We start from the raw sequence: 71,718 nt of genomic DNA, 5'->3' as shown, positions 1-71,718 counted from the left end.
ATCTATTAGTGGAGATATCATTGATGAGTTAATGTCTTCTGATGGTAAGTAGTTAAAAAATTTAATAACTAACCTTATATATTAATAATGCTTTTCTAGAATTTATGAGTGGCATTATGCTTTAAAAGACATGAAGAACCTGTATTTTTTTTACCACTTAATGTACTATCATGGTTCATGAAATTTATAGTTAAGTTACAGGCATCATGAAGAATTTCTTTGCCTGCATTTTTATGAAAAATAATTCATAAGGGGATACTTAATCACATTTACAGAATAAACTTCTATACTGTTGGCATACTAGCCGTTTTCACACCTGAACAATCTGGCCAAGAAGAGTAGAACAATGTATCTGAGTCAACAAGAAATCTGAAAACTTAGTTTTGTAAATATGCCCATCATGGCCAACTTCAGTGATAGCTAAATCATTGTCTAACCTGAAATAATTCCTAAAAATCAACTGATTATAAAACTGTAGTTACTTTAACAGTTACTGTCTGGGCCTCCCCCTCCTGTAAGTTCTTGAATTCCTAACACACGTACAACACACACGGCAACTGTTAAATTAGCAAGTGTTCTAGTAACCACTGAAGAGACTTAGCAAACGTTTCTGTAAAAGCGGAGAATTTCAGCATATTGATTAATTTATGTCTGATTCCTGTCTCTGTTTTCAAAATGGTAGCTTAGTTAGCAGATCAGAGAAAATACTGACTAGTGTTTCTGAATCATTTTAGTGATAAATTCAACCAATAAAAATTTTAACTTCTATTTCCCAAACTAAACCTATAATCAATGCATAAAATGTCTTTAAATAAGAATCTTTGAAGATACACACAAAATACAAATGACTAATTTGATCATTACATTTCCTATTGTATTTTTTTTTAATTTCCTATGTAACACGGGAAGCATAATTTGGCTTAATGTTTTTGATAGTATTTTATCTTAGACATCATTACCTGTATGCAGAAACCATCTTTAACACTGCATTTGTGTTTTCGCTTGCAGTGTTTCCACTCTTGCGGCTTTCTCCGACCCCAGCAGATGACTACAACTTTAATTTAGATGATAATGAAGGCGTTTGTGATCTGTTTGATGTCCAGATACTAAATTATTAGATTCCATGGAAACTTGGGACTGTTATCTACCTCTAACTGTGTAACATTTTAGACTTCTTAATAACCTAAGTATTTAAAATAATGAATGTAACACCTTTTTAGTTCACTGATTCTGAAATGTTCTTCCCTAATAACTTTCTTTTTGCTTCACAAAACTTCAACTATAAAAACAAAGGATTCTGACTGTTTAAGGAGAAAAAATGATTTCACATCCACCAACCCTCCACCCTCAAGTAATTACTTTCTGAAATTTCAACTTTTCTTCCCATTCTGAACCCTTGTTTTGTTTTTCTTATATGAGAAGAAAGTTAAAGCAGACTTCAGGTCGTGAAAAACAAGAACGTTGGCCAAGGGCTCATCACTTGTTTTGTCTTCCATTTTTACTGCCGCGAGACTGTCCGTGTCTGTGTCCTCCAATCCAGACATTCACTGCCACTCATGAAGTGAAGGGTGTGAACTCGGATATGTTAACTGCTTCAGTGAACAGAGTTTGTGAAGTGCCTTCTGGTTTAGCACTTTAAGTTGATCACCTTTTGTTGAGTTCTGACATTCCACTTTCCTAGGTTATAGGAAAGATCTGTTTATGTAGTTTGTTTTTAAAATGTGCCAATGCCTGTACATTAACAAGATTTTTTAAATAAAATTGTATAAAAGATTAAATTTATTGGTCTTTTTGGGGAATTTGATGCATCATTGGTGTATTACAACTGAGCCATTAATCTTGTAGCCTCATCAACATTAACTGGTACATTTTCATGACACTGCTGAGATATCTAGAAAGAAGAAATTACATTTAAAAATTTACAGAACTGCAAACAAAAATGACACAGTCTACTGACATATAATCTATTATCCAATATAATTTCTTCCAGTCATACTTTTGGAAGTAGAACAGTAAATTCCCATATTTAGACTCAGTGTTTTAAAGTCTGAATGTGCTACACATACTACAGAGCCAAGTACTAAAAATTACAATCAACATGGGCTTTGAAAATTTGGAATTTATTAGCCAGAACAAAAGCAAGTGATTTCTACTCACCAGTTGTTTCTGCAGAGGTTCAAGGGAAAGGCCTTTTGAGAAGTTTGCCAGTTCCTTCTGTATATCTATAAAAGCTTTATTCACTCTGTTAACTTTTTCTTCATTCACAATGTTTATCTTTGAAAACAAGAAAAAAGAGCAGTAATTCATGATCTTAAAACCATTACAGATAAAATACAGGTAACCTTAATCTTATTAAACCCCCAAATCTATAAACTCTATCCATCCTACCAATTTGTGCAGATAATTCACACTAAAATTCTTATAGTCTTATTGAGACACTTTCAACAAAAGGTTCTGCTTTAAAAAAAGAATTATGTAGCTATACCTTCTACCTTGACTTTCCTGGTATAAGCAGGCCAAAACATGTGCCTACAATCTTTGCAGGCCATGATGCTACCGTCTCTTATCTGTGAAACGAGGACCCTGGGTAGAACCCTGCCAGGGTCCCAGCAGGGCCCCTCCGGACCCTCCCTGACGGAAGCGCCTGGCGGTCTCCTGAGAGCGTGGCCGGTACAGCCCTCCGTGCTTGAGTACAAGGTGGGGCGGTGTTCTGGTCTTCACTGCTCCCGAGCATTCCTCCTTCAAATTCTCAGCTCCTCTGCACCTTAGTCGCCAGGACATTCTGACCCCCTCTCCTCACTGCTGCCCCCTGCCAACACCAGGATTACTGACTCTGTGAACAATCTCAAACCTTGGCTCACTGACCCGCCTCGTGCCTGGCAGCACTGCTCAGTGGCTTCGACAAGAACCTATCCAGGGCCGCTTCATCTTCTCAGGTCCTCGTCTCCAGGGATCTATCCATGACTTACCTTGCCACCACTGCACCTTAGGCTGCACCACCCCCTGTCCCTCTAGTTCACTTAGTTTATTAGTAATTCTTAAATCCCACTGAAACCTTTTCTAAGTTGCCTACTGTTCACATTTTCCATCTCCACTTCTTGCGTTAGCCTACTCAGATCCCATGACCACTCGTCAGTCACTCCTTACACCCTCTTAACTCTCCTCCTCTCCCTTGATCAGACTTGCGTGGCAACTTGGTTAAACTCAACTATCAGCCTTTTCTGAGCCTGACACGGAAGCTGTAGGAAATCACAACTGGCTGCCTGGCTTCATGTCCGTTCAACTTACCTTTTATGTGCTGCCTGGCAATCTTACCCTAATAAGTTAAGCTACTTTCTGAGAAAATTGATACTTTGTCCAACCAGGCTACCTACCCACAGGTCTTTTCCAGTAGCATCCACAAAGTTTCTAGGACTTCCTGTCTAAACAGAGTAATCTTTCTCAAATACACCAAGCTCTTCCCCAGCTGGAGGCCTTTGTACCTGCTATTCTTCCTGCCCAGAGCATGCTGCTGCTCCAACACTGCACCGCTCTTGGCGTCACGAGCTCCTGTCACTCGGGTCTTGGCTTCAGCATCAACCCTGAAGACAATCCTATCTATACTTGTCACCCCCAAACTCCAGTCATATCATTCAGCTTTATTTCCCTTTTAGCATTTCCAAAGACATGAAACTGCTCCACCAAAAAGTTTAATTCAGCTAGTTCATGAAGATGGAAAGATAAAATGTTACATTTCTATGGACCATTATGATAATTAGTAAGTCCTGGAGAGCTGACTCCATCTAGTACTTAAGCTTGAAAACATTTCCTTGAATCATCTTCTTAAGGCGTCTACTTAATCTTGAAGAAATTTCTCATTCCCCAAATATTTTGAAAAAATAAAGCAACTCTTTTCATTTTGTATTTTAAACAAAATATTTTATCTCCTATTTTCAGGTTTTTATTTGAGTTCTAGGTATCTCCACAGAGAAATAAGAATTACTGAGGATAAAAAGAATGGGTGCTGACTGACATTCCATGTCCTGGCTCTGTTGAGAGCTTCTTGAATATATATGACTATCTCTCTCTTAGAGAGAATTTTTCCATAATGTGTTTGTTTGTTTTTTTTGTTTGTTTGTTTTTTTCTGATTTCCAGTCTCTGAGAATTAACTGTTACTTGGAGCCTCATACATTTGCAGTTAAAATGTTTTCCTTTCACACATTTGGACTCAAGAAAGGGATGTTATTTTTCTTCATCATTTTTCTTTTTTAAAACAAATACTTAAAATCATCTGGCTTTTGTAGGCAGCAAAGGCAGAGTGCTTCATTGACACTCACCTTCTTAAGATTAGTAGTAACTGGTTTTGCTTTATTTTTAACCTTCAAGCTTCTCTGGTTGGCTATGTGGAATACATTCCTGGACTTTTGCCCTCTGAGTTTGTTCTTGGCCATTGTCTAGGAAAAAAAGAAAGAGCTCAATTAAGTTGCCCACATTTATGAACTGTAAATCAATTAAAAGATTATTTTTAAAACTTCTACTTGTATCAAATTCCATGTCTTTTGGTCCTACAGATTCTCCTGTTTGAGTGCAGAGAGTATCTAATTCTTTTCTGCGTCTCCAGCACCTGGACCGTAAGAGGCTCCACATTAATTTCTGCCAGTTAGAGTCATTAACTTATATTACCAACACAACAACTGTTTTGTTTTGTTTTTTTCAACTTTCTGACAATGTTAACCGTCACCACCCATCCTTCCGCTAGTTTACATGGTGGTATTCCACTGGGGTTCCTTTCATACTCTAAGACTGACTCCTTTCTTCTTCCTTCTTTCATTCCTTTTTACTTGCCCCATTTTCACTCCTGTGTGCACCTCCTCAAAGTTAGTCGCTCAGTCATGTCTTTGCAACCCCATGGACTACAGCCCTGCAGACTCCTCTGTCCATGGGATTCTCCAGGCAAGAATACTGGAGTGGGTTGCAATTTCCTCCTGAAGGAGATCTTCCCAACCCAGAAATTGAACTCTGGTCTCCTGGATTGCAGGAAGATTATTTACCTCTGAGTTACCAGGGAAGCCCAGCTCCTCAAAATCAGTACTTAATCTTGCATATCCAAATCCCAGCCTTATTTTCATGACTTCCATATCACTTCTGTGTGAATGGCTCCTGCCTAAAAATTTTACATATTATTTTTGTTCCACAGCTAAACACACTAAGCCTATAAATTCTATTTCAGAAACATCTCTCAAACCTGTCTTTAACAATGCATGTGAGGAACAATTTCAAAAATATTAATTGTTAAAGATTTATTAAGCTTTGACTACATGTACAAGCACTATGCTAACATTTTATGTGCTTTTTAACTAACTTACTTCTTACAAAAACACTTTGGGAGGTACTATTTCATCCTCATTTTGTGGATAAAAAAACTGATGCAAAGAGAAGTTAATCTGCCCATTGTCACACTGTTAGTAGTCAGGGTATGCCACAGTTCAAAGCCAGGAAGACTAGATCCTGAGCTCTCATGTGATACGGCCTCACAAATACATAAAGAGCAACACAAAACCACAATTTAGTACTGCCTAGTTCAGGACTGGGTTATTGCTTTAGTTCCTAGGACTATTTGGTTAGACTCTGGGTTGGACAAACTTTACCCACAGACCAAATCAGGTCAGGCACCTGTCTTTGTAAATGACTGTTAGAATGCAGCTCTGTCCACTTAATTATGTATGTATTGTCTGTGGTTGCTTTTCTGCCACAACTGTGGCTCGAAAAGCCAAAAATTCTTATTATTTGGCCCTTTAAAGAAAGACTGTGAAACCCTGGCTTAAGCCGTATGCATTCAAGTCTATCCTGCAGAGTGGTACAAAATGAACCGTCCCAATGTTAAAATCCTTCAATGGCTCCTCCAACCCACAAGAAGCAATATTCTTTGTCATGACATGTTACAGGAAAGCTGATTCTAGCATAAATGTGTCAAAGGTATCTTCTGCTACATCTCTGTAGCCACCTTAGAATACTAATTAATCTCTGAAGACACTTTGCACATTCTTCCTTTCTTCCCTTTGCTCACACTGTATCTCTCCTCCTTAAATGTCCAACTTAAGGAAACAACAGAGACGGCAAAACTTCCCGGACCCGAATAGTACTCCTTCTAATTAAAAAAAAAAAAGGAACACAGTAGAAAATACCTGAGTATTATACAAGCAGAAAATACACATAAAAAGCCACCCCAAATTAATCTAAAATCCTTCCAATAAGTAACCAGAATCCGATCATTCATTAACGAATTACTACGCGCCAAGTTCGGTACAGAACTCATATGCATCATATGAAACATATACAAACACAAAACGCATAGACAGGGGCTGAGTCTGGTAACATAAAGCGTTGTGAGCAGACGGAAAGATCCAACGGGTCTGGGGACTCGGGCAAGGTTCGTGCAGAAGGTGACAGCTCAGCGGGGGGCAGGGCGGGTACAGGGGTTCTCCGTGACGACCCCGTGGAGACGAATGACAAAACAACGACTGTACTCTGGTCCCTCGCCCCGGACTGAGGGCCCAGCACCGGGCCTTCCGGCCTGAGCCCGCGGGCCGGCGGCCGAGGACAGCCGCCCAACGCAGCGGGCGGCCGAGCCGACCTCTGGACGGCAGCGGCCCACCAGGCCCGCCCCAGCCCCGCGAAGCTTCGCGCCAGCGCCCGGGAAGTGTCCTTCACTAACCTCTCACCAGGCCTCCGACACCCTCGTGTAGCCTCTCAGGTTCCAGGCGACGCTATGTACACACGCGACACCCGGAAGTTCCGGGATGAGAAGGCCTATCATAGGGCCTCCCTCGGGCCGCGGTTCCGCCCCCGGGCGAAGCCCCGCCCACAGAGCGCGGTCCAGTCCAGGGTCTCGGTCAGTAAAGGGAGATAGGCCCCGCCCACTGATCGTGTTCCACCCACGGGCAGGTTCCCACCCACCCGACGTAGGACCGCCCTCAGGGCCGAGGCCCCGCGGAGCTTCAGCCCCTGAAGGCCGCGCAGCCCCGCCCACAGGACGAAGTCCCGCCCTCAGAGCGAAGTCCCGTCCCAGAGCTCTGTGGGTAGACAGAGTAAGCCCCGCCCAGAGAGCGTGGTCCCGTCCCGGAGCTCGGTGGGTAGACAGGATAAGCCCCGCCCACAGAGAGTAGTCCTGTCCCAGAGCTCGAGCTGTAGACGTATATAAGCCCCGCCCACAGGGCGTGGTTCCGCCTCACGCTGGTTCCCACCCACCGAACGTAGGACCGCCCACAGGGCCGAGGCGCGCGGAGCTCCCGCCCCTGAAGGCCGCGCAGCCCCGCCCACAGGGCGAAGTCCCGCCCGCCTAGTGAAGTCCCGCCGGTTAGCGTCTCTGGCCAAATGCTTCCTTGAGGATCTCTACTCGGCGGAGACGCGGAAGACGCGGCGCGCCTCGAGCTCCTCGCGCGGACTCGCGTACAGAAACCAGCCGGCGCCTCTTGGTCACCGGAGCCGCGAGGGCGGTCTCACAGAAGTCGGCCTTCGGCCGCGTCCTGCGAGCTGGCGGGGCTCGCTCCCGGGACGCGGGACGCGCGCCGCTGGGGGCGCCCCAGGCTCGCAGGGCGGCACCGAGCGCCTAGGGTCTGAGCGGATCCGGGGCTAGCACTGGGACTTCTAGGCGAAGACTGTAGTGAGCCGGAGCTGCAGTGCTTTCCTCAGGCAGATGAGAATTTCTGACGTAACAGCAGACGCGCAAGAAAGTGTAAACAAGCCGTGCAGCAAGAATGAAGTGAAAGCCGCCCAGTCGTGTCCATGGGATTCTCCAGAGCGGAACACTGGAGTGGGTATTTCCCTCTCCAGAGTACTGAAAGCTACCTACCCTTCAAGGAAAAATGCATTTTTTGTGAGGAGCCAATTATCATGAAAAGTTTCATGATTGATTATAGGAATGCAGAGTCTTTTATTCCTTTGACCCCTCAGTGACAGAAGAATTTATTTTCAGACTAGGAATAAGCATTTATAACATATTCTATATAATAAAGTAGAGCAGAGCAGACAGGACCTTCCATCTTTTTGTCTAGGTCAGATTCCTGGAAATATCTGTATTAGCACTCTGCAGTGAAGGAAAAACGACACTTCCTTAGGGTATTCTGAAGCTGTAGGAGGTGAATCACAGGCTTTGTATTTTTATTATTTATTTTCTATAATTTAAATCAAATATCATATTACTGGTATGTACATTTGTCTCTCAACTAGTACATGCCCTCTTCAGGGGCCAGGTTCACTACTCATTCACCTTTATATTGCCGTGCAGGATTCCGTATTTCCAGTGCATGGAAGGTGTGGCATAAACATTTGCTGAATGAAATAAAATTTCCTTAAGTATAAGAAGCAGAGAAGAGATTGTAGCCAATACACTAAAAATGACTTTAAAGCTCTGTCTTTAGCACGACTGAAAAATACCTAGAAGACTTCTTTTTAGCTTTTTGTAGCTTTTGGAAGTGATAGGTGTTTGACAAATATGTTTTTAATTTAATTAAGCAGATTTTATTCAGAGTAATCTCCTGGCAAAATGCCTAGAAATCCTGAACCTGAGCTAATTACAGTTACAAAGGATGGCTTGCGTATGAAATATCTGAAGGTGAGGAACAGTGAAATCCCTATCACAAAGGCAATAAAGATATTCAAAGAGTACATGAAGTCCTTTCACATTTTTTGTGATGCTAGGTTAAAATGCAAGCAATGGTTAAAAGTTATAGGAATTGGGGAATATTTTGCAAATGCATTTTTAAAACAGAAAATTGGTAGCTGCAAAGGAGGCAGTGAGCTATTAAATTATCATTTGGCACTCCAAATTTCAACAGTGTTTAAAGCAAAATTAAAGGCTGCTGTGATTTGTAATTACCATGTTTAGTTGATAATGTAAACACTCAAGTTGTCTATAAAGTTCAGCAATGATTTTGAGATTTTTTTCCGTTGATATTGTTCTGTTCAGAGTCTATATGAGGCAGGAGGCAGATGGGCCCCCCAGGGTAAAGCAATCAGAGATTCATTCTCTACTGACCAAAACTCTAAGACAAGAATAGCAGGGCAATCAAAGGGAGGAGATTGGGCTCTGCACAGACCACATATTTCTTGTCCCAAAGTCAGGAGACCCTCCCTGGCCGCACATGCACAGAAAAGGCTCTGTTGCTGTTCTACCCAGATGCCTTTTTGGTTAAGATGCGTGCACACACGTGGGAAGATCCTGAGATATACCGAATATGGACTGTGAACCCAGGCAGATCAAGATGAGCGGCCAGAGGAGATCTGGGAGAAATGCCCCGCAGAAGTGATGTAAACTGCCACAAGGGCGAGACTCAGGGGCTCTCTCTCCGAGTCTGCCCATGTGTCTATCCATATGTACTGTACTTGTTCCTCCTAAGAAATACTTTACTTGCTTCACCACTTTCCGTCTTTGTGGAAGTTCTTTTCTGCAATGCCAAAGGGTCGGGGCCCTTGTCACTAACTGCTGGTCTAGTCGCTGGGATCTGGTGCTTTCGCTGCCATGACCCAGCCTCCATCTCTGGTTGGGAACCCCAGCCCTGCCCCAAGGCATTCAGGCCCAGGCCACCCAAGATCATATCTAGATTAAAGTCGACAGTTTCCGACTCTCTTTGTGTATTGTTTGTTCAGAACTCTGTTGTTCTGAAATCCTACTAAGAATTACATAATCATCTATATTTTGTTAAATAAGACAGAAATTGCTGAGGGCTATAAGGATTTCATGATTTTTTTCCTTTTGGATTAGAAAAGTCATGAAGAGTACTTGAGGAAATTCGAAAAATTCAGAAAAGTATAAAGAAGGACGTGAACAGCCAGCAGTTACTGCATTCTGCCTTAACTCACCAGTCTTTCTCTCGTTTGGATTACTGTAATAGCTTCCTAACTGGTTCCCCTGCTTTAATCTCTACCTACCCCAGAAGGAATCCTGCTAAGATGTTAATCAGATCATGTCATTCCTTAGCTCAGAAGTTCCAGTACTTCCCACATCACTCGGGATAAAGGCCAAAGTACTTACAATGGCCTGTGAAGCCCTGTTTGACAACCTTCCTCTCCCCACCTTCACCGCACCCCACCCCACCCCTGACTGTTTTCTTACTTCTCTGCCCAGATTGCTCGCCCACTAGATATCTGCAAAGCTCCTCCCCCTCTTTCAGTGTGTGCTCACTCAGTCATGTCTAACCCTTTGTAACCCCATGGACTGTAGCCCACCAAGCTCCTCTGTCCATGGGATTTTCCAGGCAATACTGGAGTGGCTTCCTATTTCCTCCTCCAAGGGATCTTCCCAACCCAGAGATCCAACCCCGCTCCCCACCCCCCACCCCCCCACCACCCGCAACTCCTGCCCAACTCCTGCGTCTCCTGGATTGGCAGGCAGATTCTTCACCTCTGTGCCACCTGGGACCCTCTTTCCAGTCTTCTCTCATATGCCCTGGTTTCCAGTGAGGGCTTCACGACTACCCCTGTAAAATACCAAGTCCTCCCACATCCCTGCCCTCCTTCTCCGCCGTTATCACCACGTAGCATCCCATGCTATTTACTTGGCCTATTTATTACCTGTCTCCTCCTGCTAGAATGTGAGCTCCATAAAGGCAGAGCATTTTATCTGGTTTTGTGTGCTACTGTATTAGTTCTCTAATGCATAATGAATCACTCCAAAACTGAGTTTCTCCAGATAAGAGTCTTCATTTATTTTCTCATGATTTCAGTGGGCATGGAATTTGTGAGAGGCTTGGCTTGATGGTTCTGGCTCAGGGTCTTTCACGAGATTCAGCTGGATGTTGACCGAGGCTGCAGGCATCTGAGGGCTTGGCTGAGACTAGAGGGTTTCCTTGCAAAGCAACTCACATGGCTGCAAGCTGGTGCTGGCTGTTGTCAGGTTTCCCCAAATCCTCTCCTGAACTTCCCTGCTGGGCTACTTGAGGGTCCTCTGCTGTGGAAGCAGGCTAGTCCCAGGCTGAATGATCCAAGAAAGCAAGGGAGAAACTGCAATATCTCTTATGCCCTAGACTCAGAAGTTGTACACCTTTGCTTCCACTGAATTTTTACAATTATACATGCTGGCCCTCTTCAGTGGAGGAGACTACAGAAGGAGCTGAACACTAGGTGAGGATCGTTGAAGACTATCTTGGAAGCTGGTCAGTGCAGCAGCTGTATCCCCTGTGCCTATAACAGTGCCTGGCACGTAAGGGAGCCCAACAGATGTTCTTGAACAATGAATAAATTCCACCACTTAACTTTCTAAAGGTATATTTCTTTGCAGCCTTTTTTCCTAAACAGATAAACTATGTTGTTTCTTAAAAATTGGAATTTTTCTTTAGATAATTTATAATTTGTAAATGTAAACATACATACTAAGAATATTTTAAAATATACTTAGTATCTTTCTAAAGTTACATCTTGTTGATGTTTGATATTATTTAAATATTCTTATCATTAGCATTTCCATTGTTTCTAGATTTCTTCTGTTATGAATACGTTGTGATGAACACCCTTCTACATAAACCTTTGAGCAATCTCCTAACATTTTCTTGGAGAGCATGACGAGGAATAAGATCTAAGATTATAAATACTTAAAATACTTGATTTAAGTTATCAAATTGTTTCCAGAAATAGAAACATGTATTTTATGTTTCTATAAACAGTGTATGAACATGCGTGTTTCACAGCATCATTATGAATATGAAATGTTGATGCCTTTTAAGAAACTGAAGTTTTGGTTAGGAAGAAAGAGCATAAAGACCTTTATAGAATTATACGTCTTTTGAACTTCGTTATATGTTTAAAGGGCAGTTTTCAAAAAAATGAAAAATAAAGGGCAGTTTTCTTTCTTTTCTGTTTTTGTCATATCCACAGGTTGTTTAGGAGTCAAAATTGACAAAATTTAGAGGTGAGGGGAGAAAGAGACAAGCTGGAAATATAAGTAGCAAGTTTCTGACTTGCGCAGCTGAGTGTGTGGTAGTGCCATTTAATGAGAGAGCAAAATCTGTGAGAAGGAGAATGGGGCGGAGGAGGGGGTAAGTCCTTCCTTTCTGGACACATGAACTTGCAGCAGTTGAGTACAGTCCAGGGGACTAGAACTGTGCTGCCCAGGATAGTAGCTGCCCAATATATAAGTGACCCCATACGGCCAGCGGTCACTTATAATGAGGTGGGGTGAACAGAGACAGTCCATCAGAGTAAAATACAAAACAGATTTGGAAGACTTCCTAAGAAAAAAGAATGTCAAAGCTATGTTATTTCACTTAAGATCCAACCAGGGGACAGAAATCACACAATCGCTTGAACAGGAAATGTTTACTGTAAAGAATTATTAACACTAAAATGGAGTTAAAGATGTCAGAGAACACTCAGGAACACCCTACAGCTAAGGGAGAGTTTCCAAGGAAGGACAAGCTTGGCGGCTGGCCTCCTTTCTGAAGTCAGAACTCAGATCAATGGAGAAGCATGGTTGCAACCCATTGGACGGAAGGGAAGTTTCAAGGGTGGCCCGGAACCAAGCTGGTCCACTGTTGCCAGGCAAGCAGAAACACCCCTCCAGGGTACAGAGGAATATGTCTGGCGTGCAGGTGGCAAAAGGGACTCAGAGCCGGGAAATCAGCTCTGGCAGGGCGACACACAGCCTGGAGTGTGCGGAACAGCTCTTGGTAAGAGCGCCGTGGCGGACGCTGTCCGTGGTGCAGACTGCCCAAGGCTGGTGAGCAGCTGGGCACAGCGAGTGGGGGCATCTCTGTGCCAACAGGGTGGCCTGGCAGCTGGGCCACGTGGGGTCCGTCCTAGGAGGGGCAGAGAGACAGTCGCTGGGCTGGGGCTGAGGCTGTGGGCTTGCCGAGAGAGTTCATGCTCTTGGTGTGAGGCTGGGGCAAGGTGCCCCTGCAAGCTCACTCACACATGTCCCTGCCAGGCGCCCAAGAGGAGCAAGAAGAAAACAGAAAAAAACGCAGCATGCCAGAACCAGGAAGCCAGTCTCCCCCCTTACAGTGTCCCTCCATGGAGAAAACATCCTTGTGCTTGCTGCAAAGAGATTTTTTAAAGCTCTGTTTTCACAGAGCAGGTAGTTCAATGCTGAATTTCATAGTGATATTTAATCTAATATTAATCAATCTAATAATAAATTGATAATTGGCACACATTAATTTTGTATTAATTCATGTTAAAACAATAAGGTTCTGATATATCAGGTTAAATAAGACACATCACTTAAACAAATGTCACTTTTATTTTCACTTTTCTAAAAAAGTGCAAACAGCTGAGAATGTAAAATGTGGATCATGCTGGAAGAGCATTATCTGTCATTAGTGTATATCTAGCAAAAGTGGATATCTGATCTCTGGAGATGATATCCTCAAAACTGATAGAGGGACCTGGGAAGAGAGTGCAGAGAGAGGAGAGATCCCGGGGGAAGGCCCAATCCCCCCAGATTTAAAGGTTTGTGTGATGGTTAGTTTCTTCTGTCAACCTGACTGGCTCACAGGGTGCCAGGATGTTTGGGCAAACACTGTCCTGGGTGTTTCTGTGAGGATGTTTTTGAATGAAGTTGTCACTGAAATCAGTAGATTGCCTGAAGCAAATTGTCCTGCTTAATGTGTGTGGCTCTCATCCTTCAACTGAAAGCCTGAATAAAACAAAAAGACTGAGCCTTTCGCAAGGAAGACAGACTTCCTCCTGCCTGACCGCCTACGAACCGCGGCATAAGCTTGTCACCTCCCTCGGCCAGGCACCGAAACCCTGGCTCTTCCGGGTCACACGCCCGCCAGCCTCAGACTGCGTCTGCACCGTTGACTCTTCAGGGTCCTCAGCTGGCTGGCTCATCCTGCAGATCTGGGGATTTGTCAGCTCCAGTGTTCTTGCCTGGAGAATCCCATGGATGGCGGAGTCTGGTGGGCTGCTGTCTATGGGGTCGCGAAGAGTCGGACACGACTGAAGCGACTTAGCAGCAGCAGCAATAGCAGCTTCCATAATTGTGTGAACCAATTCCTTATCATAAATGTCCTTACGACACAGACATACCTGCACTGTGTGGTCCTGTATCTCTGGATAAAACTTACTAGTATAGTTGAATATAGAGAGAAAAGGGCTTCCCAGGTTGTGCCGCGATAAAGAATCTGCAGGAGATGCAAGAGACGCAGGTTCAATCCCTGGATCAGGAAGATCCCTTGGAGAAGGAAATGTCAACCCACTCCAGTGTTCTTGACTGGAAAATTCCAAGGACGGAGGAACCTGGTGGGCTACAGTTCATGGGGTTGCAAAGAGTCAGACACGACTGAGTGACTGAACACACATAGAGAGAAAAACCCAAGAAATACCAGACGATGGATGGGTAGCCAATGGGAGCTGTATGTGTGTGCTGGGAGAAACTTCCCCGTAAGAGAGAAAATTCTAGAACTCATTCTTAGTATGCTGATGGCAACGATGACGGCGTGGGGTTGGTGACGTCGGTTATAAAGGATACAATGGTGTGTGGAGTGGGAGGTTTTGTTAGGTGTGCAAGGGCAGTGCACCAGACCTTCAGTAGTGGAATGGTGGGATCCAGGCGTGGCTGTGTCAAGCCTCGCTTGGTACTGGGATGGAGCTATGGGTACCATTCTTGATAGAATAGACTGCCCTTTCCTAGAGGACAGAACAGGATAAATAAGCTTTAGAAGAGCTGATGACAGAATGTCTGTTAGCACCCGAATTTATCTGTCATTATGTTTCAGAATGTTGGCAGGAATAGAGTGACATTGACTTATTCAAAGTCAAGGAATAATTAACTAAACTCTTTGGCACTTAAATTATTTTGGCGTCAATTATCTGGACTTTTCAACACCTTTCTGATGTTTATGCAACTTCCTTTTCTTTTAAGTAATCTTGGCTCTCCTTTGTCACACTTTATCTGCTTTTATAGTACGTTCAAATAAGACACAAAATACTATAAAATAGGGTATGGATACATTTCTACTACTTTACAAAACAATATGAGATTAAACAAAAGACCAAAAATGTAGAAGGCAGGGTTTTAGCAATGTGCTCTTCTCTGATCCTAAGGGACAAACTGTTTAGCTTCTGAAAGTTGTAATCTGGGAAGTGACTTAAGAGCTGACTCTTTATAGACACCTTTCCAGTTCTGATCTGAGAGTTCTCATCCAGGTGTGAAGTCTCAATCCCTTGAACAAGACCTTTAGCCCCTTTGGGCCTCAGTGTAATCTCCTGGAGAGCCTGCCCTATGCAATTCTAACCTGAGGATAACCTTAGGAATGGAAAATTAAAGACATCGAAACCGGCATACCGTATCAGGTCCATAAAATCAACACTTTCTGCAAGACATCAAACAAAGCAAATGATAAGACAGTCTCTTGGTTAATCAGTCTCAGGGGTGCAAATCCCAGGACTGATGACTGAAGGAAACGGGTGCAAAGTGAGAGCACCTTGGACGTGGGCCTCTGCAGATGGAGGCTGGGTTCCTGCCTGTGAGGCCTGCCTCTCCAGGAAACCGAGGAGTTAGGAACCTTGCTCAGGTCAGTTTCCTGGTGGGTAAGGAGACCTGGGTTCGATCCCTGGGTCGGGAAGATCCCCTGGAGGAAGGCATGGCAACCCACTCCAGTATTCTTGTCTGCAGAATCCCATGGACAGAGGAACCTGGCAGACTATAGCCCATGGGGTCGCAAGAGTCAGACATGACTTATCGACTAAACCACCACCAAAAGTCAGATGAAGATAGCCACTTCAGTTGACATTTAGACTTTCTAAAAAGAACCCCTGGAGAAGAATGTGTATCTCAGAGGAAGGGTCTGTGTGTGTACCCTAACAAAAGAATTTTAATTCATACTTTGATATTTCTTTAATATGCTATGTTTAATTAAATATTTGCATGGCTAGGGTGGTAACTTATGTAGGAGTGCCTCACGTATGTATAGTATCTGATTCAATGAGGAGAGGTGATTTAAGCGTGCTTTTCTGCAAAGGAAGCTTGTATTGGATTAACTCATTCAAGGGTAAAGTGGAGGGCATGACCATGTCCTTGGTCAGGATTTCTGGGTTCTCTGGCTAGTGCTAACCTCACTTTACTTGATCTCAGAGACAGAGGCTTCTTGTTAATGAAAATCCACACAGAGTTATAAATTACTTAGCAAGTTAACAGATTCATTGCTTTGAGGAAGTAGGTTTTTGTCCCCACAGATTCTTTTGGAAAGCTAAAACCCACAGAAAAATTGCAAGAATGGCATCATTAGCATCCAAACATCCCTCAGCTAATGTCAGTTATTGACTGAGAGTCAGTTGCCGGCATCAGGTAGTTCAGCCTTAGAGCTTTAACATTCACTTCCTAAAGTGTTCCCAGTACCACCATCACACCTATGAAAATTAACGTCATTTCAATAGTATTACACAGCATCTGTGCTTATATTTCTCTAGCTGTCCCCAAAGCATCTGTTACAGATTTCCCCCTCCAATCTGCAATGTAACTGAGGTCACACACTATGGGTTGTTTTTTTTTAAGCATTTACACATTGCGTTTTGTTGATATGTACCTTCTGTCTCTTAATCCTAGATAGTGTGAATATCTTATTCACCAATAATGAAATCTTCCACCCAGAAGTTTTAGCACCCACTACTGAACATTGCAAATGGCAACCCACTCCAGTATTCTTGCCTGGAGAATCCCGTGGACAGAGGAGCCTGGCGGGCTGCTGTCCATGGGGTCGCACAGAGTCCGACATGACTGAAGTGACTTAGCATGCATGCGTGCTTGGAGAAGGAAATGGCAGCCCACTCCAGTGTTCTTGCCTGGAGAATCCCAGGGACGGGGGAGCCTGGTGGGCTGCCATCTATGGGGTCGTACAGAGTCGGACACGACTGAAGTGACTTAGCAGCAGCAGCAGCAGCAGCTGATCCTTGCCTGAAATAGGCATATTGTTGGCCTTGCAAAAATGGTTGCTTAAAATTCTATCATTTCATCTGTATGAGTTGCTATTCTCTCATAAGGAAGTTCACGTTCTCTCATTCTCTCTCGTTCTGTACCACTATGGACCGCTAGACATTTGAAAGAGAGGTTTAATGTATTAGTATCATTTTTCTTTCTGATGGCCAAATTGTCCCAAATTTGGCAGTGGGACCTCCTGTAAGCTAGCTCACACGGCAGGGGGCGGGGGGGGGTGTATGTGTTTTACATGACCCCATTTGTTTTTTTATGGGTCCAGTTTTTAATGGTTTATTTTGGGGTGGCAGTTTTAGGTTCACAGCAAAATTAAGAGGAAGGTGCAGAGAGTTTTCAAACACCCTTTACCCCTACACGTGGATAACCTCAAACATTTTCAACGGTCTCCCACCAGAGGGTGTCTTTGATGAGCCTACCTTGACACATCGTAATCACCTAACGACCTTGGCTTACATTAGGACTCATTCTTGGTGTTTTACGTTCTGTGGATTTGAGCAAGTTTATAGTAACATGTGTTCATCATAGTAGTATCACACAGTGTTTCGCTGGTCGTGGTCCTGTATGGATATTGCACTGTTTCAGGCGGTTTCACTGCCCTGAAAATCGTCTGTGCTCTGCCTGTTCATCTTGGCGCCCCTTCGGCAACCATTGACCTTTTTACTGTCTCCATAGTTTTTTCATTTTCAGAAGGTCATATAGTCGGAATCATACATCATGTAGACGTTTCAGATTGGCCTCTTTCACTTAGCAATATGCAATTCAGGAACCTCTGTGTCTTTTCATGATGATAACTTATTTCTTCTTACTCCTAAATAATATTATCTAGTCACCTACTGAAGGGCATCTTAGTTGCTTCCAAGTCTTGGTAATTATAAATCAAGCTGCTATAAACATCCATGTGTAGCCTTCTGTGAAGACACACGTTGCCACTCATTTGGGTAAATCCCAAACAAGTAGTGTAACAGCTGGATTGCACAGTAAGAGCATGCTTAGCTTTGTAAGAAACGGCCAAACTGTCTTCTCAAATGGCGGTACCATTTTGCATCCCCACTAGCAGCGAATGAGAGCTCATTTTGCTCCGCGTTGTTGCCAGCGTTTGGTCTTGTCAGTGTTCTGGGTTTTCACCAATTCTAACAGGTGGTATCTCTCTTTTTAATCTGCATTTCCTTGATGACATATGATGACGTATGATGACGTATGATCAGCATCTTTTATGTGCTTATTTGCCATCCATATAGGACTTCCCAGGTGGCGCTAGTGGTAAAGAACCCACCTGCCAATGCAGGACAAGTAATAGATGTGGGTCCGATCCCTGGTCCGGAAGAGCCCCTGGAGGAGGGCCTGGCAAACCTCTCCAGTATTCTTGCCTAGAGAATCCCATGGACAGAGGACCCTGCAGGGCTAGAGTCCATAGGCTCGTGAAGAGTCAGACGTGAGAAGTGACTTAGCCTGTATGCCATCTGTATATCTTCTTCGGTGAGGTGCCTGTTAAGCTCTTTAGCACATTTAAAAAATCAAGTGATTTTCTTCCTGTTAAGTTTTATGAGTATTGTGTCTATCTTGGACAGCAGCCCTTTGAAAGCCTTTTCTCCAGTTCTGTGGCTTGTCTCATTGTCTTGACTCAGTTTTTTAGCACTTTCTAGGTTTCTGGCTTAAAAAATATGTTCTAGGCTCACCTTGATCTTTCCTTGTTCCGTTTCTGAAAGTAGCCACTTCTCCAAGGGGCTCTGACTCCTTGTAAAGGGCAAGGGCGTTCAGAAATCAAAGTCTGGGTGCCAGGTGCTCCACAGCAAGAGGGAGGCGCCGCTTTGCGGAGTCTGAAGCGAATATACTGAGTTGGCCAAAAATTTCCTTCCTTTTTTTAAAGTCAAAATGAAAGACACATTTTTCATTTTCACCAAGAACTTTATTGAACAATGTATTCACCATTTTGTTCCATGACCTTCTGTCATTTTTCAGGCAACTTCATAATTCCATCTTCCCAAAACTTATCTTTCTGAGCAAACAGCTGTGCTGGGTGCCTTCTGCAGTCTTCCAGGGAACTGACATTTTTTCATTAAAAGAATTTTGCAAAGACTGAAATAAATGGACATCTGAAGGTACAGTGTCTGGTGGGTATGGCAGATGAATCAGAACTTCCCAGCCAAGCTGGTCATCAAAGAAACATGGGGTCTTGCATTATCCTGATGGAGGATTATGCTTTCTCTGTTAACTAATTCCAGACACTTTCCATTGAGAGCAGCTTTCAGTTGGTCTAATTGGGAGCAGTACTTGTTGGAATTAATCATTTGGTTTTCTGGGAAGAGCTTATAATAGAAGACTCCCTTCCAATCCCACTATACACACATCACCTTCTTCGTGGTTGGTGGTGGTTCATTTAGATTGCTCCACAATCTCTTCCTTTTCACATTATTGTACAGTTTCCACTTTTCATCACCCATCACAATTTGTTTTAAAAATGGAATGTTTTCTTTCTTTTGTCATATAATTTTTAAATTTATTTTTAAAATTAATTTATTTTAATTGGAGGCTAATTACTTTAGAATACTGTGGTGGTTTTTGCCATACATTGACATGAATCAGCCACGGGTGTACATGTGTCCCCATCCTGAGCCCCCCTCCCACCTCCCTCCCCATCCCATCCCTCAGGGTCGTCCCAGTGCTCCAGCCCTGAGCGCCCTGTCTCGTGCATCAAAATTAGACTGGTCATCTATTTCACAGATGGTAATATACATGTTTCAATGCTATTCTCTCAAATCATCCCACCCTAGGCTTCTCCCAGAGTCCAAAGCCTGTTCTTTACATCTGTGTCTCTTTTGCTGTCTCGAATATAGGGTCGTTACCATCTTTCTAAATTCCGTATATATGTGTTAATATAGCTTATTGGTGTTTTTCTTTCTGACTTATTTCACTCTGTATAATGGGCTCAAGTTTCACCCACCTCATTAGAACTGACTCAAATATGCTCTTTTATAGCTGAGTAATATTCCATGGTGTATATGTACCACAGCTTTCTTATCCATTCATCTGCCAATGGACATCTAGGTTGCTTCCATGTCCTGGCTATTATAAACAGTGCTGCAGTGAACATTGGGGTGCATGTGTCTCTTTCAGTTCTGGTTTCCTCAGTGTGTATGCCCAGCAGTGGGATTGCTGGGTCACATGGCAGTTCTATTTCCAGTTTTTTAAGGAATCTCCACACTGTTCTCCATAGTGGCTGTACTAGTTTGCATTTCCACCAACAGTGTAAGAGGGTTCCCTTTTCTCTGCACCCTCTCCAGCATTTATTGTTTGTAGACTTTTTGATGACAGTCATTCTGACCGGCGTGAGATGGTACCTTATTGTGGTTTTGATTTGCATTTCTCTGATATGAAGAGCTGACTCATTTGAAAAGACCCTGATCCTGGAAAGATTGAGGGCAGGAGGAGAAGGGGATGACAGAGGATGAGATGGTTGGATGGCATCACCGACTCAAGGCACATGAGTTTGAGTAAACTCCGGGAGTTGGTGATGGACAGGCAGGCCTGGCATGCTGCAGCTCATGGAGTCTCAGAGTCAGACACCACTAAGCGACTGAACTGAACTGAACTGATAATGAGTGATGTTGAGCATCTTTTCATGTGTTTGTTAGCCATCTGTATGTCTTCTTTGGAGAAATGTCTGTTTACTTCTTTGGCCCATTTTTTGACTGGATCATTTATTTTTCTGGCATTGAGCTGCAGGAGTTGCTTGTATATTTTGGAGATTAATTCTTTGTCAATTGTTTCATCTGCTATAATTCTCTCCCATTCTGAAGGCTGCCTTTTCACCTTGCTTATAGTTTCCTTCGTTGTGCAAAAGCTTTTAAGTTTAATTAGGTCCCATTTGTTTATTTTTGCTTTTATTTCCATTACTCTGGGAGGTGGGTCATAGAGGATCTTGCTGTGATTTATGTCAGAGAGTGTTCTGCCTATGTTTTCCTCTAAGAGTTTTATAGTTTCCAGTCTTACATTTATATCTTTAATCCATAAAAATGGAATGTTTTCTTTATGTTTGCATAGAGAAATAGGAATCAAGAAGGTTTTTTTCTGCTTAATTTATGTGGAATGCAAACATCAAAGCTATAAGTATAACCAAGCTGGTGCAAATGATATTCAACACTTGATTTGGATATTTTGAGTATGCTGGCTATCTCCTGCATTGCATAACATTGATTGTTCTCAATTAATGTCTGATTTTGATCGCTATCAACTTCAACAGGACTATCTGACCCACCAGTGAGAAATCTCCAGCATGAAACTTCACAAACCACTTTTGACATGTTTGATCAGTCACAGCACCTTCTCCATACACTGCAGAAATCTTTCTTAAAAATTTCGGCTGCATTTTCATCTTTCTTGAAATAATGAAGCATAATATGCTGAAAATGTTACTTTTTTCTTCCATCTTAAATATTAATGGCTACACAAACATTCACCAATTTTGATAATTTTTAAAATGTATATTGACACAATACAACTTACAAAATTGTTTCAAATGAAGTTAAAGGTAACTAAATGGTACTATGGGAAGTGCTAAAAATGAAGTTAAAACAACTAAGGGCTACTACAGCCATCTTGCGAAAAAAAGTGAATGAACCTTTTGGCCAACCCAATAATTTTGGAACCTATCTTTTTTAAAAAGAGGAATGCAAAGTTGCAAATATAAAATCAGGCATTGAGCCTTACAAGAGGTCCATAAACGATGAGCTATAAAGTTTGTTTTCTTAGCTTCACTGGCATTGGGGTATTATTGCTTTCAGCATCAGTGAACAGAATATTCAAATCCAGTACCACAGTGTTCATCTTAGCTTTTGCATTTCATATTGTATAAGCCAGAATGAAAGTCAATGTGTAAAACAATATATTTACTCATTGGTCTTTCTTAACCTAAGAAGTATATGCAAAAATGGTTTCTCAATCACAACACTAACAGTATTATCAAAATTAAATCTGGCAGTGAAGTTCAAGACTGTTTTGTTGTTCTTCTTAATATGTAGTATATTCTACTAAGGATATACAACCAGAATACTCTATTCAAAACATATCTGTGTGGTTACATTATCACATTAATATACAGTTAAGTTCATTAGTTTCTGCCAAAATTCAATTTTAGGTTTTATTTTTTATCTTTAATTTTTCTGAAAATATAAAACACTTACGACGAGAAAGTTAAAAAGATGTTCTAAGAATCACACTCTCATCCTTATACCTACACCCCGTCCTCAGCCATCTGCTATAGGGAACCATTTTTGGTAATTTGTGCTTTATCCTTTTTTTTTTTTTTGAGAAAATCTGCAAATATGTATGTGTGCTTGCATGCTCAGTCGCTTGGTCCTGTAGGACTCTTTGCAACCCCATGGACTGTAGCTCACCCGGTTCCTCAGCCCATGGAATTTCCCAGGCAAGAATACTGGAGCAAGTTGCCACTTCCTTCTCCAGGGAATCTTCCTGACCCAGGGACTGAACCCATGTCTCCTGAGTCTCCTGCATTGGCAGGTGGATTCTATAACATTGAGCCACCTGGGAAGCCCATGATTATTTTAGTATCACTTACTAAAGAAGGAGAATATATTAGTTTTATATATGTTTGTGTTAAAGTGTAAGTCACTCAGTTGGGTCCAACTCTTTGCGACCCCATGGACTATACAGTCCACAGAATTCTCCAGGCCAGAATACTGGAGTGGGTAGCCTTTCCCTTCTCCAGGGGATCTTCCCAATGCAGGGATCAAACCCAGGTCTCCCGCGTTGCAGGCAGATTCTTTACCAGCTGAGCACCAGGAAAGCCCAAGAATACTGGAGTGGGTAGCCTATCCCTTCTCCAGGGGATCTTCCCGACCCGTAGAAGCCCTGATAGCTCAGTTGGTAAAGTAGTTAAAGCTAAAAACTTTAGAAGATCTGCCATCTATCATCCAGGAGATGGTTGTGAGAACACTGTTCCCTAAGCTACAGATGAAATGGTTGGATAGCATCACCGACTCAATGGACATGGGTTTGAGTAAACTCCGGGAGTTGGTGACGGACAGGAAGGACTGCATGCTGCAGTCCATGGGGTCGCAAAGAGCTGGACACAACTGAGCGACTGAACTGAACTGAATTGAACTGAAGCTACAGATAACCAAGGTATGAGCTTATGAGTGTAATAAGCCCCTTATTTTCCCACTTGATAGTGATCCAGAATGAAGAGAAGGCTTGAAGGTGCAATCAGGAAGCAACCACTGATATTTTTTAATGACAAAAGGCAGGCCAACTGTCATTTACATGTAACGTGTCCTCACCCGGAAGTTCTGCTGATAGTACTTTTCTTTTAGATCGGTCCATAAACAGCAGTGTCACCCCACACAAATCTAAGGCTGACAGCGTGGCAAGACACGGCCAGTACCACGCACAACCTCAACCTACAAAGAGTCGACAGAAAGATCAACGTGCTCCTTGACGTACTCTTTTTCGTCACTTCATTTCAGTATAATTACCCAACTAAACCAGATGGTCTGAAATTTTTACTTGTCTCTTTTATTTTTTTATAAATTTATTTATTTCAATTGGAGGCTAATTACTTTACAATATTGTGGTGGTTTCTGCCATACATTGACATGAATCAGCCATGGGTGTACATGTGCTCCCATCCTGAACCCCCTCCCACCTCCCTCCCCACCCCATCCCTCAGGGTCATCCCAGTGCACCAGCCCTGAGCGCCCTGTCTCATGCATCGAACCTGGACTGGCGATCTATTTCACATATGATAATATACATGTTAGTGCTATTTTCTCAGATCATCCCACCCTCGCCCTCTCTCACAGAGTCCAAAAGTCTGTTCCTTACATCTGTGACTCTTTTGCTGTCTTGAATGTAGGGTCATTGTTACCGTCTTTCTAAATTCCATATATACGTGTTAGTATACTGTATTGGTGTTTTCCTTTCTGGCTTACTTCACTCTGTATAATAAGCTCCAGTTCATCCACCTCATTAGAACTGATTCAAATGTATTCTTTTTAATGGCTGAGTAATATTCCATTGTGCATATGTACCTTTTTTAAAAATAAGAAAATGTAGCATACTACATACATTCTTTTGCACCTTTGCTTTTTTTCCCTCTTCTTCCCCCCCACCCCCCACTGGATCTGTCCCAGGGCTCACCCTGTCTCTGTTTATGGAGATCTTCTTCATCCTTTTCAAATATTGACAGTAGCTAATTGTGTGGATGCTCTACGGATTATCTAACCGGTTTCTGTAAATGGTAGTCTGATTCCAATAGTTCGCTTGCTCTTTTGGAAGACTGGAGAGAGTACACAATAAATTCAAACCAGAGGACACTGTGAACCTAAGCAGTGAAATGAACAATTTGGGAAGGATTTGAAGCCCACCAAGTGGAACTTCTTTAACAATTTTCGTCCATTCATTCATTTATCCATTCGTCCAAGGATTATTCCTGAGCACTAGGAACTGACCACACCATCATTAACCTTGCAGTGCTAAGTCATCTGAGTTGCTGGAAATGGGGACACCAAGCTCCTCACAGAGAGGCTCCTTGAGTTTATAAAATATGAGGCAGTTGATCTGAGACAAGGACACCATGAGAAGGTGGTTTATGGAGTTCTGAGCTTTCACAATCTCCTTCACAGCATTCATAATACATCCCCAACTATATCTACAGACTTAGTGCAGACTTAGGGCACTTAGCTAAGTAACCCAGACTTAACTTTTCAAGACGACATTCTTAAATAAGTTTACGATACTTACATGTATCTTACACATGTCTATGTTATAAATACTTTTATATCTTATATACACCCGTGTATGCATGCTAAGTCACTTCAGTTGGGTCCGACTCTGTGCGACCCTATGGACTGTAGCCCACCAGGCTCCTCTGTCCATTGGATTCTCCAGGCAAGAAGACTGGAGTGGGTTGTCACCCCCTCCTCCAGGGGATCTTCCCGACCCAGGGACTGAATCCACATCTCTTACATCTTCTGCACTGGCAGGCGGGTTCTTTACCACTAGTACCACCTGGGAAGCCCTGTGAAAGTGAAAAGTGAAAGTGAAGTCGCTCAGTCATGTCCCACTTCTTGCAACCCCATGGACTCCTCCGTCCATGGGATTTTCCAGACAAGAACACTGGAGTGGGTTGCCATTTCCTTCTCCAGGAGATCTTCCTGACCCAGGGATTAAACCTGGGTCTCCTGCATTGTAGGCAGACGCTTTACCATCTAAACCACCATGGAAGTCCCTATATGTACCCATATATGTGTAAATAAATATATATGTGAATATTGTCTTCTGTGGTGAAAAGTGAATATCAATTAGACCTTATTCTTAAAAGTTTGGTTCCTATTATATTATTGGCATAAATGAATCCAGTTATGCCATAGACTATGGAATATGAAAGCCTTGGCCTTCTCCTAGGTGCGAAAGAAGCATTGTTTATTGTATTTAATTGCATTCGCTTCTATTCTGTTGCATTCTAACCTCATTAAGATTTTTACAAGCAGAAAGAGCTACTGGCTGACTATACAGCGTTTACATCAAGTCCAAAGAAGAACAGTTCGATTGATCCTTAGTGGTTCCTGAACAATGAGCGATTACCTAAAGCCGGACCTCCAGGGACTTGCAATTACCACATTATGCAGCAGCCACTTGGATGGCAAGAGAAAATGAAAGATTTTCAAATAGTCATTCTTTCAGTCTTTTACACAAGGGAGTGAGTGAAAGTCGCTCAGTCGTGTCTGACTCTTTGTGACCCCATAGACTACACAGTCCATGGAACTCTCCAGGCCAGAATTCTGGAGTGGGTAGCCTTTCCCTTCTCCAGGGGATCTTCCCCACCCAGGGATCGAGCCCAGATCTCCCTCAGTACAGGCGGATCCTTTACCAGCTGAGCCACAGGGGAATTCCAAGAATACTGGAGTGGGTAGCCTTTCCCTTCTCCAGCGGATCTTCCTGACCCAGGAATCGAACCTGTCTTTCCTGCATTGCAGGCGGATTCTTTACCAACTGAGCTGTCAGGGTTTATGCAAAGGGTAATGCCAATTAGGGGCTTCCCTGGTGGCTCAGATGGTAAAGCGTCAGCTCGCAGTGCAGGAGACCTGGGTTCGATCCCTCGGTCTGGAAGATCCCCTGGAGAAGGGAAGGCTACCCACTCCAGTTTTCTGGCCTGGAGAATTCCCTGGACGGGGGAGCCTGGCGGGCTACAGTCCATGGGGTCGCAAAGAGTTGGACACAACTGAGAAACTTCACTGGTTCATGCCAATTAAGAAGCTCTTTGCATAAATCTGTTCATAAACTACACTGCATTTAAACATTAAATGAAACTGCATTAAACAGCCCGGGGGGTTCCCCGGTCCCCGACGGCCCTGGGGCAGTGGGGCAGCCTTTCCCCTCCAGCAGGACCCCTGCTCAGAAGCAGCCCCCTGGGCAGCCTTCCCCCTCCCCTCCGTCTCTCCGTCTGCAGCCGCCGCCTCGCCGCCGAGCACAATCTCTCGCCCTGGATCGAACCGACCGGACGGGCCCCGCGCGCCTCGCCCGGCCGCGGCTCCAGGGCGCCCCCAGCTGAACCCCGACACGGCCCCGGGGCGGGCGGAGGAGGGCCGGGCGGAGGAGGGCGGGCGGGGCCGCGGGGCCTGGAGCCGGGCCGCCCGCCGCTGCCTCCGCCAAGACGGGCCATGTCGGGGTTCAGCTGGGGCTACGGCGAGCGCGACGGTGAGAGCCCCGCGGGCCGGGGTGGGGCGGGGCGCGGGGGTCCGCGCGCCGGGGGGCTTCTGGGGTCCTTCTTAGAGACAGCTGCGCTCCGCGGAGCCGAGCGCGGGACCGCGGGGGGCTGAGCGCCGCGCGGACGCGGACGGCGCGGGGCACCGCGAGGGGCTGGGCGCCGTGCAGACGCGGATAGAGCCGGGGGCCGATGGGGCAGCTGAGCGCCGTGCAGACGCGGACGGCGGGGGTCACCGCGAGGGGCTGGGCGCCGCGCAGACGCGGACGGCGGGGGGCACCGCGGGCGGCTGAGCGCCGTGCAGCCGCGGATAGAGCCGGGGGCCGATGGGGCAGCTGAGCGCAGTGCAGACGCGGCCCGCGCTGGGGGTGACCCCGGTCCACATACCTTGGCCCCCCACCTTCAGAAGCGTCCGCTCCGTGGCGTTTGACGAGCCAAGAGCTGTGGTAACCAGTGACCCGTCAAAGGCTCGCGAGTCACAGATCTGACGGCAGACTTCTATGAATTGAGCACAAGCTTGCTGTTTTAGTCCTTTAATCTAGTTATTCATTTAGGGGAGGCAAATCATGGACAATATCTGACAATATATTGACGTGAATCGTAACACTGAGATTTAAGTTGTCTTCCCGGCAACCAATGCACCAAAAGTTTCTTAATAGCTGTTACTATTAAATGTTCCCCCAGCAACTTGCAGTTGGTTGCCTGAAACTGCTGATTTTAGCAAGATTTTAGGTTCTTTTTGAGAAATGAAGTTATATTTTAAGCTACTTCTCACGCTTTTTCTTTCTCCTTCCACAGTCATTCTTGCAGAGACTGGGGGTTAGCAAGGGATCATTGAATTTTAACGCGTTGGTCAAAACATGTTTACTGATGAGAGCAACAGTAATAATATGTATAGTTTTCTTCTTGTATAGTCTAAGTTATCAAAAGTAAACTATTTTTTCTTATTTTTTACATTAAACTGATTATTTCAAATAGCCAATATGTGCAAAGTGACACCAAGAAAGTCTTACTGTCAGCATTAGATCTGTGAATAATAATAGTAATAATACTTTCTTTGGATCAACATGCATATTATTGAGCAATATTGTACAGTTAGTTTTATAGAAAGCTTACTTTCACAAAGAAACAGAAGAGCTTCATTTCTAATTGTAGCATTTTTGAGAGTATGATAAACTTGCCAGTTGAAAAATAGCAGCAAGTGAAAGAGTTTTAATAGTGAAAAGTATTATTTAAAAGGTGGATTTCTCTTTGAGTGACACTACAATTGTAATCTTACATTTTGCCAATCTTCAATTTGTTTGGGAAAATTGAAATTTCTTTTAATTTCCCTCTTTGCCGGAATAATTTTTGTTGTTGTTATTTAATACTTGTGTGGCTGCATACTCAGTCATGTCCAACTCTTTGCAACTGCACAGACTCTAGCCCACCAGGCTCTTCTGTCCATGGGATTTTCCAGGAAAGAATACTGGAGTGGGTTGCCATTTCCTACTTCAGGGGATCTTCCCTATTTAGTAGTTTCTAGATATTAACAGTGCCCTTGCTATGATTAGGAAGGAAAAGGGTATTTTCAGTCAATGAATATTGATTACTCTTTAATAGGTTAGAAAATATTGGTTCCAGTGAAGTGCATCTGAAGTTTTAAAAATCCATCTTAGAAATATGTGAGGGAGATTAAGAGGTACAGACTTCCAGTTACAAAATAAATGATTCATGAGGATGAAATGTACAGCGTGGGGAATGTGGTAAAACATTATGTAATGTTTCTGTGTGCTGAGAGGTGGTGATTAGACTTACGGGGATCATCTTGAAGTGTATAAAAATATCAAATCACTATGTTATGCACTAGGTACTAACATAGTGTTGTAGATAAATTAAGCTTCAAAAGCAAACAAGCAGATAGAAAAAGAGACCAAATTTATGGTTGTTACCAAAGTGAGTGGGAAGGGAAACTGGATAAAGGTGGTCAAGAGATACTGGTCAATTCCAGCTATGAAACAACTAAGAATTTAATGTACAACTTGATACATATGATTAACATCGCTGTATGTTATATATAAAAGTTAAGAGAGTGAGTCCTAGGAGTTCTCATCACAGTGAAAAAATATTCTGTCTGTTCTTTAATTCTGTATCAGTATGAGGTGATTGATGTTCACTAAACTTGTGGCAACCATATCATGGGGTATGTATTGTAAGTCAAACTGTTATGCTGTATGCTTTAAACTTACATAATGCTGTATGTCAATCACATCTCAATAAAACTGGAGGAAAAAAATAAAAAATTGAAAGCATAAAAGAAAAATCCTTCTTAGAAAAGCCATTAACAAGGAGTTATTTTATATTTCTGCTAAGAATTGTAGGGCTATTCCCTGCTTTTGACTTCCCAGTGGCTCAGACAGTAAAGAGTCCACCTGCAATGCAGGAGACCCAGGTTCAATCCCTGGGTCAGGAAGATTCTCTGCAGAAGGAAATGAAACTCCAGGATTCTTGCCTGGGAGATCCCATGGACAAGGAAGCCTGTCAGGCTACAGACCATGGATTTGCAAAGAGTTGGATACTACTGACTAACACTTCCTGATTTTAGATTCAACAGCTTTCTGAGGACCACGCCTTTAAGTAGATCAACTTTGGCAAAATCCTATTAATGTGTTGTTTCCTGACTGGGCAAGTTCTGTTGCTTGTTTTCAATTTAAACTGGCAAGAGCAGTGAATGAGGAGATAAAAGGAAACAAACTGGGAACAGTAGCAATGATAAAATGGAACATCAGAGGTGAGGCATTGGATGATGTCTGCCACCTTCACAGACAACTTCGAACTTCTTCCCTGAACCTTTGGCAATTTTATTAGTTTAGTTTAGGAAATGTGACAGTCATTGAAAGCTACGTATCTCCACGGGCATTCAAAAGTTCCTGAATCAGTGAAAGAACTACCGTGTATCTCTACAACTGTGTTTAGAAGAGTTTTAAAGTTGCATGTTATGGAGAATTTATAAAAGAGGAAGAGGCATTTTTAAGAGTCAGGGAAATGAACATACCATCGTGTTTAATAGATAGTATTGACTGATGCAAAATGATATTTTTATTTTATTTTGATTTGCCTTTGTTTTAAAAAGTAGTTCTGGCTATAAAGAACTGGAAATAGAAGCGTAAAGGAATTGAGAGTAGAAACAAACTCTTTCCTAATTAGAAAAATAGTTAACAACATACTGTGACCCACATGTATATTTGAAGTCTGATTCTCAGTAGGTTAATGCATACTTGTGGGCAGTGAAATAGAACATTTTTTTTTTTCATATTGAAAAAGGACAGGATTGTATACAAAAAGAGTGCTAGAAAGGTGGATGACAGTACCTAGTAAATAAGGAAATGTAGTGCCTTTTCTGTAATAAGATGTAACCAAGGAATTTTGGTTTTCAAGTTGCTTCCAAGTCCAAAGTGTATGATTCATAAGAGAACAACTTCTAAGTTATGTGTATGGTTATGTATTCATGTTCTGACTTTTTGTATCTGATGCATGTGTGAAGTAAAGAATTTATACTGTCTCCCTTGCAAAGATGAATAATAAGGAACATTAGATTTAGAGACTGAAGCTGTTGATACTCTGATATATTTGCACTTCTTGAAATTTCATTCTAGATCTTATCTTTAAAAAAATTATTTGTTGTTGTCAGTAGCAAATGCTTAATGCATTATCATGTTGTGTCGTTTTACTAAGTACTTGAGTTTTAGAAAAATCAAATAAGTTGCTTAGTGAGCAGGGAAAAGCTTACTCAGCGGACATTCTCTACTGACTTGGGAGAGGTTGTGTGAACTGCAGGCAGAGAAGAGAAGGTAATAAGAACCTCTAACCTGTGAAGTCTGGAGGCTAGCTTGGAGCTTCCTTGAAGCTGTGGCTTGCTGTTGGTTTTGAGATGCAGAGCTTGAATGAATCTCCCAGAGGTGTGAAAAGACTGGACAAGGGAATTGCCAGTTTATTCAGTTCAGATCAGTGCAGTTCAGTTGCTCAGTCATGTCTGACTCTTTGCAACCCCATGAACCACAGCACATCAGGCCTCCCTGTCCATCACCAACTCCTGGAGCTTACCCAAGCTCATGTCCACTGAGTAGGTGATGCCATTCAACCATCTCATCCTCTGTCATCCCCTTCTCCTCCTACCTTCAATCTTTCCCAACGTCAGGGTCTTTTCCAGTGAGTCAGTTTTTCACATCTGGTGGCCAAAGTATTGGAGTTTCAGCTTCAGCATCAGTCCTTCCAATGAACATTCAGGACTGATCTCCTTTAGGATGGACTAGTTGGATCTCCTTGCAGTCCAAGGGACGCTCAAGAGTCTTCTCCAACACCACAGTTCAAAAGCATCAATTCCTGGCACTCAGCTTTCTTTTTAGTCCAGCTTTCACATCCATACATGACTAGTGGAAAAACCATAGCCTTGACCAGATGGACCTTTGTTGGCAAAGTAATGTTTCTGCTTTTTAATATGCTATTTAGGTTGGTCATAACTTTCCTTCCAAGGAGTAAGCGTCTTTTAATTTCATGGCTGCAATCACCATCAGCAGTGATTTTGGAGCCCCCCAAAATAAAGTCAGCCACTGTTTCCACTGTTTCCCCATCTATTTGCCATGAAGTGATGGGACCGGATGCCATGATCTTAGTTTTCTGAATGTTGAGTTTTAAGCCAACTTTTTCACTCTCCTCTTTCACTTTCATCAAGAGACTCTTTAGTTCCTCTTTACTTTCTGCCCATAAGGGTGGTGTCATCTGCATATCTGAGGTTATTGATATTTCTCCTAGCAATCTTGATTCCAGCTTGTGCTTCTTCCAGCCCAGCATTTCTCATGATGTACTCTGCATGTAAGTTAAATAAGTAGGGTGACAATATACAGCCTTGATGTACTCCTTTTCCTATTTGGAACCAGTCTGTTGTTCCATGTCCAGTTCTAACTGTTGCTTCCTGACCTGCATACAGATTTCTCAAAAGGCAGGTCAGGTGGTCTGGTATTCCCATCTCTTTCAGAATTTTCCACCAGTTTTTTTCCACCAGAAAATTCCACCAGAATTTTTCAGTCAGTTTATTGGTTCACCTCAATTTACCAAACATGCTTAATTTGGGAACTCCATGGCAAATAGATGGGGAAACAGTGGAAACTGCTGCTGACTTTATTTTGGGGGGCTCCAAAATCACTGCTGATGGTAATTGCAGCCATGAAATTAAAAGACGCTTACTCCTTGGAAGGAAAGTTATGACCAACCTAGACAGCATATTAAAAAGCAGAGACATTACTTTGCCAACAAAGGTCTGTCGGGTCAAGGCTATGGTTTTTCCAGTGGTCATGTATGGATGTGAGAGTTGGACTATCAAGAGAGCTGAGTGCCAAAGAATTGATGCTTTTGAACTGTGGTGTTGAGGAAGACTCTTGAGAGTGCCTTGGACTGCAAGGAGATCCAACCAGTCCATCCTAAAAGAGGTCAGTCCTGGGTGTTCATTGGAGGGACTGATCCTGAAGCTGAAGCTCCAATGCTTTGGCCACCTGATGCAGAGAGCTGACTCGTTGGAAAAGACCCTGATGCTGGGAAAGATTGAGAGCAGGAGGAGAAGGGGACGACCAAGGATGAGATGGTTGGATGGCATCACCGACTCAATGGACATGGGTTTGGGTGGACTCCAGGAGTTGGTGATGGACAGGGAGGCCTGGCGTGCTGTGTTTCATGGGGTCACAAAGAGTCAGATTCGACCGAGCGACTGAACTGAACTGAACTGAACTGAATGCAATTTTCAGTATAAATGCAGGACTGGGATGACAGTTGTTCCTTGCGTGGGAATTCAAATGTAGTATTGACAAAACAACCCTGGAAGGACCTTCTGGAATATAGAAAGAGAAATAAATTGTTACTTGACTCTATTGCAGAAAACCAGCCATATTACATTTCCTGACATGGTGTAGTCATTTTATAAGGATTATGCTATGTGAAAAATGTATTTATTTCCTTAGTTTGTCTGTTGCACATTTACAGGAAATTAAATTGAGGCCTGGGTGATACCCAGGGATACAGTGAATTATAGAAAATCGGGAAGAATACTAGAAAGAACGACACCCTTTCTTCACCAGACAGCCTTCTCAGCCGCATTAGTTCTTTCAGCTCAGAAGCCTGACCAGTGGCACGGTCACAGCTCATTCTCGGAGCTGAGACTGAGTCTCCTTGTGTTCAGTGATGAACTGTATTGTTGTTTTTAGTTTGGTAGAAGGCATTTGCAAAGTACTTTATGAAACTTACATACTCTTTTGTCAACAAGGGTGAGTTTAACTCTGAAGATGAGTTAAGGCAAACCAAGAGGTTTGCATACTTATAATAAAGGCACTTGGACTTGTAAAACAAAGCAGAACAATTAGACGTTAAAGTCCTGAAGGTAAAGATCGTTTTTTCCTACTCTTTGTGTTTCTGTCAAAGTCAAGTACAGCGTGTGGTACTCAACAAGCCTTTGACTGAACGAAATAACTTATTGTTTCCTTTTCGTTTGGTCCTATATATTGAAGGTCCTGTTCATTGGAATGAATTTTTCCCTATTGCTGATGGGGATCAACAATCTCCGATTGAGATTAAAACCAAAGAAGTGAGATATGATTCCTCCCTCCGACCTCTTGGCATCAAGTACGATGCCAGCTCAGCTAAAATCATCAGTAACAGTGGCCACTCCTTCAACGTTGACTTTGATGACACGGACGACAAATCAGGTTGGCTCTACCTTTTTTCGTTTTTTTTTTTTTTTTGGTTGGGGGTGAGGAGCTTGGATGATTGCATGGTGCATTCTTCTTCTTTTTTAAAAAATGTATTTATTTTTAATTGAAGGATAATTGCTTTACAGGGTTGTGTTGTTTTCTGCCAAACATCAGCATGAATCGTGAATCATGAATGTGGATGGCACATTCTTATCTTTCACATTTGAAACACTTGTGTGATCCTTGTTAGTATTCTGCTAGAACTTGTAATAAAGTTATGTTTGATTAGTTCACGGGATAAGGTCTTTCACACTGTGAATAAATAATGGGCCAACTGGGGGGGGGGGGAGGAAACTAGTTTATTTGTTAACTGAATGAAGTAGAAAAGAGCATTTCCTGAAAATAAACATTTAATCCTCCTTCAAGCATACTTCTTGCCCAAAGAATAGATGATACCAAGTTTAAAAGTAGATGAAAGAGAAAATTAGAGAGAATCATATTTTGGAATACTTATAAAGGTTTCTGACAAATTATTTTCATCTTTAGTCTAATATTAGGATGATGCTGTATTTATTAATGAGAAATACAGTTAAATTATAAAAATCCTTAGTTAGAAGTCTTCATGCATTCGTTTTTTTGGCCTTGACACTTGACTTAAGGAATCTCAGTTCCCCAACCAGGGATCACACCCAGGCCCCCTGAAGTGGCAGCAAAGAGTCCTAACCACTGGACTACTGGGGAATCCCCCATTTATTTATTAAGCTTAGATTTAGATAAGTAATATCTTGTGTTTATGTAATTATGTCATTAGCAAGAATGATAAGCCCATTCCATTTCTTCCTCATCTTCCTTCATGAAAGTGATTCAATTTCATCAGAACATTTTAGAAAATGCATGAGTGGGGGAGAAGCAACCTCACTTTTTACATGTATTAAATTGTCTTTCAAGCCCTCAACTTTATGAACCTGTATTAATAGACATGAGTGATGTGATAGGTACATTATAATAGTCCAAGATTTCTAAGTATAAAGTTTATACCCCCTATAGTAGTTTGATACTGTGTATGATATCTCAAACAAAAAACAGGCTATCCATTCCGACTTTTAGAGTAAGAACTGATTAGCTTGTACTTCATCATAAAAAACCTTAGTTACCAAAAATTCTTCCTCTAATTTGTGCAATGATAATCTGGGTCTTCTCACTCCCTCTCTTTCCCTCTCTCTTTCTCTTATTTTCCCTCAACCTTGGGTTAATCAGTGGAATCGTTTGTCTGTTTCCACCTTTGACACTGGGTCTGTGATGGGTAGTGTGTGCCTTGGCCCATAAGCGAGGACCTCACTCCTATCTAGATCACAATGAAATTACCAGGGTTAATTGAAAATCACAATAAGGTCCTTTGTATTCCTCTGATCCGGAAGCTGCACAAATATATGTCACGATTCTCATTCTTTTGTTCTCACGATAAATGAAGAGGATGTTTCATGGTGATTTGAGGGGTTAAATTATTTAAAAGGTGGAGACCACCATAGCTAATACAAGTGATAAAAAAACACAGATACTTTTGTAGCAGGTCACTTTAATTTGAATAAAGCAGTTTGCATTTTGTAAAGAAGCAGTTCTTCCCCAAGCTAACTCTGAATCCCACCAGTCACAGAACCATAGGCAGGAAGCTTTCTGCACGGTCCTGGCGGGGCTTCTTTGATGGGCTGCTGCACAAGCAGTGATTAACCTGTGGGAGCTGCCTTTCCGAATTTTAATGGTCCTGTAAAAGGGGGACAGGTGGATATGAAATTCACCCAGGAAGAAATTTCATAGGAAGAACTCCTATCGGCCATAGTAAGGGAAATGGTGATCTGATGAGGAAAGACCAGAGTGTTCTCACCTGAGCTTCTGGGTTTTCCGAAACCAGACAGGATCCCGTCTCTGGGAATCTCACCTGACCGGCTCTTCCACGCGGTCTGTAGCATCCCAGACCGCCCTCCTCCAGAACTTCCCACCATGCAGCCTGACTGCCAGTGGTTTCTTTCCACTCAGCTAACACGAGCAACAACGGTGTCTTGCTCATCTACCTAGCATGGTGCCTAGCACACAGAAAGTCATCAATAAATGAATGTTTCAGTTATTTAAAAGCATATTTCTTCAGGATGATTTTTTTGGAGGATATGGCAAATACCATGATATGGCATTATGGTTTATGTAGGCAAAGGTGCTGTGCTTGGCTGCTCAGTCGTGTCCGACTCTTTGTGACCCCGTGGACTGTGGCCCACCAGCTCCACTGTTCATGGGGATTCTCCAGGCAAGAAAACGAGTGGATTGCCATTTCCTTCTCCAGGGGATCTTCCCAAACCAGGGACTGAACCCAGGACTTCCTCATTGCAGGCGGATTCTTTACTGTCTGAGCTGCCAGAGAAGCCCAATGTAGGCAAAGTCTCAATGAAACTATAAACCACCAGCAATCAATTAATATTTACCATTTGATATATAAATAGCTTAAACATTGGTGGATTATTCATTGTTCAAACACTGAATTTTTTATAGGCTGTGGTACTAATTTTTAAATTTTTAAAAGTGAAATAGCTCCTGGAATATAGTAAATAAAGTAACAGCCCTGTCATGGCAAAGGGGCTCACATAACTCAGTGAAGCTATGAGCTGTGTTGGACAGGTCACAGTGAAGAGTTCTGCCAAGTGTGCTCCACTGGAGGAGGGAAGGGCAAACCACTCCAGTTTTCTTGACACGAGAATCCCATGAAGCACTGTGAAAAGGCAAGATATGACACTGGATGATGAGCCCCTCCAAGGCGGAAGGTGTCCAATATGCTACTGGGAAGAGTGGAGGGCAATTACTAACAGCTCCAGAAAGACTGAGGCGGCTGGGCCAAGGGAAAATGACGCTCAGTCATGGATGTGTCTGGGGGTGAAAGTAAAGTCTGATGCTGTAAAGAATGGTACTGCATTGGAACCTGCAATGTTTGATCCATGAATAAAGTAGACTGGAAGTGGTCAGGTAGGAGATGGCAAGAGTGAACATCGACATGTTAGGAATCAGTGAACTAAAATGAACGGGAAATGGAAAATTTAATTCAGATGACCATTATATCTACTACTGTGGGCAAGAATCCCTTAGAAGAAATGGAGTAGCCATCGTAGTCAACAGACGAATCTGAAAAGCAGTACTTGGGTTTAGTCTCAAAAACAACAGAATGATCTCGGTTAACTTCCAAGGCAAACCATTCAGAATCACAGTATCCAAGTCTATGCCCCAGCCACTGATGCTGAAGAAACTGAAGTTGACCAGTTTTATGAAGACTTACGAGACCTTCCAGATCTAACACCAAAAAAGATGTCCTTTTCATTATAAGGGGTTGGAATGCAAAAGTAGAAAGTCAAGAGATACCCAGCATAACAGGCAAGTTTGGCCTAGAAGCAGGGCAAAGACTAACAGAGTTTTGTCAAGAGAACATGCTGGTCATAGCAAATGCCCTTTTCCAACAACACAAATGCCCTTTTCCAACTCTACACATCACCAGATGGCCAATACTGAAATCAGATTGATTATGTTCTTTGCAGCCGAAGATGGAGAAGCTCTACGAGCTGACTGTGGCTCAGGTCATGCGCTCCTTATTGCCAAATACAGACTTAAGTTGAAGAAAGACCTAGGGAAAATGACTAGGTCATTCAGATATGACCTAAATCAAATCCCTTATGATTATACAATGGAAGTGATGGATCGATTCAAGGGATTAGGTCTGGCAGACAGACTGCCTGAAGAACTATGGACAGAGGTTTGTGACATTGTACAGGAGGCAGTGACCAAAACCATCCCAAAGGAAGAGAAATACAAGAAGGCAAAGAGGTTGTCTGAGAAGGCTTTACAAATAGCTGAGGGAAGAAGAGAAACAAAACGCAAGGGAGAAAGGAAAAGACCTACCCAACTGAATGCAGAGTTCCAGAGAACAGGAAAGAGAAATAAGAAGGCCTTCTTTAAATGAACAATGCAAAGAAATAGGGGAAAATAACAGAATGGGAAAGATTAGCAATCTCTTAAAAAAACTGGAACTATCAAGGGAACATTTTATGCAAAGATGGGCATGATGAAGAATAGAAATGGTAAGGACCTAACAGAAGCAGAAGAGATTAAGAAGAGGTGGCAAGAATACATAGAAAAACTATACAAAAAAGGTCTTAATGACCTGGATAACCATGATGGTGTGTTCATTCACCTAGAGCAGGACATCCTGAAGTGTGAAATCAAGTGGGCCTTAGGAAGCATCACTGTGAACAAAGCTAGTGGAGGTGATGAAATTCCAGCTGAGCTATTTCAAATCCTAAGAAGATGCTGTTAAAGTGCTGCACTCAATATGTCAGCAAATTTGGAAAACTCAGCAGTGGCCACAGGACTGGCAAAGTCAGTTTTCATTCCAATCCCAAAGAAAGGCAATGCCAAAGAATGTTCAAACTACCATGCAATTGCACTCACTTCACATGATAGCAAGGTTATGCTTGAAATCTTTCAAGTCAGGCTTCATCAGTGTGTGAATCAAGAACTTCCAGATGTACAAGCTGGATTTAGAAAAGGCAGAGGAACCAGAGATCAAATTGTCAACATTCGTTGGACCATTGAGAAAGCAAGGGATTTCCAGAAAAACAGCTACTTCTGCTTCATTAACTATGCTAAAGACTGTGTGGATCACAACAAACTGTGGAAAATTCTTAAAGAGATGGGAATACCAGACCTTCGTACCTGTCTCCTAAGAAACCTGAATGCGGGTCAAGAAGTAGCAGTTAGAACCAGACATGGAACAGCGGACTGGTTCCAAAATGGGAAAGGAGTATGTCAAGGCTGTATATTGTTGCTCTGCTTATTTAACTTATATGCAAAGTGCCGTGGTGTTGTGCTAAGTCGCTTCACTTATGTCCAACTCCTTGCTACACTATGGACTGTAGCCTGCGAAGCTCCCCCGTCCATGGGATTCTCTAGGCAAGAATACTGGAGTGGGTTGCCATGCCCTCCTCCTGGGGATCTTCTTGAACCAGGGGTCGAACCTACATCTCCTGCATTAGCAGGTGGGATCTTTACCACTAGCACCACCTGGGAAGCCCTATATATAAAGTACATCATGCAAAATGCCGGGCTGGATGAATCACAAGCTGGTGTTATGTTTGACAATTGATGGGAGAAATATCAACAACCTCAGATATGCAGATGACACCACTCTATTAGCAGAAAGGAAAGAGGAACTAAAGAGCCTCTTGATGAGGGTGAAGGAGGAGAGTGAAACAGGAGGCTTGAAACTAAAAAAAAAAAACTAAGATCATGGCATCCAGGCCCATCAGCTCATGGAAAATAGAAGGGGAAAAAGTGGAAGCAGTGACAGATTTTTTTTTCTTGGGCTCCAAAATCACCACAGTCAGTGACTGCGACCATGAAATTAAGAGACAATTGTTCCCTGGAAGGAAAGCTATGACAAACCTAGACAGTGTATTAAAGAGCAGAGACATCACTTTGCTGACAAAAGCCCATCTAGTCAAAGCTCTGGTTTTTCACGTAGTCATGTATGGATGTGAGAGTTGGACTATAAAAAAAGCTGAGCGCCAAAGAATTGATGCTTTTGAACTGTGGTGTTGAGGAAGACTCTTGACAGTCCCTTGGACTGCAAGGAGATCCAACCAGTCCATCCTAAAGGAAATCAGTCCTGGGTGTTCATTGGAAGGACTGATCCTGAAGCTGAAGCTCCAGTACTTTGGCCGCCTGATGTGAAGAGCTGACTCACTGGAAAAGATCCTGATGGTGGGAAAGATTGACGGCAGGGGGAGAAGGGGATGACAGAGGATGAGATGGTTGGATGGCATCACCGACTCAATGGACATGAGTTTGAGTAAGCTCCAGGAGTTGGCGATGGACAGGGAGGCCTGGTGTGCTGCAGTTCACAGGGTCACAAAGAGTCAGACATGACTGAGCGACTGAGCAGCAAAAGAATACCAGTCACTTGATGGATTCAGTGGTTGTACTTTAATTTTTTCAACTCTAAAAATTGTCAGTTTCTCAGTTAGAATCCTGTTATCTAGTTTTAGGTAGCTGTCTGAAGTTAACCAAGCATACAGGATCTCAAATCACACATTAAAGAAGAAGCAGGAGCAGGTACAGGGCCGTGTGAGCACACCTTAGTCATGCTCGCCCACCCCTTTCAGCCAAGATACTGAGATGGCCCTGCTCACCTGTCCTTATCCCGAACACAGTTGCTGGCCCATTGGGAGCTCTTAAGAGTTGCTGAATGAATGAGTGAGCAGAGAGTAAGCTGACGGGCATGTGGTCAGAGTGGAGGAAGCCAGGCTTGTGCAGACTTGCTGGATCCAGAAAGAATTCAAGCCCCAGCAGCTAGGACCATCCCTGCCTCCTCTCTCTCTCTCTCTCTCTCTTGCTATAATCCTGGCGGATTTGTGCTTTTCCTCTTTTCCTAGATTCCAACCAAAACATAGATATGCTGTTCATTCACTTTTACTTCAGAGAGCTGTTCACCCCACCATGATCAGGCCACGGCGTTCATTAGATTCACCGAGTCCTAAGACTGTGCCCGTTAGCGGTGCCCGGGTTGCTTCAGTAGCATCCTTACAAACCGAGGGTTGTGAAGGAGTGCTTCTCTTTCTTGTTTTATAATGCTCATTGATCTGGGCACCGTCATCCACACTGGTTATCCAGGAGAATGAGGTGAGTTCTGCCTCCAGGGGGTTTGTATCCTAGGGAGATAGACGGTAAATATGTGGACAGACAAGTGTTTCAATTTTTTAATTAATTCTTTTCTAATTTTGTTTTGCCAGTCTTGCTTATCATTTTAGGCAACTGACTACAGTGTACTAACAATTAAAAAAATTTAAGTTCAACAGAGTTAACACATATGTTTCCAGTTGGTCTTTGCAGCATACAGCAAATGACAGACATCCATTTAGTAAGCTATTAAAATTTCCCAAACTTTAAAGTTAACCCCACTTTCTTAATTGGTATAGACCTCTTATATGAGTTTTACTTGAAATAGTTTTTTAAAATCTTATTGGAGGCATATATACATATATGACTCTTCTCTGGTACCTCAGATGGTAAAGAATCTGTATTATGGGAGACCTGGGTTTGATCCCTGGGTCAGGAAGATCCCCTGGAGATCATATATATATATATATGATTTTGGTGAAATAATTGCTAATTCTCAAGCTTAGGATGGAAACAATATAGATTTCTTCATCTAGGTTGAAAAGTAAGACGAGTAATTTGACTTTTGCAAACACTGAATCATCCTCATTAAAAATAGTTTTTGTCACCTTTATTCACTTTATGCCATTGGTTAGCTGTTTTCTTATAGACCATCTCAACGCTTGTGATGAACCGTGGTGCTTGGACTCACTTTTTCCCACTCTGTGTTTCTTTGGTAGAGCACTGCTCCTAGAGAACGGTCTTCGTGATTAGACATTTGCTCATCATAGTCCCAGGTTGGACATTTTAATCGAAACAAAGTCCAGATACGTAAAGAGTAAGGCAGTCTCCATTGCTTAACTCAGCAGAGTTGTGCTAATCTGGCTTTAAACCCTGGATTCAGAGCAAGCGTTCAAGAGATCACCCAGTGTTCCTGGACATTCCCTAATAACCTGTGTGTGTGACTTTGTATATAACTGTCTTTCTCCTGAGCCAGCGTGTTTGCATCTTCTTCCAAAGTTAATTCTGTGTTGATCCCCCAGGCTCTCTAATCTGCTTTTTGTATGTGAAGGAATGACTTCATGGCTCAGCCCAGGTCTTCTTATGCAACAGCAAGGGAAAAAGAGACAATAGGAGTATTGATTTCTGTTTGTTTGAAATGCCGCAACATCCATGCTGTATGGAGTCACTTAGGGAAATGTGCCTTTTAAATTAATTTATCTGTGCATCACCCTTGAAACTGTTTGTCTAAATACAAATAAGCTATTTTATTCATTCCTTCATCAAATATTTACTGAACATCTCCTCTGTGATGGTTGCCCCTCTAGGTGAGGGCGCTGCAGGGACCCAAGCAGACAGTCTCTGTCCTCCCGTCCAGTGGGAGGGGAAACTACAATCTTCCCTTTGTGTCAGAGGAACAGAAGAGTGAGCTCTAGAGTTCGGCAGAAGTGGTTCTCTCCCTTCTGCTTTTCAGAGGGCTCGGAACTCAACGGTCTTTTTGTATCTTAAAGAAGTCTGGACATAAATGAATCTAAAGGAAGTCCCCACCATTCAACCTTACAAAAGATTTTCTTCCATATGCTCCCAATTTGTTTTTCCTTAGGCAGTTTTGGGAACCGTAGAAGTTAACGTCTATGATCCATTCCAGTCTCCTAATTAAAAATAGGCAAACAATGACAAATATAGACAAGAGCTGAAGCCCATAGACACTTAAGTGAGCTTTGAAACATGGCACAGTTTAGTTGCTGAGCTGAGACTATTCCTTGAGCTTAATCACCAACTCTTAATCACTGGTGTTCAACTTCAGTGGAGTCAAACCAAGCAGGGGAGAATTGAGTTCAGTTGTACTGGTCAAAACAGATGGAGTCTGGAACAAAAAAAAACAACAGATGGAGTCTGGATCATTCTTTCACCTACAGAATAGCTCAGAGAGGAGTATGCCTTAGGCAAATGTGTTACCTTGTCTTTTTTTTTTAAGTTGATATTTATTTACTTATTTTAATTGGAGGATAATCACAGTATTGTGATGGTTTTTTGCCATACATCAGAATTAATTGGCCATTGGTATACACGTGTCTCTTCCCTCCTGGTTGTCCCAGAGCACCAGCTTTGGGAGCCCTGCTTCATGCACTGAACTCACGCTGGTTATCTATTTTACATATGGTAACTACGTGTCAATGCTCTTCTCTCAGATCATCCCACCCTCTCCTCCCACCGAGTCCAAAAGTCTGTTCTTTACATCTGTGTCTTTTTTTGCTGCCCTGCACACAGAGTTGTCGATACCATCTTTCTAGATTCCATATATATGTGCTAATATACAGTATTTGTCTTTCTCTTTCTGACTTACTTCACTCTGTATAATAGTTTTGTCTTTTATTTCTTGTTGTTTGTAGAAGACTTCATGATGCCGCTTAACATCTTTGGCTGCTTATATAAGGTGGATCATTCTTGATGAATTTTGAGATATAAATGTATATATATTTCTTCTGAAGAGGAGGGTCATTTAAATTAAGCTACTGTTTAGGGCTCTACCTCACTGATCCACACTCAAGCCTATTGGTGTTGATGAGAGATTAGTCATGCTTTTGATGTAATCAGCCTGCCCTGCTTTCTTATCCTCACATATCCTTTGAAGATTTGCCCAATAAAGATTAATTGGGAGGAGACAGTTTAAGACTGTTTTCTACTAAGAAGCTTGTACTTAAGATATGATTCTGTTGGCACGGTTTTAGAGATCATATGTGTTGAGGCAAAGGCCTAAAATATACTCTGCCAAAGTGACAAAGATGTGATGGATTAATTTAAAAGAGTTCATTTTGTTTTGTATTTCATGTTTCCCCAAGAGGACGGAATTCAAGTGTAAAAGATGTGCTTACTTTGCCAGTTTCTGTAGTGATCGTAACCGCAGTGAAAAAGCAGTCATAACTAGCGTGTCCAGCGTGCTGCCTCTCTGCCAGGCAGTGATGAGTGCTTTGCGTCCACTTTTCCTTCTGTTTTCACAGCAGCGTTAGGAGGAGGTATATTCTCGAAGTTATAGACATGAAAGCTGAGGTTTCAAAACTAGAGGGTGTGTGCAAGATGACCCAGTAAATGGAGTGTGAGCCCAGGTCTTCTAACACTGAGGCCTGTTCTTGGACTGGAATGCTGGGCTGGTCCACCACGTTTGCAGTTCACATTCTTTTTTAGAGAAGCTGACCTCCTCCATTTCACAGAGCAACTCTTTACCTCTATGAGCTCCCAGTTTTTCTACTTTCTAACCAGCGTGTCTGTTTCCCAGATATTCTGTTTCCCAGACATCCGATTTCTCAGATATTCCGTAAAAATCTATCGTGGTTTCTCTAACCTTTTAAAACACTTGGTTTTACTCCTTGCATACCTAAAAGTTGTATTCTTGTCAGCAAACTGAATGACACATTTATTTAAAAAATCCCTTGGAGGACATGGAAGTGTTGAATGATCCAGGGCAATGTTGTGGCTTGTGGACAGGGTATTCACATATTTTTTTTTCCTGCTAACAATTTAAACTGTATTGATGTGTAGTTCTGCGTGGGGGCCCCCTCACTGGAAGCTACAGGTTACGGCAGTTTCACCTTCACTGGGGGTCCGCTGATGATCACGGCTCCGAACACGTGGTGGACGGCGTGAGGTACGCTGCAGAGGTGAGTCAGCAGCCGTGTATTCGTGGCTCAGAGTTTTTCTCTTTTTAATTTGATTTTTATTTCATATTGGAATGTAGTTAATTTACAATGTCATGTTACTTTCAGGTATACAACAAAGTGATTCAGTTACGCATGTGCATTTATCTGTTCTTTTTCAGACTCTTTGCCCATGTAGGTTATCGCACAGTATTGAGTAGAATTCCTTGTGCCATACAGTAGGTCCTTCTCGTTTTTTAAACATTTTATTGGAGTACGGGAGTACAGTTGTTTTAGGATGCTGTTAATTTCAAGTGGTCCAGTTATACATATTCATGCAGCTTGTCTATATGATGGGATTTAAGGGACACATGAGACAACTCTCTTTACACCGGATTGGTTTATCTCAGTGGCTGAAATTGCTTTATTCTGTCAGTATGAGAGTTTATCAACATGAGAGCCACAAATTCGCCCCTTCTGAGCCTTAAAGCTTAGGGTTATTGTCCCCATTTTAGAAATGAATGAACTGCAGACAGATTAAGTGGAAGAAAGGGAAAGAAACATTTGTTTCAGGCCCAGTTGTGTACACACATGTAAAGTCCGTATGGTAGAGTTAATTGTAAATGGAAAAATTCCTTTAGGGACAAAAAGTAAAGTCACAAACTCTCCTGAACTCTACCTTACCTCTACCACCCCAAGTGTTAAAATGGAATCTCTGTTCTTCAGGTCATTGGTAAAGTAGAACAGGATGAAGTGTTCTTTGACTTGTTTGTTTCCCATTGGGGAGTTACTTCTTTTCCTTGTACCCGATAGTCGTTAATTATATTCTGCTTTTTCTAATCCTCTGGTTAAAGGAAAAAGCATACTATTCTTCAAGTTTTAATACAGTTAAATATTGCTTACACCTAGTTTTACCATGAGATGAAAATATATAATGTGTCTTGTGAGTCGTCTCAGCAAGACAGAGCAATGTTACCAAGCAGGTTCAATTTTTCTTCATTTTTCTCTTAATTACTGAGCTGTGGAGTTGAGGTATGCTTTCATAGCCCTGCTGATCAGAGATTCAGATTCAGACTTCTTTCCAGTTTTACTTTTCCATTAGCATGTACCTCTGCTCTCTGAGACCATCAATCAAAGCATCCTTTTTGCTAACTAAAGACTTTTGCCTGAGGCCAAGTGCTTAGGGTATGTAACCTGCCCTGTCCCTGGGCTGGAGGAATAAGATCTACGTCTAAAGTGGACAAAAAAATGCCAGGAATGTAGAAAGTGGGACTCCTGAATCTGTATGACGTCTCGGTTTATATCACCTACTGAATAGTTTTCGTGTCTGCTTCCTAAAGTTTTGTGTTCTAAATCTGACATTTTGACTAAACATTTTGAGATTGAGAGCTGGCTTTGGGTCACCGTCTTGTAATTTTCCTAAGTCACTTAGGCAAGTCGGTCACGTTGCTTTATGGTTGCACTTTGTAGCTTCCTACACTTGAAAGCACATCTGAGAGAGGCAGGCTGTGAGCTGGCAAGTGGCTTCCCGAAAAGGGCCCTCAGATCCTGAAATTCGCCAGAGGCTCAGAGTCCTGGCTTGTAGAGCATGGCCATCTTTTTAGGTTTTCCTTCTTGACGTGGCTAAAGCTTTGGAATTTCATGCTGTTCTTAGTGTGTATTTCAGGCTGTTTATTTCATCTGCTCAGGCGTGCGCTCATTCATTCATTCCTTTGCGATCCTAGCGTGTCCCCAGCCGGGGCCCACTTACCCGTGCTCATCAGGAAGGGAGTCCTGGGAACGAGGAGGGGCAGTCAGGGAGCCCGTCCTCCTGGGAGAGGTTTCTAACCCCAGGCCTGAAGGAGGAGCAGGAGTGAGCCAGGCATCGCGGAGAGGGAGCTGCAGAGAATCCTGTGAGCACTCGGGGCGGGGACAGGTATCACCTGTCATCACACATTTGAGGAACAGAATGGCCAGTGGGGTTGGAGCATGAAGAACACAGTGGGGGTCGTCAGGGGTGAAGTCGGGGAGGCTGGAGGGGCCTGATCGCACGCAGGTGAACCGTGTAAGGACCGCAAGCTTTCAGTGAAAACGGGGAGCCACTGACTGTCTTTGAATAAAGAAGTGATCATCTTTGGGCTTTAAAAATATCATTTAAGCTACAGTTTGAAAACCGATTGGGTTGAAGCAGGGGTGAGTCAGGGGAGTCAGTGAGGAGGCTTTGGGGAAGTTCCAGGGAACAGAAGACGATGCCCTTGGAGGGTTGGCGGGCAGAGGTGCTGCTTCATTGGGGTTTGGTGATTGATCGGAGGCCAGGGGCAGGCGGGGGAGGACCCTTGTTTCTGGCGAGAGACAGGAAGGCTACTGGAGGGAGGGGCGGTGTGGGTCAGACCTTGGGTTCGGGGGTGTTCAGGGTTGACAGTAAACAAACAGATAAATCTCATGCGGTAAGGTCTTTAACAGGAACATCACCATATGATCTGTTGGAGTGACTGGGTGCTTACGGGGGGGCCTCTTTGGGATGATATGTGATCATCTTTGACACTGAATGGCCGCAAGAAGCCACCTGGAGGAGATCCAGGGAGATCTTTCTAGTAAGTGGGAATAGCAGGTACAAAGGCTCTCAGGCAAACAATGAGGCTGGCATGTTCAAGGAGAGAGACCTTGGCTTCCAGGATTGGAGTGGATGAGGGAAGTTGGAAGTCGTGTCCCGGAGAGGCTCCAGGGACCCCGCTGCATCGGGCTGGGGGGCTTGGCGGGCAGCTTGCCGCTTATCTCTGTGTGACAGGACCAATCAGCGGAGGGTTTCGAGTAGGGCAGTGGCATATTCTGGTTTATATTTTATAAAATATAACTAGCTGCTCTGTGGCAAAGAGGTTGGGCAAGCGTGGAGGAAGCAGGGAGACAGACTAGAAGGCTGTGAATGTGTTCACATGCGCGATGATGGTGACTTGGCCATGGGGCAGTGGAGGTGAAGAGGGTTAACAGGTGAGGGAGATGTCTGGGAGGTAAAATCCGTGCGACCTGTCCAGGAGAATGGCGTCTAGACTGAAGGAAAGAAAAAGAGAACTCAAGCCAAAAGACTGTGGCTTGAGCAGCCGTGAGTTTGGTTGTGCTTCTTGCTGAGACGGGGAAGTTCAGGCAGGAGCAGGCTGCAGACAGGAATTAACTGCTGGGATGTGTTCATCTGGAGACGCCTCGGGCTTGGCTTCCCAGGTGGCTAGTGGTAAAGAATCCGCCTGCCAGTGCAGGAGACGCAAGAGACTGGGGTTTGATCCCTGGGCGGGGAAGTTCTCTTGGAGAAGGAAACAGCAACCCACTCCAGTATTCTTGCCTGGAGATTCCTGTGGACAGAGGAGCCTGGCGGGCCACAGTTCGTGGGGTCACGAAGAGTCGGACGTGATTCAGCAGCTAAACAGCGACAACAGAGATATTCTAGGCTCAGTTCAAGTAGGGTACTGGGTATGAACCTGAGTCTAAAGAAGAGGTCAGAGCTGCCAACGGAGGCATTTGGGAGTCATTTGCATTTGGTTTCAGTTCACAAATATCCCTTTGTGCTTGGCTGTAGAAGTGACTCCAAAGAGTTTTCTTAGTTTTTCCAGCTACTTTTGTACCTAACTTCAGGATTATCATCAAGTTGGATCCTCTTAAAAAATAAAAATATGAAGAAAAAAATGAAAGGGAAAACCAGTTAAAGCTGTGAGTGAAAGTCGCTCAGTCGTGTCCGACTCTTTGCGACCCCATGGACTATATAGCCCCTGGAATTCTCCAGGCCAGAATACTGGAGTGGGTAGCCTTTCCCTTCTCCAGGGGATCTTCCCAACCCGGGGATCAAACCCAGGTGAATTCTTTGCCAGCTGAGTCACAAGGGAAGCCCTTTAAGGCTGTAACCTATATAAAAAGTTTAATTTGGAGCCTAATCTAATGATTTGTGACATTACAGAGATTAAAATAATCTAAATCATGGAAGACTTTATCTTGAGTTGCATTATCTATTAATTAAAAAAAAAGTAGGCTAATAGTCCATTGCATATTTAGAACTTTATCTGATTATAATTTATACCAAATATATGATAAGCATATTAACTATGTAGTTGATAGTAAAATTATGATTTCAACATTAATGGGGACTTTCAGCATAATGAGCTCATTTTATGTATCAGTAGTATGCAATTTAAAAACACTGAAGCTGAATAATGCTGTTATTTAGAAACTGCTTTTCAGTAGGGGAGAAGCTTATTTCCATTTATACACTGGCTGTGATAACTTTTTGTCATTCGGTTCAAATCATTGTGGCTGACTGTTCAGAAATGTGCGTTTGTTATCTGTTTGAGGTTTAGTTCACATATAAATGCTAATAAAAGCTGTGTCAGTTCCCCTTAGGTGACACTTCCAGTTAAGCAAGGTGTGTGGGAGAGAGAAGGACTCGTTCAAATGAACAAAAGATTCCCCTTGCTTTAGTTTCCCATAGTATTTCAAATACTTGCTGCTTTTCAACTAGTGGAAAGATAGATAGGTGGATTTCCATCTCCTTCGTGACACATTCATTTTCTAGTCCTTTGGGGTTGTGAACCTAAAGAGGGCATTTCACATCTGTCTGTCTCTCTGCTCTCATCTCTCACTAAGGGTCCTGGAGCCATTTCAAACAGCCTCCGCGTACCTGCCTGCCCCTCCCTCACGGTGGGACAGCGTTGGTCTCATGCGAGCCAGATGAATTTTGTTTCATCATCCAGTGCTTTCAGGCTTTGCGCTTCCCCCGACTACCTCAAATCAGCGTGGACCATGGCACCACAAGAATCCGCTCTTGTATTTTCTGTCTGGATATTCCACAGTCTTCCTTGATTGTTTCTGGATGGTGCACTATTTGAAAGTTGTTATAGTTCACAGTTTAGGAGAATTCTTATTTATCTTACAATCCTCCCATATTAGTTGCCTGTAAGATAGGAAGTTATAATGAAAGGAATGGGTAAAACCATTCACTTGAGGGTGCTAAATTCTCTCTGTAACAGCTAGAAGGGTGATCTGTGCAGGAAACCCTTCATAGGCGTTGCCTCCCCGAGCACCAGAAGGGCTCCTTTGGAGGAGGTCGTACCTGAAGCCCGTCCTTCAGGGAGGGTCCCTGCTGAGCAAGGCTGAGTGTGACCTTGGCCGAGTCAGGTGGGAGCCTCATGGCCCTCTGGCTTCTGTCTCAGTTCTTCCTTCCCTTAGCCAGGAATGAAGATCCTCCAGGAAAGGCTTTCTGCCTTGCTTTACAGCCCTTCACACTTGCTTGTGAGTCGGGGATCCTGCATTGCGTCCCAGTGTAGGACAGGGCAGCGCCCACCTCTGGAGCTTGCAGGCAGCTGCTTGTGGGCTGGAGCTGTGAGGTGGGTGAGGCCTGTCTTCTAGAGTGCCAGGCCCCCCACCTCCTTATCTCATTTTCTTCCTGAGATGCCTCTGTTTGCAACACCCTGAGACGTCTTTCTCCTGTTAAAACTTCCTCTCAGCAAAGAATTTGAACATTCTTAGAAGGGTAGAATATATGTAACAATTGCTAAAAGCAATTATTTTTAAGGTGAATTTGTGTTTTCAAGCCATAAATAGTCTTAAACTTTTAAGACTTTAAACTTTTCAAGGACATCTGTACCACGCTTAGCAGCAGGACTGTGCCTGATTACCTTCTGAGGGGGCTTGACTTCCCCACCCACCTGTGAGCGTGAGCTGGTGTGCTGGACTCGGCCGCCAGCAGGGGTCTGACCGAAGGCTCTGCAATTGCAGTTCCATCTGTGAACGTGGGTGTTTTGAACTGTGGTGTTAGAGAAGACTCTTGAGAGTCCCTTGGACTGCAAGGAGATCCCACCAGTCCATCCTCAAGGAGATCAGTCCTGGGTGTTCATTGGAAGGACTGATATTGAAGCTGAAACTCTAATACTTTGGACACCTCATGCGAAGAACTGACTCATTGGAAAAGACCCTGATTCTGGGAAAGATTGAAGGCGGGAGGAGAAGGGGACGACAGAGGATGAGATGGTTGGATGCCATCACTGACTCAATGGACATGACTTTAAGCATGTTCTGAGAGTTGGTGATGGACAGGGAGGCCTGGCATGCTGCAGTCCATGAGATCGCAGAGAGTCGGACATGACTGAATGACTGAACTGAACTTGGATGTAGGGGAGCCCTGAGTCTCTTGGGAGCGATGGTTGGAGATTTTCAGGGCTGGAGAGGCTTGGCAGGGTGCTCCAGAACCTTCTATGATGTAGACCTCAGCACAGGACACCACAGACCAGATAAGTGACAGGGTCCTTCCCTTGCGTAGTTTTCAGACCAAAGTAAATAGGAGGATTCTGTCCAAGGTTCTTGTGATGAATACATTATACAATCCATGCATATGTAAGATATGTATATATCTTATATATATATGGAAGATATATATACATGTTTTATTTGCATTTATGTTTTTAAAGCTATTTTAAAAATAATGTTTGAATTATATCGTCTTCCTCCCTTTCAGCTCCACGTTGTTCACTGGAATTCAGACAAATACCCCAGCTTTGTTGAGGCAGCTCATGAGCCAGATGGACTAGCTGTCTTGGGAATATTTTTGCAGGTGAAAATCCATTGATTTCATTTTGAATAACTAGTCAGCCATGTTGGATAAAGAGTTTCCTTGTGGAATAGACAGTCCACCACTTTTTATTCAATAATAGCAAACTTGTTCTAGGCTTAATGTTGTCCTTTTGATGTGAATATTCTCATTTTATGTTAGTTTATGGTTCATCTAAGGGCCCAGAACTACCCTAGGAGGGTTGTCTTATGATTCGTCTTATTGTCCACGGATCAGTTTTATGTGAATAGCAAATGTAGCTGCAGTAACAAGAATAGCAGAAGTATTACCTAATAGCAGAAGTGTTACACTGATACCTTGAGAAGAAAATCTTTATGATAGGCTCTTCCTGATTGCTTAATATTTGGAGATATAGTTTAGGGTAAAGTTCAAGTTCCTGATTCTTGAAGCACTAGTTTGACCACTAGTTTATTATGGTTTATTATCCCAAACGCACTGACCGATTTTAAAGATTCTGTTGTGTTTTCCTTTGTCTGGTATTCATATGAGGTTAGACAAGGGTCACGTCCTAATACCCGTGCAAGGGCTGGGCGGCTCAACCCCCACTGCGCCAGTTCTTTAGGGTGAGTGCCCTCGTGATGCCAGCAGCTCTGCGTGTGGTGTAACTTGCACGGGGGCTGGGGAAGCCGGGGGCAGAGCGGACACCAGCATGCATGGCAGCAGCTCCTTCTCTTGGTGCCCAGGTCTGCGGGTGGCCGTGAGGTCCCAGTGGGGAAAGGCATTATACTTGAACCCTGAATGACTTAAAACCTTCAGATAATTCAGGACACCCCAAACAAAGGAGAATAATAAGCACATATATATTTTCTGAAGGCTTCTCCTCATGATGACATAGTCTGTTGATTCAGAACCTCAAGTCATTTTAAGCGGAAAGTGGGAGATGTTTTCCTCTAATGTCTGATGTCACCAAGAATCAGGGTCTGAAAGTCCCATCTAGTTAAACAGGGCAGGTGTTACGGAGGGGTTTCCTAAGCAAAGTTTCTCTCGAGAGAACCTGTACCCTAAACGTTCATAAAGCTGGAAGAATATGAAGTCATTGCTTCCAGCTTTGGAATCAAAAGTATAGTTCAGCCAAGGAGCCCTGTAATATTATCTTGTTGTTTAGACTTTTCTGGTATGATAAGGCTGGCAGGTGAAAGAGAGCCTCATTATGGAACAATCACTGCTTGTTCTGAGCTGACTTAGGGTTTAAAAAAAAAAAAATAGTGACTGAAATGGAGTAAGTCAGACAATAACCATTTCTTTTGCAATTTCGTGTTTTCAGATTGGTGAACATAATCCCCAACTGCAAAAGATTACTGACATTTTGGATTCCATTAAAGAAAAGGTAAATTTAATTACTGTTTACCAGTGACTAATACGTTCCTTGATTTCTCCTGAATTCTCTTATGTTCTGTTAGTCTTTGGCGTAGCATATGCTGCTGGCTTGGAAGTGGGTTTGGAACATCCTTGACCAATAGAGCGGAAGTAACATTGCCACTTATGTCTTGAAAATTATGAAGGGGTCTTAAATTATCTAAAAAAATAAAGTAAATTATTAAAATTTAATTTTTATGTAAATTATCTAAAAATTCTAAAATTATCTAACTATCTTAAATTATCTAAAACAAATAATGTAGGGCTACTTACATTAAAAAGAAGTCCGGTGCTGTTTAAATAAATCTAGGTGAGGTGCTACTTTTTCTTCAATTTTTAGAGTAAGGCAGATACTGTTTTTTAAAGACCTAACAGCAGATACTAAATCATTCCATGAATTACAGAATTCCAGTGAAAGAGCATTTCAAGGATATTTATTTTTTTTAGGTCTGTGTAAAGCTATCCCATTGTCATTTATGAGAATTCTCTTTTCTTCCTCAGGGTAAACAAACTCGGTTCACGAATTTCGACCCGCTATGTCTGCTTCCTCCATGCCGGGATTATTGGACGTATCCTGGCTCTCTTACGGTCCCACCTCTTCTGGAGAGCGTCACTTGGATCATTTTAAAGCAGCCTATAAACATCAGCTCCCAACAGGTACATCGCTTCCTCCATGCTGACCCTGATTCTCTGGAGGAAACCGACCTGAATCTTGTGTGTGCGTGTGTCTCAAACCCTGCCCTTCGTTTCCGCTGTTATGAAGCCTGTGTTTTCACTTCATTGGTCAGATGAGCTGTTGAACCCAGTGAGGTTTCTCTTCCTTTCTTATTTGACCTTCTATGATTAGATGATTTCTTTCCCATTTCTTAGAAATGTAATGTGCAGACAGGCATGCATGGAAGTGACGTGCCCCTTTAAGGGCTCTGCTCTTTCTTCTCTTGTGTGGTCCGAGGTGTTAAAGGTCTGGGATACAAAAGGGAAAATCAGGAGAGAGGCTTCCCTCGAACGGCGACATTCTCCTTTTTGACCTCGGCGCCTGGACCTGCTCCTGCAGATCTCACGTTCAGAAAGGGAACAGTGAGAACAGCCGTGGGCCCAGCACTCATGCACTTGCTAGATTGAAGAAATCCGTCTGATCTTCTGGCTTTTGTTGACAAACCTATTGTGAAGCTGCCTGAAAAGCATTTGCTAAGAAGCATTTGCTAAGAAGCTGTGGGTGGCCGCCTGGGCTCTTCCCGGGAACACATTTCCTCTCTCCTTCTTCTGATCAGGCTCCCGTGGTCGATGGGCCCAACAGTCTGCAGGTTCAATATGTCTCTGATGCCCAGAGGCTCCAGTTAGAGCTGTGATCCCCCATGGTGGTGGACTAGTCACTAAGTCATGTCCGACTCTTTGCGACCCCATGGACTGTAGCCCGCCAGGCTCCTCTGTCCCTGGGGTTTTCAGGCAAGAATACTGGAGTGGGTTGCCCCGCCCTCCTCCAGGGGATCTTCCAGATGCAGGGGTCAAATCTGCATCTTCTAGGGAAGCCCACCATGGGACTGACCAATCTGCCGGGTGGATGCTGTTTGCCTAATGGATTTGGTTTTGGTTTTGTCATCGTTTTCTTTTTCAAATTATATGCTGCGAAATCTTAGCTAGAACACGGCCCGGTAATTTTTGCAGCTATTAATTTACTTCCATTCTGGGCTGGCCCACACACCTAACTGTTTACATCTTTCCCCTAAGCAAAGACGAGAGTTGGTTCACCTTTACGAAGGTCGTATCACGTAACATTTCCCTTTGTGGTGTTGAATCATCCAGCTTCTGTTGACCTTGTGTTTAGGATGAAGCCAGATAATAATCTGGCTCATACTTATTAAAACATTTTATAAAAATCTGGGTAGATAGCCAGAGCTTGACTGACATGGAAATTCCTGTGGATTTTTTCCATCATAAATAAGGTGAGTTGCGTCATGAGAAAAATTACCTCTCATGGATTCAGCGACTTTGTTAATGCAGTTCATCTTTCTCCCCTTCATGCACTAAATGGTTTGCTTTTGCTTTTCTTTATTAAATTTGAACAGGTTAATAATAAGAGTTAATAAGGTAGTAGTAATAAGGGAATCGTATTTTTTCTCACATTTTAAGAATTACTTTATCCATTAAAACCAGTTGGAAAATATATTTTTTTAATCCACCTGTGATTTGCAAAAGAATATATCAAAATATTATTTAGGCACATACAATACATACATTTAACCTAATCAAAAATAACACCCTGAAAGTGTAGGAATGACTGCCTAGATGTGAATTCACTATTGTATCTCATTTTAATCATTAACATTAATTATTAATGTAGTTTTTATGCAGTTTATAAAATGATAGCTGTATTTTAGAACTTTAGTGTGAGAGATAATTCATTTTGAGGTTCCATTTATTAATATTAATTATTAATGTGTTTTTATGCAGTTAGAGTTTATAAAATAATAGCTGTATTTTAGAGTTTTAATGTGAGTGATAATTCATTCTGAGACATTCACTTTAATCTGCTATAGCAGGAACACTGTCAGACATTTTCAGTCAGATTGAAATGATTATTTGGGTAGTAATCACAATTATTATGATGATAATAATAGTTTAGTAATCCAAATTATTATGGTGATTTTAGGATTTAAAGAATGAAGTAAAGATATTTTAAAAGTCCAGTCCCATTTTAACCATGAGAAAAACATCAGGCAGTGCCCAGTTCTCAAAATATCTGATCAATAATCCTCAAAACTGTCAAGGTTGTGAAAAACATAAAAAACTGTCATAATCATGAAATACACAAGCAGACAAGACAAGAAGTATGAATTTATTTCCTGTTAGGATCCTGGAACATAAAACGATATTAGGTAAAAGCAGAAGAGATCTAAATAAAGGATGGACTTGAGTTAATAATATTGGTATTGGTTCACTAATTGTTAAAAATGTACCATACTAATGCAGACTGTTAATAACAGGGGGCACTTCTGTGTGCATCCTTTAAGACTGAAAGAAAAAAAAAAAAAAAACAGGGGAAACTGAATTGTGGGATGTACAAGAATTATTCTATCTTTGCAGTAATTCTGTTAATCTAAAACTGTTCTAAAGTAAAAAGCAAACTTTAAAACATTCCAACACATGAGAGGGTTGATAAGATTATTTAGTTGCTTAGCTCTTTTGTATAAAGTAAAATGAAGGTCCTTTGTGTGTACACCACTGACTTGAGAGTTACTTTACAAAAGATAATTTTTAATACCAATTTTAGCAGTCTTTTATTTTAGAAGAATCTGGAAAATATTGTTTTTATTTCCTTTCCAATTCCATCCACCATATAATGTCACTAGTTGTGAAGATTAAATCCTCTTTTTAGTAAGTTGGTGCCGATTTTTTCAAGGTTTTTTTCCTTCTTCTATTTCTTGCCAAGTCACTGTTTGACCTAAAGGGCAAATCAGATGGTTTCCATTTCCTTTTTCTTGATTCAAGTCCATTTTTCTCCCTAGAGTCATTTACTGAAATGCTTGATTTAACTGCCAGGCCAGTAAAAAGATACACTGCTTTTGATACTTCTGATAACAGATCTGTCATCCTTTGGAAGGCTGACGTCTCTTGCCAAGTCTCTGTGGTTTATCCTAGATTATCTAAATTGGCTTCCTCATCTGCTGAAATTTGATGTGCAGAATTTAATTCTGAGCTCCTTTTAAAAAAAAATTATCTTTGTTGTTTATTATGATATTTGCATAAATAAGATTCATGAATTTTAGTATGCAGGCGATGATTTTAATTATTGCAACAACTACTCCTGCAATCAAAGTATGGAATAGATCCCTTGGCTGAAAAAATTTGCTTGTGCTCCTTTATATTCCAACTTCTTCCTCAACAAGTACCCCGGGCAACCGCTGAGCTGTCACAAGAATTTTGTCTTTTTTAGAATTTTATTGAAATGGAATCATAAGTGCACAGCGGTAAAGAATTCACATGCCAATGCAAGAGTTGTGGATTCCATCCCTAGGTCAGGAAGGTCCTCTGGAGAAGGAAATGACAACCCACTCCAGTATTCTTGCCTAGAACATCCCATGGACAGAGGAGCCTGGTGGGCTACAGTCTGTAGGGTCACAAAGAGTCGGATGTGGCTGAGAGACTGAGCAAACACACACACACAGTACACGGACTTTTGTGTTGGACTTCATTTCACATAATATTTTTAAGATATACTGATTTCCTCTTTATTACTGAGTAATATTTATGGGCCTTCCAGGTGGCGATCATGGTAAAGAACCTGCCTGCCAAAGCAGGTTAGATGTAAGAAATGCGGGTTCAGTCCCTGGGTCGGGAAGATCCCCTGGAGGAAGGAATGGCTACACCTTCCAATATTCTTGCCTAGAGAATCCCATAGACAGAGGAGCCTGATGGGCTGCAGTCCATGGGGTCACAAAGAGTTGGACATGATGGAAGCAACTTAACACGTATGCGTACAGTGTTTATGGTATGGATACAGCATTCTTTTTTAATCTGTTCGCTAACTGATTAGCCATTTGGATTGCTTCCAGTTTGGGACCATTAGAAAAATAACTACCCATATTTAGCTGTTAGGAATAAATGGCATATACACTTCTGTGTGGACACATATTTTCACTTCCTGTGGCAATACCTAGCACTGGATTACTAGTCGTGTCTACTTTTATAAGGTTCTGCCGTGTTATTTCCTAAAGTGACTCTTTGGTCTTCCATTTGCACCAGCAATGCAAAAGATTTCTAGTTTTTCTACATCATTGTTAACACTTGATTTTGTACGTAATTTTGACTTTTAGCCATTCTAGTCGGTATGTATGGTGTGTGTGATTTTTAATTTGCTTTTATCTGATGACTAATGATGTTGAGCATTTTTTCATATAATTATTGATTATGCTCATATCTTCTTTTGTGAAATATTTGTTCAAATAATTTGTCCATTTTAAAATTGGACTGTTTGTCTTCTCATTGTGGAGTTGCAAGAGTTTTTTATACAATCTGGATAAAAGCCCTGTTTTCAACATACACTTTATAAAAACTTGTCTTTTTTCCCCCCTCTATGTCTTTTGAAGAGCCAAAGTTAAAGAAAACTTCTTAATCTTGATGAAGGTCATTTTATTAAAATACCTTTCATAGTGTGCGCTTTGGTGTCCTGTTTAAGAAGCCTTTGCCTAGCTATATGCCACAAAATATTCTTCTTACTTTAAGTAATAGTTTTAGCTCTTACATTTAAGTTTTAGCTCTTACATTATATTACTTATGAGTCAGTTTTTGTGTATGCTCTGCTCCATCTTCTTTCCTTTCCTTCTGATATTCTTTTTTACGTTGAAGCATAGTTTGCTTACAACATTGTATCAGTTTCAGGTGTACAATGTAATTATTTAATATTTTTGTTTGTACTCTGTGTGAAGTTGCTGTGAAGTGTTGGCTACATTCCCTGGGCTGCACCTTATATCCTTGTAACTTATTCTGTGCTACCTGATGGTTTGTACATCTGATCACCTTCACCAGTATCGCCTCTCTCCACCCTTCTGCCTTCCATAACCGCTAGTTTCTTCTCTGTATCTGTAAATTTGTTTCTGTTTTGTTATATTCATTCATTTATTTTGTAGATACAAATATGAGTGTAAACATACAATATTTGTCTTTCTCTGACTTATTTTTCTAAACATGATACTCTCCAGGTCTGTTCCTATTGCTGTAAATGGCATTTTCATTTTTAATGACCAAGTAATATGTATTGTGTATGTGTGTGTATATATATATATATATACACACACACACACGTATGTACACACCGTATGTATATATGTACCATATATAATACACCCCACACCTTTATCCATTCATCTCTTGATGAATTCATAAGTTTCTTCCATATCTGATATTCTAATTATGCGTACATTTGACCTTTTCAAAACAGATCCCCCAAGGCTCTATTAGTTTTAAATATTTTTAAATTTCTGCTCTTCATAATGCATGCTGGGCTGGATGAAGCACAAGCTGGAATCAAGATTGCTGGGGGAAATATCAATAACCTCAGATATGCAGATGACACCGCCCCTATGGCAAAAAGTGAAGAAAAACTAAAGAGCCTCTGATGAAAGTGAAAGAGGAGAGTGAAAAAGTTGGCTTAAAACTCAACATTCAAAAAACTAAGATCATGGCATCCGGTCCCATCACTTCATGGCAAATAGATGGGGAGACAATGGAAACAGTGTCAGACTTTACTTTGGGGGGCACCAAAATCACCACAGATGGTGACTGCAGCCGTGAAATTAAAACACACTTGCTCCTTGGAAGAAAAGCTATGACCAACATAGGCAGCATATTAAAAAGCAGAGACATTACTTAGCCAACAAAAGTCTATTTAGTCAAAGCTATGGTTTTTCCAGTAGTCATGGATGGATTTGAAAGCTGGATTATAAAGAAAGCTGAGCACAGAAGAATTGATGCTTTTGAACTGTGGTGTTGGAGAAGACTCTTGAGAGTCTCTTGGACTGCAAGGAGATCCAACCAGTCCATCCTGAAGGAGATCAGTCCTGGGTGTTCATTGGAAGGACTGATGTTGAAGCTGAAACTCCAATACTTTGGCCACCTCATGCGAAGAGCTGACTCATTTGAAAAGACCCTGATGCTGGGAGAGATTGAAGGTGGGAGGAGAAGGGGAAGACAGAGGATGAGATGGTAACTCGATGGACATGCATTTGAGTAAGCTCCGGGAGTTTGTGATGGACAGGGGGGCCTGGCGTGCCGGGATTCATAGGGTCGCCAAGAGTTGGACATGACTTAAGAGACTGAACTGAGCTCACTGTGGATAGTTTCTATTGATCTGTATTCAAGGTCATTTGATCTTTCCTCTGTTGTGTCAATTTGACTGTTAATTCTAGCCAATGAATTTCTTGCTTCAGAAATTATAGTTTTTAGTTCTAAAATTTCTGCTTCATTTTCTTATTTCTATTTCTTTTCTGAGAATCCCCATTACTCTACTGGGATTTCTCATGCACTAAGAAATATGCTTTATTTAACTTCATGTAGCTCACAGGTAGTGAAAGCCGTCATTCTAAAATCCTTGTAAGTTCCACATTTGGTTCATCTTGAGTCTGACTTCATTGATTTTTCTTTCTTTGATCATGTTTACATTTTCTTTATTCTTTGTACATTGAGTAACTTTGTATTGCAACCTAGATGTTATGAACATTAAGTTGTGGAGATTCTGGATCTGTTGTTTTTCTCTGATGACTAGTTTCCTTTGTATTAGCAGATACATTTCTTGGCTTGACTTGAATTGGACATTTTCTCTCTCTTGCGGTAGTTTCAGTCTCGGTAGAGCCATGTATGATTCTTGGTGTAGAGTTTGGGGAGGTATGCCTTGCAAGGCAGGTATGTCTCCAGTGCAGACGGCACCCTGTCTGGGGGAAAAACTGTAGAGACAGGAACCCACCTTTCTGAGTGAACATGAGCTTCTCATCTGAATCCTCGTACTTCTGTTCACTCCAGTAACTGCAGCTGGTGGTTTTTTTGTATTGTGTCTGGGTTTTAGAGTTGTCTTCTGTAGGAAGGTTGTCTGAGGGTTTTTAGTTCAATATATCTGGAATCAAAACTCTAATGTCCTTTTTTAATAGTAAAATTTTGTATTTTGTAATGAATGATAATTAACAGTCTAGGAAAGTTTTTCTAACTTCTGCCTTTTTAGACTATATGTGAAATGGGGAAAAGAATTCATTCACTTCAACATTGCTTGACCTAATATATAAAACTCTTATCTACCTAGCTTTGCAATTAAAGTTTTAGATCATAGAAGACACTACAAGTCATTTCTGGAATTGTTTAATAATGGCCAATTCTTACAAGGCATGATTCAAGAGATACAGACAAGTGTTTAAAAGATCCTTTTCCAGCAGTTTAGAAACTAATACAGAGGATACAATAAATGCATAAATACATAAAAATAATAAATAAATAAATAAATACATAAATACAATAAATGTAACACAGTGGTTTTGCTTGGTACCATAAGAGAATTATAAGGTATAAGGGAAGTTCAGATGGGAAAAGACTAATTCTCAGTGGAGAAATCAGGAAAAGACTTCATGAAAGAGCTGGCATTTGGGTTGGTTTCAAAAGTGGGAGCTGTTTGGGGATAAAAAGAAAGGGGGGAATTTCAAGAAGGAGTAGCATAAATAAAGGCAAGAAGGAATGCAAAAACCATGTGGGTAACTTTGCACCTGTGGATCTCAAAGTTTAGTGTATGCAAGAATCACCGGACAGGGCTTCCCTGGAGGCTCAGTTGTGAAGAATCCGCGCACCAGTGCAGGAGACACCGGTTCAGCTCTGAGCCGGAAAGATCCCGCACGCCTCGGAGTCTCTCAATTCGCTCACCGCAACTACTGCGCCTGCGCCTAGAGTCTGCAAGCTGCAACCGCGGAGCCCGCGAGCCCCAGAGCCCTGCTCCGCAGCGAGAGAGGCTGCGCAATCAGAAGCCCGTGCAGGGAATCTGGAGAGGAGCGCTGCTGGCCACGGCAAGAGAAAAGCTCACGGCAACGAAGACCCAACACAGCCAAAAACAGCTACGTAAAGTTTTATATATATATATATATATATATATATATATATATATATATGTAAAGAATCGCCGGAGAAAGCTATGTGGGTCCTCGAGCCTTATTAGAAAACTGATTTAGCAGTCTGAGATGAGGTTCGGGAATCTGAAGTTTTAAAAATAACCCCAAAGTCTTTTCATTCAGATTCTCTGGGTCCCCCTCCCCACCCTCTTCACAAGACTGCCTTAGAGTGGGACCTGTGTGTGGAATAATAGGAGATGATTTGGAAAGATGATTTGGAATCAGGTGGCCAAGAGGCTTAGCAGCTGTTCCAACAAGTTTGTTTTGGGGCCTGAATAAAGTTCACAGTGTCGTATATTTTAGAGATACATTTTGAAATATTTATACCTGATTGTTGGAATTTGCTTAAAAAATAATACAGTTTGGGCAGGATTCAGAAATGGAGGGAGAGAATGGGTGAGAGTGTGGAGGAAACAGAACTGGCCATGTGTTGATGACTGCTGAAGCTGGGTGATGGTTTATTATGTTTCCCTATCTACCTTTGTGTGTGTCTGAAAGTTTCCATAATAAAAAATAAATAAGAAAAGAACAGAAGAAAATGGTGAAAAAACAAAACAAGAACAACACTTAGAGATGCAGAGTATTGCTGTGGTTAGTGCATGTCTTATTTACCAGAAGGCTCATTTGTTGACATTTCTTAACGAGCCCTCGAGTTCCTCACCTTTAGAATAGGGATAATAGTATATTATGGATAGCGTTCTTCAGGGATTAAATGCAGTATGTAATGTGAAACAGTTAGCACAGTACCTGGCCCATCATATTTTATGAGAGCTTATTTTTATTGTTAGTCAACTTTGGCGGGCAACAGAGAGCTATTAAAAACATTCGAACCCGAGAGTGACTAATCAAAAAACTGTTTCCAAAACATTAGAAAAGCTATTTCTGCTTACTGGGGTTACTACAGAAGAAATGTAAACTTTCAGTATTAGAGCCCAAGAAAACAGACAGGTCATACCTTCCTCAGCCTTCCAGCTGAGCTGCGGAGGTTCTTGCAGGAGCTGTGAAGAGGCTGTGTCAGCCTGAGGAACAGAGGGACCGGTTTTCTGCTGGAATGAAGCCAGAGGCCTGGGGCGGGCAGGAGGCCGGTAGCAGCCAGTCAAGGGGCTGCATTTTGCAGCCAGTGCGGCGGTGGAGGACCCCACAGCCAAGAGAAAACAATGTAAGCAGGGCCTGGCAGATGCAGGGTCTGCTGAGCTGGGCTAAGGGGCTGGGAGGGCGAGCCGGAGCCGGAAGGGGAAGGAGCTTGACGAGACATGAGGACGGGCTCAGAGACTTTCACAAAATGAGCAAACTGGTCAGAGAAAGATCTAGCGTTGTTCCAGTTCTAAACTGATGAGGCTAAACTGCTGCAGAGGTAGGGAGCCACTATCAGTTTGCAGAGGCATTGAAGGGGACTAAGGGTGTATATTGGGGTTCCCTGGTGGCTCAGCAGTAAAGAATCCTCCTGCAATACAGGAGAGGAGGGTTTGATCCTGGGGTGGGCAAGATCCCCTGGAGAAGGAAATGGCAACCCACTCCAGTATTCTTGCCTGGGAAATCCTATGGACAGAGGAGCCTGGTGGGCTACCATCCATGGGGTTGCAAAGATTTGGATACAACTTAGCAACTCAACAACAACAACAACTTGACTTTCAGTTCAGTTCAGTTCAGTCGCTCAGTTGTGTCTGACTCTTTGTGACCCCATGGCCTGGGGCAGCACAGCATGGCCTCCCTGTCCATCACCAACTCCCGGAGTTTACCCAACTCATGTCCATTGAGTCAGTGAGGCCATCCAACCATCTCATCCTCTGTCATCCCCTTCTCCTCCTGCCCACAATCCCTCCCAGCATCAGGGTCTTTTCCAATGAATCCGTTCTTTGTATCAGGTGGCCAAAGTATTGGAGTTTCAACTTCAGCATCAGTCCTTCCAATAAACATTCAGGACTGTTCTCCTTTAGGGTGGACTGGGTGGATCTCCTTGCAGTCCAAGGGGCTCTCAAGAGTCTTCTCCAACACCACAGCTCATAAGCATCAATTCTTCTGCACTCAGCTTTCTTTATAGTCCAACTCTCACATCCATACATGACCACTGGAAAAACCATAGCCTTGACTAGACAGACCTTTGTTGACAAAGTAACATCTCTGCTTTTTAATATGCTATTTAGGTTGGTCATAACTTTGCTTCCAAGGAGTAAGTGTCTTTTAATTTCATGGCTGCAATCACCATCTGCAGTGATGTTTGAGCCCAAAAAAATAAAAGTCAGCCACTGTTTCCACTGTTTCCCCATCTGTTTGCCATAGAGTGATGGGACCGGATGCAATGATCTTAGTTTTCTGAATGTTGAGCTTTAAGTCAACTTTTTCACTCTCCTCTTTCACTTTCATCAAGAGGCTCTTTAGTTCTTCTTCACTTTCTGCCATAAGGGTGGTGTCATCTACATACCTGAGGTTATTGATATTTCTCCTGGCAATCTTGATTCCAGCTTGACTTTACCAGAGAATTATTTATGTCTCATCTTGCTTTTGCCATAGTGATGTGGTCTAATGAAACATGAGTGATATCAAGTTGTAAATATTTATCTTATCCTCCTCATATCTCTCCTCTTTGAAAAGTCACCTCAAAATATCACTTGTGGAAACACATGACTGCTTGTATATGATACTTGAACTTTTCTCCGTAGAGCGTGGTTATAAACTGTTGCCTATTTATTATGAAGGACCGCTATCACCTCTGTCCCCCATCCCAGCTAGTACTGGAAGAGAACTATTTTAGGCTTTAGATAAATGGTAATGATGGAAACCTAAGTGACATGTCCTGGTCTGAATTTCTGTGACTCTTTGATCAGATTACTATCAAAGCTTAAAGAATAAAGTGTCTTTTCAACAGTTTAATAATTTGTGCACACACAAACAAACACCAAAAACTTACTCATGTGGCAATATGTTTTTAGTGAATGTTTTTGAGACAGCAGAATTATCCAGATACTTTACCCAACTTTCATTTTACTACTATAAACCTGTTCTTAGTCTTAGACAGTAATGTTAAACCACCAAGGAACTGTTGAATAACTCATAAACATGCTTATTTTTAAACTTTTCAACAATTAAAAAAAGTGGCATAAACTAATACGTATTGACATGCAAAGGATATATATTAAGTGAAAAAATAAGGTTTCAGATGAGTAAATATATTGAGCTTATTTTGCACTAAAATTGTCAAATGTGTGCACCAGTGCATAGTGTTTATACATAGAGAAACTTCTGGAAGGATATACTCCATAATGTGAACAGTGGTTAAATTTCGTGACATGATTACTAGTAATTTCTATTTTCTTCTTGACACTTTATGTACTATATGAAGTTTATAAGGTAAGTAAGCATTTTGTTGTGTGCGTGATAAGGAAAGGTAAACTTTTGTGAATGAAAAATATGCCTATATCACTTAAATTGTATTGACATTGTCAGCAGTGAAGGACTCTAGGCTTTTCCCTAGTTAGTTGCTTATAAGGCACAGTTATGGTGAGGGGTAAATCACTGTTTAAGGAAAAAAGTACATAAAAGATGAACATTCTATAGGATGAACACCAAGTGGTTCCCATGAAAGTGTGGGCCATGTTATATTGGAGTGTTCCTAAGTGTTCAGTGTAATTCAAAGAGCTGATGGCTCCTGTTGAGGTAATCTAACCCGATGCTTCACTTTATAGGTGAGGAAAGAGAAGACTAAAGACAATAAGTGAATTTCCTGAGGTTACCCAGCTCACTAGTGGCAGAACCAGGAGTGGGACCCGGCCTGGGAAGCCCTTCCCACGCTCATTCTGCCACTGGAGGTCACATTTTCTGATTTCTACATATGTTCTCTCTAAACCACATTCTGAATGTTTTTTCTTATTTGATCTCTAAATGAAGAATGCTTCTGTACTTGTTTTTGAACCCATAGGTATTTGTATAGTGGTAAGAATCTAGCAGAAGAGTTGCTTTATGATATATGAGCCATACCTTAGAAAATTTTCACTGAAATACATTCAATTCCTAGTAGAAGAGAGCGTATACGCTCCTTAACTTTCTAGGGAGGCGGTTCATTCTCACGGCGTGACTCTCTCTGCTGATGACTCCTCTCTTTCCGTCCACAGCTGGCCACGTTCCGCACCCTGCTCTGCAGCAGGGAGGGTGAAGCCGCGGCGTTTCTGTTGAGCAATCGCCGTCCGCCACAGCCTCTGAGGGGCCGAGAAGTGAGGGCCTCTTTCCGTTAAAAGTCGTCACCAAGAGACCACCCAGACGTGTCTGTGGAAACAAAACAAACACAAAATTCCCGACTCACCATTCTTTCCTAGAATTGTAATTTATAGGGTGCCTTTTATGGGGTGACATAGCCGTTTTGCCATCAGCTTGAGCCCAAAGAAAATCAGATCTTTTGAATCAGACTGACTTGTCACCTGTCTCAGGTTTGCACTCTTGGGTATACAGGCAACAAACCTTGTTTGATGTGTATTAAAGCCCATTGAATGCATCTGTTTCAACCTGCGTGACCACATGGCGGGCATCGTAAGCCTCAGAATGTGCTAGGAATCATCCCTTGCCATACAGACTGATCAGTCACATCTCTCAGGGTGTTGGCGATATACTTAAATTCATTCCCAGAATGATAGGATTGTGGTACCTTTTTCTAAACAAGTGATTCTGCTGAATATCTTGATGTCTTTCCAATTCATAAAAGTAGATACTATTTCCTTTTAAAGTGAATTTGCATTTGGATTATGTTGCTGGTTTTCGTTTCAGAGTACTTCTAACAAAACAAACAGAATGAGAGCTATGGAGAGATGGGATATAGTGAATTAAAGCATCTATTCCACAGCTCAAGAAGAGCCCACCCAGTGTTTGTGAGGACTTCCCCAGGATATAAATAGCTATTTAAACTTTAATGACTTACAGCATCTATCTCATTCCCTTGGTGATGCTAACAATAAACTGGCTAATAATTGATCAGACACAGTGATTGTCAGTTTATGGCATAAATGATGTTCATGGCATGGTTTGAAACTAATGAGGTGCCATGCAGGCAGAGCTGCCCATGGGCTCGAGGAAAAGATTGCCTGATTTTGCCCTGTGTTTTGGCAGCAGGGCAGAGAGCAGCCTGTGAAGATCACTGTTTTGTCAACTAATGGGGAAAATTACTTGAGTTTCAAATACTTACTCAGTCCACAGTCCCATCAACCATTTCCATAGCAACGCCTATCTCTCCTGACACACATGTCCCTCCATCTCTTAAGCAGTTTTGTAAGCTGGCTCTTGATTCTCACTTTAATCTGTTATCTCATGTATTTTTGCTTGGTTTTGGTGAAGAAGAAAGGGAGAGGTCCTTCTGCTCTTTCTGGGACAAAGGGAGTGACACTAAGCATTAACTTAATAATCAAATTTAAGACGAATACATACTACACTTCTGTCATCTTCTGAAAGAAGTTAATTGAGTTTCCTTAATTGTGATGATTTGTTTCAGACACCTGTCTTCCTCTGGTTGTAGATTTTCATAACTGGAAGTATCCAGTAAATTGTGTAATAATGACATATGTTTGCTTTAAGACGAGCTCCTAAGATGAAAGTGCCTTTGATTTTCTTTCCCACTTTACGTTATCTAGCTTCAGGCCTTGTAGGAGATTGACATATAATAAATATGTAATTAATTGAATATTTGAAAAACTTTATTTTGTATCTTTGGTAATTATGTTGCTGCCTGCAATCAAATGTACTGTTAAGTTCATGTAACAAGTAAAGTGCAATTTATCTCTTGAAAATTATTTTTTTCTTAAAGGAATACTTGTTAAATCTCTCTGTGTAACCAGAAGTTCTAATGGCTTTAGAAAGACCAGTATTGAATGAATTTATTTAGTTTGGAAAGACATGTTGTGAAGTACCCTAGTGAGTTAAAGAAGTCTGTTTTCTCAGAAAAAGTAACTAGCATGCAAGACAGGGATTCTAATTACTGGGTATGAGCATTACCACTTTGTAATTCACGGTTTCTGCCACAGTATTCCATCAGTTCTATGCTACAAATTGGACTTTAGTAGACTAAAAAAGTCCACACAGCACTGATTTCCTTGAAGATTGTCTGCTAATTTATCTCTCAGAGGCAAAAGGTCTACCTGTTATCCAAAATTGTTATCTTTTGAAAAGATTAAAGAGTTGTAAATACTAATCTTTTGTTTCCCACCTAGATTGGATTTATATTTGTTAAGCATTTTGTATTTTAACTTAAATTGGATTCAATCACAATAAAGATAATGAGACAAACTTTGAACTTGTTGATGCAAGATACAGAATGAAATTACACTTTTACACTCTGTATTTAGAAGACAATTTCAAATCCACAGAAAAATTGTAAACACCTTTTTTTTTCCCTCTGAATTTGAGAGTAAAGTTGCCAACAGGTTACTGCATCATCTCAGAACCCGTAGTGTATATTTTCACAAGTTAGGACATGATCCTACAGAACTCGATGTGTGTGTGTGTGTGTGTGTGTCTCAGAACCCGTAGTGTATATTTTCACAAGTTAGGACATGATCCTATAGAACTCGATGTGTGTGTGTGTGTGTGTGTGTGTGTGTCCGCGCGCTCAGTCAGTCAGCCATGTCCAGCTCTTTGCAATCCTATGGACTGTAGCCTGCCAGGTTCCTCTGTCCATGGGATTCTCCAGGCAAGAATACTGGAGTGGGTTGCCATGCCCTCCTCCAGGGGATCTTCCCAACCCAGGGATGAAACCTGTGTGTCTTATGTCTCCTGTGTTGGCAGGCAAAATCTTTACCACTGTGCCACCTGGGAAACCATACACAACCATAGTATGTCTAAAATAGCCATGAGATTCAGATCACTTCAGTTCAGTTGCTCAGTTGTGTCCAGCTCTTTGCAACCTCATGGACTGTTATCATACCAGGCCTCCCTGTCCACCACTAACTCCCGGAGCTTGCTCAAACTCATGTTCATTGAGTTGGTGACACCATCCAACCATCCAACCATCTCATCCTCTACTGTCCCCTTCTCCTCCTGCCTTTAATCTTTCCTAACATCAGGGTCTTTTCCAATGAGTCAGTTCCATGAGGTTAACGTTGCTTTTTTATCACTGCCTATGACATTTGAAAGTAGCTCAATCATTTCCGTTCAGTTCAGTCACTCATTTGTGTCCGACTCTTTGTGACCCCATGGACTGCAGCACGCCAGGCCTCCCCTGTCCATCACCAACTCCCGGAGATTACTCAAACTCATGTCCATGGAATCGGTGATGCCATCCAGCCATCTCATCCTCTGTGGTCCCCTTCTCCCGCTTCAATCTTTCCCAGCGTCAGGGTCTTTTCGAATGAGTCAGCTCTTCGCATCAGGTGTCCAAAGTACTGGAGTTTCAGCTTCATCATCAGTCCTTCCAATGAATATTCAGGACTGATTTCCCTTAGAATGGACTGGTTGGATCTCCTTGCGGTTGTCATGCTTCTCTCGGTTGGGCACTGGTCCTCAGTCTGTCTTCGGTTTTATGATTTCGACCACCTGATGCGAAGAACTAACTCTTTGGAAAAGACCCTGATGCTGGGAAAGATTGAAGGCAGGAGGAGAAGGGCACAGGAGGGTTTCCTTGGTGGTCCAGCGGTTAGGAATCCGCTTGCCAACACAGGGGACATGGGTTCAGTCCCTGCCCCGGGAAGATCCCACACGCTGAGGGATGGCTAAACTCACGCGCCGCCACTCCTGAGCTGGCACTTGAGAGCCCTTGCGCGGCAGTTTCTGAAACCCGGAGCCTCTGCGCGACAAGAAGAAGCCTCCGCAAGGGGAAGCCCACCCGCGCAGCTGGAGAGAGGCCGCACTCAGCAATGGAACCCCAGCGCAGTCACAAACAGATAAATAAAATTTAAAACACATTAAAAAACCCCAGCCCATTAAAAAAAAAAAGGACACAAGATTAAAAAAAAATTATTTTTTCTACTAATGCTTTGATGAAGTGATAAATGGGTCCTTTCCCCCAGTGAGAAGGAAGAACAGAGATCGGCAAATGTGGTACCCACAGTGGAACCGGGTAACCTGGCCTATGCAGGACAGAGACTCTTGCCGACTGGATCAGCGGGTCTTCTGTGTGTAGACACCAGGTTCTGACCACGGTGGTCTGTCTCCCAGTGAGCTCTCAGGTTCCCAGAGGCAAGGTGTCTCGGTTAGACCTCTTTCAGTCTCCTTCGGGTTTGTCCATCAACCAGTGTGGAGTGATGATGCCTACGAGTCACAGGGCTGTGTATTTATGGATGGCTCAAGAAGCATTTGTTGAAAGAATTAACCAGTCAACACATGAATGGATAACTGCTCTGATTCTGTGTAAGCTTAGCACATCCTGAAATTTGTCCTTCCTCAATACACAGGGGAGTGCCCATAAGTTACTGATCTGTAACTCTGTTAGTCGCTCAGTCGTGTCCAACCCTTTGTGACCTCATGGACTGTAGCCCGCCAGGCTCCTCTGTCCGTGGAATCCTCCAGGCAAGAATACTGGAGTGGGTTGCCATGCCCTCCTCCTGGGGATCTTCCCGACCCAGGGATTGAACCCGGGTCTCCCCCATTGCAGGCAGAGTCTTTCCTGCCTGAACCACCAGGGAAGCTAAAAATCCAAGCAATCTGTTCTGTAAAGGAGATGTTACTTCACCAGTCGTGGAATTAAGCCGAGGTAAATGTGCAGGGGCTCTAGGTTGCATTGCTGCGTTGTAACCAAACGGGACACCCTCTCCCCAGGATATGCTGTGCCTGTCGCTCAGTCGGGTCCGACTCTGTACCCAGGTCTCCCACACTGCAGGCGGATTCTTTACCATCTGAGCCGCCAGGGACCCCAGGACCATCTCCAGACAAGTTATTTCCCTTCTTGCAAAAGCCAAGGTTCTCATACCTCTCCTCCGAGCAAAACCTTCTACAGCCCTCATCTGGACAATTAGAGAATTTCCTTCTACAGAACATGGTACAGATCAGTGGCCCTCAGTCTCGTCTGAACACCCCTGAGGGTTCTGAGACAGTTTCAAGGGGTCAATGAAGTCAAAACTATTTTCTGGATTTCCCTGGTGGTCCAGTGACTGGGACTCCATGCTCTCCATGCAAGGATCCTGGGTTCAATCCTTGGTCGGGGAACTAAATCCCACATGCCACAACCGAAGATCCCAGGTACCACTGAAAATATGGAAGATCCTAGCACAACCAAATAAACCAAACAAAACAGGGACTTTCCTGGCAGACCAGTGGTTAAGACTTCATCTTCCAAGGCAGGGGGTTGATCCCTGGCCAGGGAACTAAGATCCCACATGCTTCACAGCCAAAAACCAAAGCATTTAAAATAAAAAATGGAAACAATATTGTGACAAATTCAATAAAGATAAACAAACAGCAAACAAACAAATGAACAACAATGGAAAAAAAAAAAACGCAAAGAAAAAGAAAACTAGTGTCTAATTGTCCCAGGAAGCTATTTGCCTTTTTCACTACTGGACACTTGCAATGCTGGTGCAAAAGCCATGGTGTTTAAAACTGCTGCTTTCTTAGCATTAGGGTTGTGGCCATAAATGGTATTAGTAGTCATACATATGCATGCGTGGGTGCTAAGTTGCTTCAGTTATGTCCAATGGACTGTAGCCCACCACACTCCTCTTGTCCATGGGATTCTCCAGGAAAGAATACTAGAGTGGGTTGCTATTTCCTTCTCTAGGGGATCTTCTTGACCCAGGGATCAAACCCACGTCTCTTAAGTCTCCTGCATTGGTAGGCAGGTTCTTTACCATTAGTACCATATGGGAAGCCCATGTACATATATATACATATATATATATGTATTACTAACATAGAAAAGGTAAATGGTAGTCACATAGTCTCACCCTATTTGACATAGGATTAATTACTTAATTTCGGGTACTTCTAGATTTATTCTTCCTAACATCAAGTTCAAGGTCAAGAAATTTGCATCAATTCTTGTTTAGGTTTTGAAGGAGCAACACATTTTTTTCTAAATTTAGGTTAACTCCTTGAATCCAAGGCCACACTACTTACTGTAGTTCCTCCAGTTCCTGGCCTAGTAGTTCCCTGGGTTCTGCTAAGAGAAATTTCCCACTGACTTTTTGCTCCTAGCAAACTTCTCTTCTTTCTATTCTAAGTACTTAGTTTGGGAAAAATTCTTTGCAGCCCTTTCTCTTTTTCTGATTGGATGTTCATTCAAGTTTCCTTGCCACATCCTTTCCTAACCCCGTCTTTTACATTTAACAATCCCCTTTTCCGTATCTCCTTCTCTTCCACCCTTAGGGTATTATCTCTCCAGGGCTTCTATCTTCCAGTTCTTGCTTCTCCTCTTGGAAAAGAGTAGCTGTCTTGGCAGGTTAGTTACAATTCTGCTTTCTTGCTGGGTCATGGCAATACAAGAGGGGGATGTGTGACCAGGTGTTGGCGGACACAATACTTTCCGAAGAAGTCTCACGAGCTGATCTGCCTTGACGGAACTTTCCAGGTCTAGACAAAGGGCCTCAACTCTACGAGGTCTGAAACCCAATTCATCACAACAATGAATACCTTTTTCAAGTGCACACCCACAATAAGTGAGTTTGCAGGCTGTTATATAAAACAAAACTCAAGTTATTAATTTAGGAAGAGTGATACGAGTCTTACCTTAGCTTGGGATATTCAAGCTGGACCTTGAGTATGGTCCTTAGCTGGGTCATTCATTCAAGGGACATTTACTGAGTTCTGCTAGGAAGGGTACCATACACAGAAAACTGAATCAAAAGTTTGCTTGGTGAGTATGGAACTCAGAACAAAGAGGATAAATAGAAGCCGTAAGTGTTTTATATGACTAGACCTGGAAGAGTATGAAACATCCAAGTTCCTGAAAGGGTGCTTTTAAAAATGAGACCATAATGATAGAATTTTGTTGGTTGTATCTCCACAGCACTGCCTCTAAAATACGGAAATTTTGGCAGAAGGACTTTGATCTGTTGGCTAATATTTTCTCAGCATTGGGTCATGCTTGGATAAACTTTATTAATATGCACCTCTGCAGTTTTCCTTTTTTCTGTTCTTTTGTGACGAATCAACCTTTGCCCTAGCTGGCACACTCTTTTTTTTGAACAAGTCACATTCACTCAAGTTAGAGTTTAAAATCTGAAGGCCACTCTTCCCTTTAAGGAGAGTTTTCAAATGTCTGCTCTTATTCATAATATGTAGATTATAAAACTAAACTCATAGAGCTATTTAGCGGATACATAAACTTTTAAACTTATTTTTCTTATTCTCAAGGCTTTTTTTCCCCTTGGAAAGTCTCAGTAAATCTTTCAAGACGAATAATGGTGTTGTTTAAATCTATTTACTGAATAGATAAAAAGAAAACAAAAAATGAGACAGCATACTAAAGAGAATTCAGTATATCCCTTTTCTTCATTTTATTCTGTTTTATTTTTATGGTGATTTTCTCCTAGGGAAACAACCTTTTATTTTATTTTATTTCA

General features: G+C 42.3%; 3 protein-coding genes across 3 annotated transcripts in view; 2 read left to right on the top strand and 1 right to left on the bottom strand.

Annotated features, from left to right (window-relative positions):
• Positions 1–1,778, top strand: part of E2F5 (E2F transcription factor 5) — a 32,200-nt gene extending 30,422 nt beyond the window's left edge. Inside the window, exons 7-8 of the mRNA XM_043483633.1 lie at positions 1–44; positions 1,009–1,778. The exon at positions 1–44 is cut by the window's left edge and continues 4 nt beyond it. Coding sequence (XP_043339568.1) covers positions 1–44; positions 1,009–1,118 — 154 coding nt within the window. The 3' untranslated portion in view covers positions 1,119–1,778. The remainder of the gene's footprint in view (positions 45–1,008) is intronic.
• Positions 1,757–6,862, bottom strand: RBIS (ribosomal biogenesis factor). The gene is made up of 4 exons (XM_043483634.1): positions 6,696–6,862; positions 4,318–4,434; positions 2,158–2,274; positions 1,757–1,891 (listed from the first exon to the last, which is right to left on the bottom strand). Exons 2-4 carry the CDS (start codon positions 4,429–4,431, stop codon positions 1,820–1,822), a joined length of 303 nt encoding a protein of 100 aa, XP_043339569.1. The 5' UTR covers positions 4,432–4,434; positions 6,696–6,862; the 3' UTR covers positions 1,757–1,819.
• A 19,644-nt stretch (positions 6,863–26,506) lies between these two features.
• Positions 26,507–66,511, top strand: CA13 (carbonic anhydrase 13). The gene is made up of 7 exons (XM_043484014.1): positions 26,507–26,624; positions 33,165–33,362; positions 43,572–43,690; positions 50,139–50,234; positions 51,517–51,579; positions 52,110–52,265; positions 64,357–66,511. The coding sequence occupies exons 1-7, from the start codon at positions 26,588–26,590 to the stop codon at positions 64,474–64,476; spliced, it is 789 nt and encodes a 262-aa protein (XP_043339949.1). The 5' UTR covers positions 26,507–26,587; the 3' UTR covers positions 64,477–66,511.
• Positions 66,512–71,718: the final 5,207 nt, after the last annotated feature.

The sequence above is a fragment of the Cervus canadensis genome, chromosome 12 (assembly GCF_019320065.1).
Source record: "Cervus canadensis isolate Bull #8, Minnesota chromosome 12, ASM1932006v1, whole genome shotgun sequence".
Lineage (NCBI taxonomy): Eukaryota > Metazoa > Chordata > Mammalia > Artiodactyla > Cervidae > Cervus > Cervus canadensis.
Note: the sequence above shows the minus strand (reverse complement) of the source record. Positions and strands in the feature narration are given on the sequence as shown.

Bases quoted from the DNA above. Each gene is read 5' to 3' on its own strand.
- RBIS (XM_043483634.1), bottom strand. From the start codon at position 4,431: ATGGCCAAGAACAAACTCAGAGGGCAAAAGTCCAGGAATGTATTCCAC. The intron at 2,275-4,317 runs GTGAGTGTCAAT...TTGTTTTCAAAG, and splicing joins TTACTACTAATCTTAAGAAG to ATAAACATTGTGAATGAAGA. The intron at 1,892-2,157 runs GTGAGTAGAAAT...TCTTCTTTCTAG, and splicing joins AACCTCTGCAGAAACAACTG to ATATCTCAGCAGTGTCATGA.
- CA13 (XM_043484014.1), top strand. From the start codon at position 26,588: ATGTCGGGGTTCAGCTGGGGCTACGGCGAGCGCGACG. The intron at 33,363-43,571 runs GTTGGCTCTACC...ATTGATGTGTAG, and splicing joins TGACACGGACGACAAATCAG to TTCTGCGTGGGGGCCCCCTC. The intron at 51,580-52,109 runs GTAAATTTAATT...TTTCTTCCTCAG, and splicing joins TGGATTCCATTAAAGAAAAG to GGTAAACAAACTCGGTTCAC.